At 33.4% G+C, this 63,111-nt stretch overlaps 1 protein-coding gene, 1 long non-coding RNA gene and 2 pseudogenes across 2 annotated transcripts; all 4 read left to right on the top strand.

Moving 5' to 3' along the window:
• Positions 1-6,600: 6,600 nt before the first annotated feature.
• Positions 6,601-7,079, top strand: LOC146905400 (uncharacterized). The gene is made up of 2 exons (XR_015019900.1): positions 6,601-6,723; positions 6,827-7,079. It is a non-coding gene; the product is annotated as an uncharacterized LOC146905400 (long non-coding RNA).
• A 30,884-nt stretch (positions 7,080-37,963) lies between these two features.
• Positions 37,964-44,891, top strand: LOC146905401 (uncharacterized). Its single transcript, XM_085728529.1, has 17 exons — positions 37,964-37,972; positions 38,070-38,210; positions 38,291-38,413; positions 38,538-38,615; positions 38,856-38,951; positions 39,024-39,146; positions 41,526-41,594; positions 41,834-41,932; positions 42,350-42,445; positions 42,538-42,613; positions 42,810-42,913; positions 42,993-43,252; positions 43,377-43,463; positions 43,547-43,777; positions 44,082-44,160; positions 44,289-44,352; positions 44,479-44,891. The coding sequence occupies exons 1-17, from the start codon at positions 37,964-37,966 to the stop codon at positions 44,634-44,636; spliced, it is 1,893 nt and encodes a 630-aa protein (XP_085584655.1). The 3' UTR covers positions 44,637-44,891.
• LOC146905402 (ubiquitin C-terminal hydrolase 12-like) lies at positions 40,188-40,887 on the top strand (annotated as a pseudogene).
• A 4,847-nt stretch (positions 44,892-49,738) lies between the features above and the next one.
• LOC146905403 (uncharacterized) lies at positions 49,739-50,563 on the top strand (annotated as a pseudogene).
• The last annotated feature ends 12,548 nt before the right edge of the window (positions 50,564-63,111 follow it).

Below are 63,111 nucleotides of genomic sequence, written 5' to 3' on the forward strand. Positions count from 1 at the left end.
AATATTTACCCCTTTAACTAAAGAATAGTGGGGGCACTAGTGGGGGGCTCTAATGGGAGCACGACATTAGTGGGGGCAAAATAAATTTCCCTTTAAAAATTAAGAACTAGTGGGGGCACTATATCTAATCACATTCATGTAATTAGAAATAGTTATGAAAACATCATACAAGATGTTATAGAACCTCAAGGAGGTAAGAAAGCTAAAATTGCTAAAGAGTATGAACTTGGTTTATACATTGGAAGAAGATTCATTAAGCCTTAAAGAAGTTATATCCTCATTGGATGCATAATCATGGCAAAAGCAATAAACGATGAAATGAATTTTCTAGAGTCTAACAAAACATGACACTTGGTTGACTTGTCTCATAGTTGCAAAACCAATCGGTTGTATTTGGATTTTGAAAAAAAAAAAAAGAACTAAAACCTGATGGTACGGTTGATGAATACAAGGCTTTCCTTGTAGTCAAAGGTTTTAAACAGAGAGAAAAATATAGACTTCTTCGACATTTATTCACCAGTCACGAAAATCATATCCATAAGAGTACTAGTCCCTTTAGCCGCCGTTTATAACTCGATAGTACTCCAAATGGATGTGAAAGTTGCCTTTTTATGGTGAACTAGAAGAACAAGTCTATATGAAACAACCTGAAAAATTTTGCAATTCATGGACAAGAAAACAAGGTCTGTAAGTTAGATAATTATTTGAATGGTCTAAAATAAACTCCTGAGGAATGGCATGAAAAATTTGACATTCTAATGTTATCGAATGAGTATAAAGTGAATGAAAGTGACAAATAATATTTGCACGATCATATGTCTCTATGAAGACGACTTGCTCATATTTGATTTAGAGATTCATGTTATGAATTATGTGAAATCATTGTTTATCAACAACATTGATAAGAAAGACCTAAACAAAAAAAAAATTGAAGTAATTCTTGGTTTCAAGATTACTAGATCAGAAAAGATAACTTTTTTGATAAATCTCACAAAGTTGAGAAGATCTTAAAGAAATGTAATTATTTCACCGTAAACTTGCAATCACATATTATGATCCAAGTGTAAGAACACTTGAGATGGAGCTAGAAAAAAGAATATACGAGCATCATTGGCAGCACTTAGCTATGCCACTGAATGTATTAGATCCGACATTGTCGATGTCGTGAAACTCTTGTGCAAGTTTACTAGTAGACGGATGGAAAGCATTGCCATGCTATAGAAAGAGTCATGAGAAGACTATGACTCTAAGATTACTTCACTGGGAGTAACATATTGTACTTAAATGGTACAAGATATAAATTGAACATCTTTCAGATGAATATTTAGCGACTAGTGTTTGCACATTGAGCATCACTAGAGGAGTTGTTTGTTAAAACAAATGATATTGACTCAGTCCACTATGGAATGAATCTGAGATGAGAACACTAGATAAAACTAGTGAAGAAGCAAGTTGGCTAAGATCCTTGCTAGTTGAGATCCCTCTATGGGAAAAACCGTTACCTGCTGTGTTAATTCATTGTGATAGTACCGCGGCTATTGCAAAGATTAAGAATCGTTATTACAATGGTAAGAGACGACAGATAAGGCGAAAACATAGCACGATTAGAGAGTGTATCTCTAAATGGAGCGGTTAGAGTTGATTTTGTACGTACGAATGAAAACTTAGCTGATCCTTTGACGAAAGGACTTAATAGAGAGAAAGTCCAAGAAACATCCAGTAGGATGGGACTAATGCCTATAGCCCACAAGTGATGGTAACCCGACCTAAATGACTGGAGATCCCAAGAAATAGGTTCAATGGGTAAAAACAAGTCATGAAGTGGTAGAACATGCTATGAGAGAAAGAATTTAGAAAGCATGATCCTGCAGCGAAAGAAGGATGAGGTAATAGTAACTCTTAATGAGATCTATACTCTATGTTGAGTGGGGTACACAGCTACAGGAGTACCCTTGATAGACTCACCTATACAAATGTGGAACTTAGGCCGGTCCTATGGAATTTCGAGGCAGAATTCCTAGAGCATTCGTTAAAACCAGGATACACGTGCAGAGCCTTAAAACGCACGGGCTTTTAGAATACACCTATGAAAAGGTTTGTGTGTGGATTCTATGTCTGAGATAGAGTTCAATGCTGTAAGCAACTCTTGTTAAATCAGAATATCTTCCACTATGTTAAGGTTCAAGTTGTTGGCGACACCTTTGTATATTAGCAAATCTTATGGAAACGTTTTACGTTATTTCTCGAAACCATTTTGAAGTCAAGTGGGGGATTGTTGGAACACTAGTTAATTCTAGTGAAGAAAATTGGAAAGAAAAACACTATGAAAAAACTAGTGTGTGGGTGTGACTTAAAAATGTCCCACATTGAAGGGTCACCCCAACTAGTAAGTGTTTATATATGGGAAAAGTGACCTCTAAGGGTGTGCCCTTGGGGTACCCAATTTTGTGAACGGGTGAACGCTTAAAAAAATTGATATATATTTTTTTGTCACTTTAAAATGTTAAATTAATTAATTAATTAATTAATTTTTCATTATGCGAAAGCGTTACGCGTAACAAATTGATGTGTTACATTCCGACCCGATCCAAACCCGTATCCTGAAGCTTCCGGATATTTCCAATTAAGAAAACACGTTTGCTTGAGGATTAAGCAAACTTAATCCCCAAGTCACGCGTAAAACGCGTTTGCTTAAGGATTAAGCAAACTTAATCCCCAAGTAACTCTGCCTATAAAAGGAGAGCTCGCCCCACTCATTCTTTACACCAAAATCTCACAGTTGATGCTTCCTGTGCGGTTTTCTCTCTTCTCCCTTTCGATTTTAACAAATCGTTCTTCTTCTTCTACTCCTTTCTGTCCCTTCGGTATTAAGAGTGTTCTTAAGACCATAGTCCCTTGGTCTTAGGTTCATATTCCCTTCGATAATATATGATTCTTCGGAATATAGAGTGCTATTAAGATCATATTAAAGAATGATCTTAACAGTATATATATTATTTTAATAATTTTAAGGAGAAATGGTGGTATCACCATATTTGAGTGGTCGTAGTGCCATATTCATGTTTTGGAGAAGTTATAATGGTGGTAACACCATATTTGAGTGGTCTCAGCACCATAATAGAATGGTAATAATACCATATTAATTTGAACGGTTTCGAATAGAGCGGTTACGTACCGTATCGAGTGGCTTCGATCAAACGATTGAGCCATATTTTGAGGGTGTAATTCTCGAACGATTTATCTATAGTGCAGTAGTTAATCGAACAGTTGTAGCTGGGCTTGTTTTATCCTGGAGGCGGCGTGGTTGATAGTCTACCTTGCACAACTTTGGGTAGTGCCACGAAACGTCTTAAAGAGAGCGACCTGGTCGTGACTCAACCTAGTAACAACTTCGGTAGATGATAGAATTTGGAAATTCAAATTTAACAGTTTGGAAATCCAAAAACAACACTTCAGATCTTCTACTATAGTCTTTGAGCTTCTCTTGTGCTTCTGATGTTCTTATACATGTTCAGACCTTGTTAAATTTTAATCAATGGTCTTGCACACTTGAACATATATTAGCATATCCAACTGTTCTTTAATACTTTGTTATCATCAAAACCTTAAAGGAATTGTACAAACCAATTTTAGTCCAACATTATTCTTTCTAGACTTCATGCTAGATTTTGCCAGATTTCCTATCACATTGTGTTTATCCAAATACTTTTTAGCATCTGGATGAATCTTCATAGTGTCCAACATCTTCTCATTGTCTTTGTCCTGCTCCATGGTGCTATCTATAGCAGGGTAATTATCAACTTCATCTCACCAAAATTTGCTTAAGATATGGACATTTTTCATTCTAGCATCATTAAAGTTCTTGGAGCTGTCAGATACTTGCACCTTGCCCTTATCTGGGCCTAAATCTTCATCTAAAGTGGTAAAATGAGTAGCCATTTTCATTGGAGAGAGCACCTTAGGATTATCAAGCTGCATAAAAACAAAAGGATCCAAAGCCTGACTAGTCGACGCAAAAGCAACACTGGGGAATGAAAGCCTCATAGTATTATTGCTTTGCAGAAGAGAGGATGAAGTCGGCATGAGGAATGACTACCTCCCATGCATAGACTCCAACAAGTGCTTGATTGAGACAAAAGGAACATCCGGAGATGACCTTTTTTCCACTTCAATAGGAACCTCAGAGCTATCATTTTGATCAAAGCAATCACTCTCCCTAGAAACTTACTCAACAAACTTAGTTATAACTTTATGTTTATCCACTGAGTTGATGATATGATCCCTATCAACTAGCAAAGCCTCCCCCGAAGGAAGTTCACACTTAACATTCAATAGCTCAAAAGAGTTGTGAAGAGTTAATGTTTTTTTTTTGAAGAAGCTAAATTAGCCCACCTAATTTGACACTAGTGAGAATCGAACCTGAGACCTCGAGGAGGAGCACACTCCCAGGTCCCAAGCCAATACCACTAGGCCAACCCAAGTGGGTTTGTGAAGAGTTAATGTTGAAGGAGGGTCACTCTCCTTCATGATCACTGGTTCAACAATCACATCACCATTAACTCCTTCCTTTTCCAAGTTCTTATTCATAGTTGAAGTTTCCACATTCTAAATAACTTGATATATTTCATGATTCTCAAATTTGTTAATTGTATCAACATTAGCTTCTTCAGAGTTGTTAATTATCATAGCATTAGTTCCATCATTGTGAGTTTCTATAAATATCTCAGGTTGCTTGTCTGATCACTTATGACTAACTTGGTTTTTGTCGTTTTACGTTGCCGTCAGGACCTTCTTAGATACTTTAGAGTAGTCTTCTTTCTTGTTGGTTGAACCTAATTTCATGCAATTCTGAATGCTATGACCCAACATTTTTCAATGAGCACAATTGGAGGGTTACCCTCTCTTTCAACTAACACTGATTCGAACAGCTTCTCAGATATATTCACATATACAAGAACTTTACCATATAGACCAAAACGCATATTCTGAGTGGCTTCATATATTGTTAATTGCGTGCATAAACCAGAAGTAATCTCATAGATAGTTTTCTTTCTCCCGTATTCTTGTGGCAAGTGTAGCAATCTAACCCAGATTTGGGCATGTATTTGCACTTGTGTTTATGGTGTGAAATCCATAGTCCAACAATAGAAACACAGAATACCATGTCTCATATTCACAACCCCCAAAACCCAAATCTTTCTCATTTCTTCCACTGTGTTTAAATTGAATTCAATTTTTCAGATTTGGCCACATACCACTGAGCTTCAATTTTAAACCTTGAGTTGTTAATGGAGGATCACCTTTATTCAAGGTTAATCTTCCATGAAGATTACGCCTACAATCAGTAACACCAGATTTGTATTCATCTTGAGAGATTTTAACACAAACAATGTCTCTCATCACCACCTTGTGAGATAATTAGCTAAGTTGAATGTCACAAGAAGCAGATAGAGCTTGAGCAAAGGTTTTCCCAAATTCTAGTGACGTCGCCGCCGTTATCTCCGTCGTATCCATGGATACCAAAAAAAAGGCCAAGGGCACACTATGATAGCAAGAGAAACACCAGAAGTAAAAGAACGGCGCAAATTCGTACCAAAAACTTTGTCGGAGAGAAACACAAATCTCAAAGAACCAAGACTATGAGGAAAACTTCAAAAAAATGTCCCGCAAAATAGAGGAAAGCACAGCAATCACTAAGAAACGGCAAAAAACGATGAAGAACAGTGTAGAAATCTCGCCGGTGCTGCACCGGGGCTTCATCAAAAGTTAGTTACGTTGCTAGAAAAGTACAGTTAAGGAGAGAGAAGAGAGAATTCCGGTGGATCAACTATGTTATAAAATATTGTAAAAGAAAAGTTTAAATTACACCATAAGTCCTTTTAAGTTATTTAACTGTAACAATTTGGTCCGTTATGTTTTTTTTTTCCGTACCACTTAGGTACTTTAAGTTAATTAATTGTAACAAGATGGTCTTTTAAGTTTTTTCCGTACTAATTAGGTCCTTTAAATTATTTAACCGTAACAACTTTGGAAATTTTAGATCTTAAAAATGTAAGTTATCCGGGGGTCAAAAGTTTCAATTAAATAACTTAAATGACCTAAGTGTAACGAAAAATACTTAAAGGACTAGCTTGTTACAATGAATTAACTTAAAGGACCTAATTAATATGAAAAAATTAAATGGGCAATTTGTTACAATTAAATAATTTAAAAGACCTCAGGTGTAATTTATCCAAAAAAATTCACATTATACTTTTAATTTACAAAATATGTATTGTTACATCTTTGATGTATTATTTATACATCTAATTTTTTTCATCATTCATTACTGTTGTTTTTCTTTTAGAATTTTCACCTATCTATTATGAAATGCTAAGATACAATAAAAAAAAAATACAAGGGAGTTTTTTTTAAAAAGAATAATAAAATATTATAATAATTAAGATTAATATTTTTAAATGAGATTTTTACTAGGGTTAAGTGATCAATTGAATGAGCTAAAGGGATACACGCCACATATTGGTTAGAGATAATAATTATAATTTTATAAACGACTTCTTGCAACTCCTAAGTGCTAAAAACTATTTAATTGATGTTAGCAAAGAATGACATTTTTACTTATAAAGAGACAAATAAATTATGTTTATCACATGGAAAAGAGCAAAAATATGGCTCAAATTCTCATGTTTTTTTATTCTTTGATTATCTTTATTTCTCTATTAAGTATGTAATTTTTCACACCAATTTATAGTTTTCTAATTTATATGACACAACATATATTATCACTTTTTAATAACACTTTTTTCCTTCTTACTTGATAATGCAGCTTCCCACCCCTGCATTTCTGATGATGACTGTCCAGAGGCGTTATCTCCTCAATTTCCGAAGTGCATTCATAAAGTTTGTGTGTACTTTGTGGAGGAGTAAGAATTAAGTTTAAAAATAGTAATGTTACCTCCATGTGTGTAATTTTATTTGTACTTCAAAATGTTTGTACTTGTATAATTTACTTTAACATTGGTTTATGTTTTTGTATCCATGTAATTTTTCTGACAATCTCAAAGGGTATTATTAAAATATGTAAGTATTCTTACCTTTGTTGTTCATTGAAGATATCACAAACATCAAAGTTAATGAACAATTATAATAAGTTACCTTAATTAATAAATGTAATATATGATTATGTAGATTGGTTATTTATTCTGCTTAGATGCTTACAATGTATTTGAAAAAATCATTGAAACGAGGTAAACTTGAACTTTCAATATACCATTCCAGTTATTCTCCCACACATCACCGCCAACCCTTTCACTTAGTCGGGCTTCCGTTCGACGGTAGTGCCCACGCCACTTTACCTTCTAATTTTTCCAATCACAACAATCTTAAGGGTATCCTCAATGACAAATCTCATTGTCCCAACAATTTTAGGAATGAATCCGGTCGTTTGAAAAGACAACGGAGGAAAATACACCAAATATCTAGTGGTATGGCCCCAACGCGCCAACATCTATTTGAAGATGTCTTCACATAGAATAAACACTTGACCCTCAACATCGGTGACATTGAATAATCGTGATTTAGATGAAACCTCGATAGTCATGTTTTTCCATCACGTTTATCATCCTTCCAAGGAAGATGAAGTACTGGGGCCACCCATCATTACCACCTCTCCACCAACGCAAAGCAAGGTAGCCTGTGCGAAGATCCGGTCTTGAGGAATGCTTTTAGAAACAAGGTTTACGAGTATCACATACCCCAATCTATCCAGAAGCCACTACCTTTTGAGGCCATGGATGTGATGTTTTCTTTAAAAAGGGCACAAGGGCCTGTGTAGAGCAAGCTATTTTGTGCTATTGTTACAAGCAGAAGCCAAGAACTAATTCAAGACTTTGCAGCCTCAATTGATCAATTCCTTGGCAAAGTTCCACATAAGCTTCACGACCCGCTTCACAAATCTCGAGGAGAAATCCACTCATATCAGAAGACATGAGACAAAGAGATAAGCCCTTAGTGTCTATGCTACCGTTTAAAACCTTCATGTAAAGAAGAATTATTTCAATTATTCTCTTCTTAGGGTTAGTAAGAAGCATCCACTACAAGATTGCATCAATGTGGAGTTCAAAGAATAAGGCATCAAACACTTGCAGAGGTTTCGAAGGAGAGAATTTTAAAACACAGACCAATTTTGCCACTTCCATCAAGGTCATGGCCACATGACTTAAGAATGCATCCATCTAAAAGATGAAATCAAAGACCATATGCAGAGAGAAAGATCGTAAAGGTACATACTTGGTGGGGACCAAAGAAGCCCATGAAAGACACCCCACGACTTCTCACCGTGAAAGGTTGATTCTCAACACGGTAGAAGTCTTGAGAAATCAGGTCCCCCACGAGCACCTCAAAAATTTGTGACTTGTAAGGGACAAAAGCATACCAGACTCAAGATACTCAAAGGACCCAATATCGTTAATGTAACCGAATGCAACAACCTTCTATGTAACATATCATTCCTTACGTAAAAATCAGGTCCCCCACGAGCACCTCAAACATTTGTGACTCATAAGGGAAAAAAGCATACCAGACTCAAGATACTCAAAGGACCCAATATCGTTAATGTAACCGACTGCAACAACCTTCTGTGTAACATATCATTCCTTATATAAAGCCAGTTTGGAGGGGGGTGAATAGATTCCCTCTCAAAAATTTATGGGAAACGTGTTTTGAAAAATATTTTTGTGAGTGCGAATTTGACTATTGGAAACTACACAATTGTTTCAATGTAACTAAGCAAGAAATGCCAATATTACAATTCAAACTTGAACAAGCAATTAACAAATGAATTGATATTAATCAATCAAACTTAATACATAAGCAAGTTACAAAACCAAGTACAATATCAAACCAAATTTAAACTTATGAAATAAAATCTATCACAAAAAGAAAACGATTTGATATATGGTGAATTGATTGAAAAGATACTATCAATAATGTGAAGTGATTGAAATATCAAATTAGGGTTTCAAAGTATTGCTCAATCACTTAGCATGTATTGACTAACCTAATCAAATAACATATATCAAATTATAAATTGCAAGAAAAAAGAGAAGGGAGAAGAAAACATTGGGAATATAGAGGTTCCCTCAATCGTCCTCACTATGGGGTACATCCTATCTTCATAGAGAAAATCTAAACGGTCTTCCCCTAGTTTGTTGAAATTTACAGAGTCAATTACAAAGATTCCTTGAATTTACAATTTCAATTGATCCTAAATCTTCTATGCTAAGTAATCACTTCAAAAATTCCAATCTTCAAGCTCTCTTGAAACTGGATAATCCCAAGGTCTTCGAATCTCAAGCTAGCAAGAAATCATTCGATCTTCTTGTCCAAGAAAACTTCTTAGCTATGATCCTAGCTTCAATGCCTTTGAACCTTGATCATTTGAGAAACAACCCTGACAATTACCTTTGGAGGTGAAAAACAACTACTTTTCTTTTAGATTCTTGATGCTCCACCAAGATCCTTTTATGGAACGAATTCCATAATTATCCTATAGTACCCTATCAAACTAGATCACCAATTGCTACAAGTGTTCTTAGAAAAACTTTTTAATCTAAAGAATTTGTAGAAGAGAGAGAGAGAGAGAGAGAGAGAGAGAGAGAGAGATATTGGAAATTGATTCAATGATCAATGATAAAGAATAAGTGTGAGAAACATGAACAAGTTTGGCTTAAAAATAAAACTAAAAAAAATACGTAAATGATTCAAATCACTTAAATAATGAATCAAATCATTAGTGTAAAAACTAAAATATGCGTTTCTATGAATATTGATTCTATACCCATGAACTATGATTCATATCATTGATTCTCAGATTAATATTGATTTGAATCATCATAAAAATGATTCGTATCACAATTCCAAAGAAAAAAAATGGGATCGAAATGGTTCGGATCGAAATGGTTCGGATCAATTGGTTCTTTATGATTAGTAAATCAAATCAAAATGAATCAATTCATTTGTCCCTGTTGGAACACTAGTTAAAGTCTAGTGAGAAAATTGGAAAGAAAGAAAACACTATGAGAAACTAGTGTGTGGGTATGTGACTTAAAAATGTCCCACATTGGAGAGTCACCCCAACTAGTAAGTGTTTATATAAGGGTGGGGTGACCTCCAAGGGTGTGCCCTTGGGGTACCCATTTTTGTGAACGGGTGAACGCTTACAAAAATCTATATATCACACGCGCGACGACGACGCCGCCGTCCGACCGGCCGGGTCGTGGGTTAGAAAAATTGATATATATTTTTTGTCACTTGAAAATGTTAAATTAATTAATTAATTTTTCATTATACGAAAGCGTTACGCATAACAAATTGATGTGTTACATTCCGACCCGATCCAAACCCGTATCCAGAAGCTTCCGGATATTTCCAATTAAGAAAACACGTTTGCTTGAGGATTAAGCAAACTTAATCCCCAAGTCACGCGTAAAACGCGTTTGCTTAAGGATTAAGCAAACTTAATCCCCAAGTAACTCTGCCTATAAAAGGAGAGCTCGCCCCACTCATTCTTCACACCAAAATCTCACAGTTGATGCTTCCTGTGCGGTTTTCTCTCTTCTCCCTTTCGATTTTAACAAATCGTTCTTCTTCTTCTACTCCTTTGTGTCCCTTCGGTATTAAGAGTGTTCTTAAGACCATAGTCCCTTGGTCTTAGGTTCATATTCCCTTCGATAATATATGATTCTTCGGAATATAGAGTGCTATTAAGATCATATTAAAGAATGATCTTAACATTATATATATTATTTTAATAATTTTAAGGAGAAATGGTGGTATCACCATATTTGAGTGGTCGTAGTGCCATATTCATGTTTTGGAGAAGTTAGAATGGTGGTAACACCATATTTGAGTGGTCTCAGCACCATAATAGAATGGTAATAATACCATATTAATTTGAACGGTTTCGAATAGAGCGGTTACGTACCGTATCGAGTGGCTTCGATCAAACGATTGAGCCATATTTTGAGGGTGTAATTCTCGAACGATTTATCTACAGTGCAGTAGTTAATCGAACAGTTGTAGCTGGGCTTGTTTTATCCTGGAGGCGGCGTGGTTGATAGTCTACCTTGCACAACTTTGGGTAGTGCCACGAAACCTCTTAAAGAGAGCGACCTGGTCGTGACTCAACCTAGTAACAACTTCGGTAGATGATAGAATTTGGAGATTCAAATTTAACAGTTTGGAAATCCAAAAACAACAGTCCCTTTGTAAGAATTGAATCGAATTAGTAAAACATAAACTTTCTGGATTGAAAATGATTCAATTCAAGTGATGCCTAGCAAAAATTAAATCGAGTCAAACATTTCGAAAATGAGATTTTGAATATAAATTTTCACCAGACTTGTTCCAAAAACCATATATTTTGAAAATCAAGATTTTATACTCTAAGGATGACACAAGTGATATTGAAGACCTAGATTTGAATGCAGTGCCTTACAATATAAACTAGGCTATAGCGAACAAAAAACATTATCTAATTAAATCATGAAGTAAAAATAATTGAAACTATAATTGAACCATAAAGCCAAACTATATTCTCCCCTTTTTAATGATGTCAACATATATTGTTTTTGTTTCCCTAAGTCAATCTTGATAAATTACCTTAACTTTCTCAGAATGTCTCTTAATAGGCGCGCACACACATACAGAGACAATCATAGTACCATCAACCCTTCCTATCATTATAGTACCAGTTATTCTTAGTTATTCTTACTGTCATTTAAGTAATGTATTTGAGCAACAACTCTTGCATCAAGTTCCCTCGCTTCATGAGTAACATAGAGCAAATGTGGGGAGAGTGGTAATACCTTAAACTTTCAACAATTTCTCAATCAAGTCCACCCACATCAATTACGAATCTTCATCATCAATCTTACCAAATTCTCGAGGCTTGCAAGAAAGAACCTTCATAATTACCCAATGAAGCATCCTAGTAAAACATTTTAATTGAGTAGCACTTGAGGATGATGTTTCCCAAGTATTCAAACACAATTTAGATATGCTTTTGACAAATTATACTTTGCCATACCCAAACCCAACCACAGTATCATTTGAATTCAAATTGGCTCACTCACACTCAAGTCCAACAAGCTTACTCCAATGAGCAGTAGTTAATGAGACAACCTTATTTCTAAAAGGGCAAATCAAAGTCATCTCATCCTCTTGCCTCTCAACATTGCAATAAAAGGCCATAATTTTGTTGTTCGTCAAAATTATCCTCAACGTTCTGAAAAGTACATAATTTTGAAAATCAAATAACGCATGATAACTAAACCTTATCTTAGCAACAATATCCAAATCATGAAATTGTTTTGAGAATCAATCTTCTTAGAGTAGAATTTTTGCATGTCAAAATCTTCATCATTGAGGAATCTTGAACATTTTCAATTGAGATGATGTAGCAATAGCCTTTTCTTTACCCTTTTTGTCAACAACTTTGATTCTCAATTTGGGAGCTATGATGTTACAAAAAATTTAGAAGAGGGAAGGTTGAAGATTTTTGTAGTTGAACGGGTTGTGAGAAAAAGGGTTAATCCGGAGAGGATGAAGATGAAGACACATAATAAAGTGATTTTGTGGAGGGTCATTAGGTTTTGGTAAGTCTTTGTGAATATGAGAGGTTTAGTGATAATAACGGGTTATGTTGTATGAGAGGAAGTAGGTTAGGAAAGAGGTGTTTCAGAAGAACATCCACAATGCAAATGATCTTTTTGAATTAGACATGTTTGATTCAAATAAAAATGTTTTCTTTTATTTTTGTTTCAAATCATATGCTTGATTCGAATCATTTTTATGTAAATTGAATTTTTTTTGAAATTTTGAGATATCTTTGAGAATCGAATCAATTTTTAATCTTAGAATAACGTGTTTGATTTAGCATTCATCTCGTTATATGCACAAACATGTATGGATGTCTATGACTAAATAAAAAAATTAACAAATACCAAACAAGAAGGTATGAACGAATCAAAACACAACACAAGTATACAATCACAATTGGATACAAGAAAGCATGCAAGATAAAGCACTTTGGTTATGAAAAAGAATGCGCTAAGACACAAATATACGATTGAACCTCATGCACAAAATCGTAATTAAGACATGAGAGTGTTCAAGTAAGACTCAAATGAGTAAAGATAAACAAGTTTGATAAGAACAAAACACATGTTAAAATTTTATGAATTAACAAATAGATAGTGAGCCAAAGCATGGATTGAGTTATTATGGAAATATATTACCTAATGAATCAAACTTACTCCTTTATTTTTTGTTATACTAGAATGATGTGTTAGAGTAAAGCCCTAATAATAATCTATATTGACTTTTGGCTTTGTATCATGATATATGATATATAATAATAAGACATTTCTTTATTGATTTTGTTTTGATTCAAAATAATAAAGTCCATAGAATAGTTAGTCCGATTATTGGAACATTAAGTATAACTTAATCGTGAGACCCCATGAAACATAAGGACATTAATCTTGAAGTATTCGTAGTCAAGCTTTATTGTGAAGTGAGCTAATATTAACATATAGAGACTATTATGTGGGTAGACTGACGATCACATCTCATTGATCATGGATAAAGAGTTATCAAGTATGCACACACACATATACATACATACATACATATATATTAGGAAAAATATTTAGATTGGATTGACCCGCCATGAGAATACTACATATAAAGATGTAAAAGTCATAAGTTACTCTCATAGTGATAAGTGGTGCATTCCACCCATCGAACTGAAACCACTATATACTCTAGATATAGGAGTCGAGTACTTTGTTGTCATACAAACGTTGTCCGTAATAGGATGACTATGAAGTGGGTTGATGGATGCTCCATGAATCATGCTAAAGGACATGAGTGCCTAGATGGAATTTACCCCTCCTACATAACATGAGAAATGTCTAAGAGGCCAATATTGAACTGGACAAGGGTGACATACCATGCCTTGTGTTCAATATAGACATGAGGGCAAAAGAGTATTTATACTCAAGATCGTTATCACAAAAAGGTTTCGTCAGATAAACTTGACATTCTTGTCACTTGGATAACAGTGATGTGGTGCTAGATACCACTCACTGTTTATAATATTAAATATAATATAATATAATATTTAATATTATTGCCAACGTGACAAGAACATATAGGGTCACACACAAAAAGAATGAGTGATATAAGTGAGACTTATAACTTTGGAGTGCAATTAGCATATGAAGCTAATCTGTTAGCAAAGTGCAGCAAATGAGTTATTGGGCTTATATAAGTTCAATTGTGACTACTTGACTTGCAGAGCACACAAACGGTTCTATAAATGGCTATTACTTTTCCCATCTTACCCATTTCTTGCGCGCCATATTTCTTTTATGAAAATGTCCATGCGATTTTTCTAAAATCCGAAATGAGTTTTCACTAGTTCAGATTCTATAATCCGAAATATGCTTATACATAAGAAGTAATCATCATCTTTCCTATTTCAATAGTTTTGAACTTTGTTTTTAAAAACAATAAAAAAAACAAAGGAAAAATATGTCAAATAATTTTTTTTTTAAGAATCATGTCAAATAAAATAAAAAACTTATAAAATACCACCAAAAAATTCTTAAAATCAAATAAAACTAATGCATTTTTTTTCTTCCGGATTTTTCTTAGAATATGAAAAACTAAAAAAAAAAAAATGAAATATGGGTCTAAAACGATAGAAGTCCCTTCTATGGGAGTCTTAATCTTTGATTTTTTTCCTGATTTTACGGCCAAGTTTCGAAACAATCCGATCAAATAGGCTGAATATCGTTTTTTCGACTGGGAACAACTAACAATGACCTAAAATAGAATGATGAGAGTTAGGAAGATTAATATGGTCCTTAAAATGACTATCTATGTTACAAACATGTTCATAATTTATGCTGATACAATTCAGATTATATAATCCGAACTGTTTTTCCCTTGAATAAAGGTGTTTAGGGGGTGTTCAGTTTCTGTAATCCGGAAAAAGTAAGGAACACACCCTATTTTTTTGGTTTTTCGGATTATAGAATATGAATTGTGCTTCAAGAGGTAAACACATGAACTCTTTGTTTGATTTGTGATTCTGATTTAATTAAGGTCCGTTCATCGAGATTTGTTCTGCTAAGAGGAATGAAATTTTAAAAAATCCCTCTTGAAATCCTAACAGTGGTTTCTGAGCGGTTCTAATTATATCATTGGTTCAAATTAGTTTGCCGTATTGATTTAAGAATTCTTGAATATGATTCAAACGTGTTATCCTTTTGCGTTCATGTCTTAAACTTGATTAAATAATCCAAGATTCAAAGACTCTGTTTGGCAAGACCAAAAAGTTAGCTTATAGTTTGGCAAGACCAAAAAGTTAGCTTATAGCTTATAGCGGATAACTTATAAGCTCGTCTGACAAAAAAATTCTGTTTGATAATAGTCTTTTTACAACGAGCTTATAGCTTATTTCAGGAGGTTATACCTTATTTTTCAGACGCTATTTCAAGTAGCGTTTGAACTTATAGCTTACAGTTTATCATCTTTTCTTTCATTTTTACCCTTATTATTTAATTTAAAATCCAATTTTACCCATTATAATTTATTACTACTCTTATAATTTAAAATAACACATTAGTAATAATAAATATGCCTCGTGACCTTAAAAAACAAATATGCTACATTAATACATTTTTTTTTGGGTTAAATATGTTTTTGGTCCCTATAAAATTGCGACCTTCTAAGTTTAGTCCTTACTTAATTTTAATAGATTTTTTAATCCCTACAAAAAAAATTTACTTATAATTTTAGTCCCTGCTAAAATAAATTTTGTTTAATTATCCTTAAACTCTTAAATTTTTTAACGATTCTTTTTATACAAGTTTAGAACACTATGAAAGGTTCATTTACTAAAATCTATAATTTTTTAACATGAAATAAATTAAATATGAATTTTTTAAAACGACAAAAGTTTAAGATATAAGTAACAAAAATATGGACGTAGAAATCAAATTTTTGAAATATTTTTTTCGGAGGACCTTTTAATAACGTTCTTAACACGCCTGTAAAAAATTGTTGAAAAACTTAAGAGTTTAAGCATAAATTAAACAAATTTGGATTGAGTAAGGACTGATATTGAGTGCAGAAATTTTTTGTAGGGATTAAAAATGCTATTAAAATTAAGTAAGGACTAAACTTACAAGGTCGCAATTTTGTAGGGACCAAAAACATAATTAACCCTTTTTTTTTTTTGAAATATGCCTCGTTAATTCACCTCGTCTGTTTTTATTTTGTTTTATACTAGTATGGACACCCGTGCCAAGCACGGGGAAATAAAAAACTTTTTTGATCAAATGTATAGATTTTATATTATGTTATTGTTTTTTTTTTGAGAGCGTTATCTTAAAGTTATAAGTGTGGTTATAATTTAAATTGATATGGAAAAAAATATCATCTTAATTTTTTTTAATTTTGTATATATTTTGAAATATCTAAACATTGCACAAAACTTTTAAAGTATTTGGATTTATACTTATACTAATTATTTGTAGTATAAGATGTACTCATTGTTTTTTTTTTTTGAACAATAACTCATTGTTAAACTTAGCATTGCAATATTTTTGCAAAAATACACCGACGTACTGTATATTATTATTTGTTGGCATAATGTATTTTATTAATCATAAAAACTAAAAAAATTGTATTTTTTTATATAATAGTCCGTGTCAGATGTATACACCTAGTCTGTGAATCCAAACGTTAAATTTTTTTACGGATGTGTATAAATATAGTTTGGGCTACAAAAAAGCCGATTGTTATTTGTTTTTATTTTTTAAAAAACCAATGGTCTAATGTAAATATTAGACATGGCAACGGGGCGGATTGAAGGCGGGTTTGAGTATCCCCGCCCACGCTTCCATGCACCTGCCCCCGCCCCGGCGGGGGTAAAAATTGAACACCCGCCCCCGCCCCCAATGGGGACGGGTCTCCCGGCCCCGCCCCCACCCCCACCCGCGAAAACTTTATTTTTTATAAAATATTTAAAAAATGCATATTTTTTCATTTTTTCATAGCAACAAAAACACAATAATTATATTAATAATTATCTATCTAATAAACTTATTTCAAAAAAGCAAAATAATTATTGTAAATATGTTTCTAAAGAGTAATAATATATTAAAATGGTTGGTGCTTATGGAAATAAGATTATAAAATTTAATAAACAAAATTTTAAAAAGCGGATGCGGAGCGGGGTTGGGTGCGGGGCGGGTGTAAGCATCCCCCGCACCCGGCCCCCGCCCCATACTAAAACTCCAAATTTCCCCCAGACCCGCACCCGGTTAAATCGACTTTTCCCCGTTAAATTCGGGACGGGGACGGCCGGGTCTGGCGGGGGCGGGGTTTGTTGCCATGTCTAGTAAATATCGTATTTTAGGGTAACAACGATGTAAAAAAAAAAGTTCTGCGTATTGTTATACCTGAAAAGTGCATCAATTAAAAGTCAATGGTAGGAGGATCTGTTTATATAGAAATTGCATGTCCTGTAATGACCAGTACGCCTTACAAAGAAATTAAAAAAAACGACTTCCAAACAATACGCAACTTTAGTTTTCTAAATTATAGCAACAACAATTCTAAAACATAACCAATGATCATACTTTTTGAAAAAACTTCACGATACACAACATTTGTGGTCTCCTTGCAAACATTATTATCTTCATCGAAGATGAGTAGCTTCAAACCTTTTCAAGAAGTAACTCGAGAGACAGCGACATAGAGTTGTCCATCCGTGAACACGGGTTTAGGAAGATCAACTCCCACTCGAGATAAAGATTGACCCTGACTTTTATTTATTGTCACTGCAAAACAAAGTGTCAATGGAAATTGTCTGCGCCTGAATTTGAAGGGTAGTCCTGGATCACTCGGAATAAGATTCATCCATTCCTGGGAATGAATACCCTGATACCTGCCCTTTTTCCTGTAATTACGGTAGCAGCTATCGTGCTCTTCCCTAGATGTGTAACTGTCAGCCTCGTACCATTACACAGTCCATTGGCCTGATCAATGTTTCTCAATGATAAGCTAGTGTGATACCCATGCTAAGCACGTGAAATTAACGTACTTATTTTTTTTACTCAAGGAAATAATGTATTTATTAATATTTTATAAAATACTATTTTAAATTGAAAACTAATTTACACAAAGTTAGCGAATATTTAAGTTATTTGATATATAAATCAGTATAAATTTAAAATAACTTTAATATAAATTATAAAGTTTTTTTTGACAAAAACTATAACTTGTAATATTAGTAGTTTTTGTAAAAAATATTATATAGTTGTATTAAGATATTTACTTTTACAAATATAAAGTATATATATGTAGTTTACAACTATATATATTTTTTAAATTAGTACTTTTATCCTAACTAATAAATTGTTTCAGGGGTTGAGTAGTTCAAATGATTTGAGTTAAGGAATAAGGAGTTGAAGGTACTGGGTCAAACTCAAACGAAAGAGTAAATATTAATCTAACAACTAATTACTAACATTTGTCATAAGAAAAAGGACAATTGTTTGAATCTCTCCAACATGATAATATTTGCCCCAAGAATATACTACATTGACATTTAAAAAAAAAAATTTACTATTGTCAAATTCACCTTTTGAAAATGGTTTTTCCTATAAGATCTATGGTAGCCCATGTTCCTATTATGATTGGCAAGTCTTTAAAGATATAGATACACACTTTGAACCCATACCGAATGTAGAAATATATTAATATGTAACATGCAAGTCTCTAAATATTATCCATACTTTTGAGATATTTTGTAACTTTTAGTCACTGTAATCATTAACCTAGTTTGAAATTCACTAATTACCTTACGAAGAGGTCAATTTGATATCAAATATGGTGTTGGGTGTTTTCCTACCTCAAATGGATTAGATTGATAAAAATTGATGGATATGAATTTCTGGCAGTAGGGGCGGGTTCAGGTTTGAAGATGAAATTTCTCCAAGACTTTACTTACCCTTCAATAGATATATTTTCAAGCTCAACTACCTTATTGTCTTATCTATTTCAACACTTCTTTTACCTCGTGTTCTTGAATCTGATGATAGTAGTTATAGTTTATATCCTCCTCTCCGATGTCTATCATGTTCGAGTATATATATATATATATATATCACAACCTTTATTAAATAAGTTTTGAAAATACTACTTCTATTTACCATTTATATCTCTTTCCTGAACAATAAATTTACCATCTTCCTTTTTAATACACTTCACTTGATCCATGTTTTCTTTCTTAGTTTTTTTTTTTTTGAAAAATGTAGATAGCAAAGTGCTAACTACCGAAAAATATATATATAAAACTTTTCTCTCGCATTGATGTGTAAGGTTTGGTATGACCCGTCAAAAGCTTGTGTTCTTACTGCGTTCAATGCCATCTTAGACCCTTTCTTAGCTCTCTTATAATTTTCCTAAATATTTGTACTTGGACACATATACCACACTTTAAAACATCCCCTTTTGATTCTCACTTTAATTTGAACATGTTAGTGCCACCAAGATTCTTTACTCCTATCTAGTTCCAAAACCTATTAATTCTCCTAGTGTTTTTTTTTTGCTACTTTTCTAATCTCATATGTCATCTTGTTCCACGTATCATTTTCGCTTCTATGTAGCTTGACGCAACCTTCCTTTAAAATCTTTTGTAGGAAAACACTTTGTGTTTTCATCCTTTAAGTGCCACCATTTGATCCTTGTATCCCAATTGTGGTATCTCCTCTTCTCTCTTCTCTTAACCCTTGCATCAATAACTAATACTATATGTTGGATAGTCAAACTCTCTGTAGGTAAAACTTTAAGTTCAAACAAATCATTCAGTCAGAATTACTATAAGAAATAAATCTATCTGAAAACATGACATCTCACTCTTGTATGTAATAAGACTCCTTTTTGTTTTCATAAAGTAAAATTAAAAGACAACAAAAAATATAGGATGGATTTACCCTATGCATTTATCTCCGCGAAGCTATACCCTCATTCACGTGTTCAAAACTTATCAAACACTCCTTACATGCCCATTTAGATCCCCTCCTAGAAAAATATTTTCTTCTTGTGGTATGTCTTGAATTAAGTCTTTCAAATCCTTCCAAAATTTTACATTAGGATATTCTTCCAACCCTACCTAAGGTTCATAAACACTAATAATAATAAAGTTGTCTTATATCCTTTCAAAAAATATTTAAAGATGTCTTATTCAACTACAAATTTGTGGGCTACAATCCAATCTCCTATCCTCTTTACATCTACAATATCCTTTTTCCATTATTTATCCACAATAATGCCTACACCATTTCTTGATCCAACTTTTCCAGTGTACCAATGCTTAAATCTTGAACTATCTAATTCTTTCACCTTTTCAGCCACCCCTTTAGTTTCTTGTTGGCACATAAAATTAATCTTCCTCTTAGTCACATCGTCAACTATTTTCATATATTTTCAAGTAAGGGGGCCTTTATTCCATGTTCTAAAACAGGTTCTGGTCTCATGAACTAACTTCTTTACTCACATTCGTTCACAAAGATGTATCCACCCTTGCTCATTTAACATTGTACTTGAGTTATACAACGCGTTTCTTCTATGAACTGACCTAGTGTTCACACTGTTAATACGTGGTCCATGTCATAGAGATTCAAAGTGTTTTTTTTTTGAAGAAGAGATTCAAAGTGTTTAGATTATATTCAAGTGTTCAAATTTTAAACATTAGAATCTAGTTCAAGTCTTGAAGTTTTTATAATATAGAATGTCATTTAATTATATATATTTTTAAGATTTTTTTTAAAAAGTTATGTGTAATTATTTATTGATCCAACCTAACGAAACTTCATTGCATCGGGTAATAGATTACAATGAAAACCGATCCATCATGTGAACACCTGTAGGCGTGGATGCAACAACATGTATAAAACACCAAGTATATATAATCACAAATGGTTTGACCAATTTTCTAAACTTGCAATTCTACAGTTATCTTGTAGATATCTTTCACATGTAAGTTTATTTTTAGGAAAAATTTGGTGTGATTATAGTCACACCAAACCATATGGTGCATCCGCCCATGGACACACACACACACACTCATAAGAATGATATAAAATATCATAATTTTTTTTTAAAATCAACAAATAATATATTAATGTAATACATTTGTAAATGTTTGGTCTGGTGGTAAAAAGATAGATCTTGGACATTAAAGAGAAATCAACAAATTATATCAACTTGTGATAAAATGAAATGGACTGGTTTTCCCTTTTTATTTTAATAATACTTAATATTTTAATCTATTAATGTATAATTATAGTTATAAAAAATTGAATTTTTTATTTATTATTATAATTATAATTATTAAAATTTGACAATAATGAGAATGTCCTCATTAAAATTAAATATTTTTTGTTATATATTATAATGAGATGACTTATTTGAAAAACTTCATTACTCGTTAAGGAAATTATTCATTAAAATTAATAGTTATTGAAAATATTACAATTTGATAATATCTTTTAAATTGCTTATGATTCTCTTAGATATTTGTCTTCCTTCATAGGTTTCGTTTAATATGAAAAAACATATTATATAACTATAATATTTAAAATCTTAACAAATTTACAAATAAATATCAAAATCATTTTAACCATGTACCTTAGATTAAAAATGATTTGAATTTTAGAAAAATCAAAGTATTTTTATTTATACTTGTTCAACAGATAAAATGGTAATTCCTATTGAATGGTGAATATTTCTTCATTAAAGGTCTTGGTCAATTGTAATGCCTATTAAATGGTGAATATTTTCTCATTAAATGTCCATTAAAACAATGGTTCCTTATAAATTTTGGTACTTGGTAAAAAAAATTAAACTAATAAAAAAAATATTAATGTAAAATATATACCTAGAATGGTACATATATCGTTTAATTTAAGATATATATTATAAAAAATACCTTGAAGGTGAATATTTTGAATCGTAGGATAATCCGTCTAGGATATAAAAGGATGAGGTTTATTTGGTTCTTATAACATACAACAAATGTCTATGTTTTTTTGTTGATAATAAATTTAATCTCGATTTTTCTTTAAAAAAAATATATCATCTTCTATTTTATTTATTAAAATTAAAATATTAACAGTGTCTGAAAATATATGTAACACTTCAACCGCGTTAAAAGTTTTGATCGATAAAAATGTCTTGCATAGTAAATATTTACTCATTAATCGTTTCCTTGGAAAAAATATTAGCTTTAAAAGTTGTGGTTAACAATAATGCAATAATTGTGCTTTAATTTTTTTAAAGGAATTATGCTCTAACTTTTTTTTTCGGAATTGTGATTTAACTTAAAATGCAAAGTTAGATGGGTATATTTTAATTGCTAAATGGATAGCACGGCCATGAGAAAAAATGGACATTTAACGTGTACCATATATCCTAATCGGATTATCAATATCATTATGAATAAAACAGTTCGACATAAATGGATAGTCCATTTTAAATCAACATAAAACTCATTTTGCTCTTGACTTATAAAAAAAAATCAACATAAAACGGTTCAATAACTTCTTTTCAATAACATTTTTTTGTTGAAGGATGGTATTTTATATTGTTTTATTTTAGTGATATTATTTTTTGAGTGTGGCGGCATAGGATGGAGGTGTCTCGGGGTGCCAACCTAGTTGGGATGTCGATGATACCGCTTGATGTTTGTCCACACTCCTTGCTTATAAAAAAAAATGATAATATTTTACTCATTTCTAGGAAGATTATTACCATCGGATGAAACAAAATGGTATGGAAAAAAAAAACCAATCTTGATAATTTTGATTATAGATGGAACAGTTTTCAATTTTAAAGTCAAATATTAGTAAAAAACTAAAATTAAAAATCATTAAAAAATCTAAAATTCAACAAAAACAATTGAACAAATCACCAATAATGCTACTAAAAAGTTCAAAATTTAAAAATCAAAACTTCAAGCCAATTTTATTGATTCATTAAAACAATTTCTAAAGATTTAGAAAGTTTGTCTCTATTCATGTCCCACACAAAGTCATAGGCGAAAGATTTGAACCATGATGTTCCATGTCACTTAAAAAGAAGATCTATAATTGTATTTTGGTGCTCATTAATTTCGTTGAATAACAAATTACAAAGAAACAAATAACAAATTTCTATAATATACAATAAGATCTTATGAATATTATAATATTAAGAAAAAAATTCATAATGAACATATGACAATTCTTACAACATTTTTTCGTAGATGCACATCAAAGTTGAAAGTACAACATAATCATTAATCTATAGAAAAACTACTATTTGGAATGTGAAATATCTATCATTTACAAAACAGATTATATCTCTAAAACTAATTAGATGAATAGTTATACAAAAGAATAATCATTGCTTAAAAAACTAATAAAATACATCCATTCTAATCAACATGTTTAATCCAATTTCTTCAAAGTTCACACCATCTGTTGATTCTTTCATCACATTCAACGTTTGAGATCCACTTCTGCAACAACTAAATAGAAAGTGAATAAAGATCAAGAATAATTGACAAAGAAAAACAGAAAGAAGTTTGTTTAATTGTTGTACCTAAGAAAAAATATTAGAAATTGATCCAGTCTTAAGAATTAGATCTAAGAAGGAAAAAAAATGAGAATAAGAAGTAAAAATGAATAAAATAAAAGAATGATCTCGAGAAAATTTTCAAAATTTTAGTATGAATCTCGAAATTGAGTGAGAATGTTGAAACCAAAAACCGCAATGTATAGTAGTGATATGAAAATTGAGTTGTAACTTAAAATTGTGTAAAAAGTGTGAGCTTCAAACACAATAGTTATAGCCAACATGTATGAAGCAATCATAAAAAAAATTCCATGGATGTAGTAATTGACAATTAAATGGTACATTAATTATCAACAATTTGTACGATTAAATTAGAAAGAAAAAAAAATACTCATGATTTTTTTAGGGGAAACAAATACTCCTGAGGTACATCTTTATTAAAAAAAATATTCATGATGTACATATCTATTTAATTTTTTTATTTAAATGTGTAAAAAATTGTAAATGTGTTCAAAAACCAAATGTATAATTTTTTTTCATGAATGTAGAAAATAATTTGACTAATATTAGTTAATTGTGAAAACGACATAGCTCATGTTGTCAAGTAAAATTTAACATTATTTCTTTAATATCATAAAAAAAATAAAACGAAAGGTGTACTGATCTTTTTGGTAGTGAAGGTGTACTGATTTTAATGTAGTAATAACAACGTCATTAATATGTCAAAACAAAATAAAAAATGTCATTAAAGCCTTTTATTTGTTTTATTCGGCGATAATAAATTACAAATATATTTTGTAGGCATCTGCTTAATGAAACGGTCTATATTACTCCATCCGTAAATATTTTTAAATATCTTTAATAATCTATTAGTAAATATCTTTAATAATCTATTAAAAAAATTATGAAAAATTGGTATTTTAAAAATATTAATCGAGACGAATCCAACATCTTATATACTATATTTTGTCTTTATATATTAGTACAAAAATATGATCAAATTATATTATGTAAACAATACATATTTTTAAATTATGTCATTTAAAATGGGACGGAGTACTTTTTTTTTTTGTTACCGGTTTATATTACTACTTAGTATTACTTATTTGCAGCCATCTCTCATTAATGCATTTAAATAATTGCACTATTTTACGGGATTATATCATATTTGATATTAGTACAGTCTATTTTTTTTTTGATTGCAGTCTATATAAAAAATATTTAAGGTACGAATAATAATATATAATAGGGCAATAGAACAATTATGATAAAAATGGAATTTGCTACAATTGAATTAATCTAAAATTACTAAATATAATAAATTTGTTCCCAATGTAAACATTACGTTAAGGTATAAATAATAAATCCAACAAATTTAAGCAAAAAAAAATTCTAAGAAAATCAACCATATGATTCGACCATTGATACTTCAAATTTCTTTATGTGAAAGACATATATCGGGAACGAATTCAATGAGCATCATACTCGATTGAATCAAAAAAATAATAAAACAAACAAAAAGATGAACAACGAATAAACAAAGGAAAAAACTAAACAAACAAAAAAAGAGGCAAGGTTGTGATTTGTGATGTGAAAATTGGTGAAACCATAGGTCTAATTTATAGTAATTTCCAGAGGGTAATTTGGTAAACTAAATGGATCTAATTTGGCATGAGAGTAATTACACGCGATCGTTTTTAATTTTCGGTTACATATATTCTCTAACATAAGTCTTACTATTTTTTTTCTGCCCTTTTTAATCAGTTTTATTTCATCGATTTGCTATTTTTTCGGTTGACTTCTATATGCATCTCTTACATATGGTCTTTCCCTTTTTTTTTGAGGGGAAGGTTTTTCCTTATTATTAAGGAAAATCAAATCATATTGTGTTTAATTGTTTTAATGCCACTTTGAATAAAATATCTTTGACATAATTACAACCAAATCAATTGTTTCACAATATGTGTAAAAAAAATAATTTGTCCAACATCATGATTATTATTATTATTACAAAAATAAAAATTAAGAAATGTATAACATTATTTTTGTTTTGTTTTGAATAAACACTATTATACGGTATTACTACTATACAATATACATTTGAAAATAGAAACAAAAGTATATTACCTTAAAAAAGAACATATTAATTCAAATTATATAAAAAATTAATGGTTATTACCAAATCTAATTAAAATCATTTTAAAAAGTTACACTCTTATCAAATCATATTTTTATTTTTTTTTTGAAGGAAAATCATATTTTTATTATTTGACATACATCAATTATTTATTCTCTTTAACATTTAAATAATTATTCCATTACTTGTTTTATTTTAATCTCTGCATTCAAATATTTTAATTTAAATTATTTGTTTATTAAAAACATTAAATTATTTGATTAAAATTTGTATTTTTTGAATTCGAAATGATTGATTTCTAAAATTTAATCTCAAATTTAGAAATTGATATTGTAAAACTTCCTTTTATATATGAACATTAAATACAAATATGTGAGGATGATTGTGGTGAGAGCATTTTGTGAGGATCAATATGGTGAGAGCATTTGTAAGAAAGAAATGGACACGTGGCAACACCAAAACAAAAGTAATTCATTTCCATAAAGGGCTATGGAATAGGCCGTAAATTTATATAATATAGATAAGGAAAAGGAATTTCACTTAGTTGCTGTTACTTGCCTTCCACTTCATTTTTTTTTTCTTCATATATAAATATATATATATAGAATAGAATATAAGTTTAATATTTGTTTTGTTAATTAATGAAAATATACCTTTTGGTTTTGAACTAAATATACCTATAATTTTTTGGCTAAACTGCAGTTTTGACCCCCTAACTTTGACAATGTTGCGATTTTGGCCCCCTATTAAAAAAAATTAAAAATTAAACCCCAATGTTTTAGCCCCTTTGCAAATCAGACCTTTTGGTCAATTTTGACCGGGTCAACGCCTAAGTGGCATGCCACGTGTATAATTACTGTATTTAAAAAAATAAAAAATTCCAGATAATCATTTTCTAAATTAAATAAATTAAAAAAGAAATTGAAAATTAAAAAAAATAGAAAAGGAACCAAAAAAAAAAGATTATCTGGAATTTTTTAATTTTCAATTTCTTTTTTAATTTATTTAATTTAGAAAATGATTATCTGGAATTTTTTATTTTTTTAAATATAGTAATTATACACGTGGCATGCCACTTAGGCGTTGACCCGGTCAAAATTGACCAAAAGGTCTGATTTGCAAAGGGGATAAAACATAGGGGTTTAATTTTTAATTTTTTTTAATAGGGGGCCAAAATCGCAACATTGTCAAAGTTAGGGGGTCAAAACTGCAGTTTAGCCTAATTTTTTTTACGTCTATTTAGGTTTTTTTTTTAATAAAAGACTGAAATTTATTAATTGGAAATATCCCTTAAATACACCTCATTGGCCTCAACTGGCACCTCCTCAATCCACACTTTGTTTGGATGGGAGTGAGCAATCTGAGCTATTTGAATCCTGCTCTTTACCCAAACAGTATTGCTCAGTCCCAAAGTAAATTACATATATGACCCTACACATCTTAACATGCGCAAGTACAAAACGAACGTAACTTAAGTCGCGTAGCGTGACTTAAGTTACGCTAGTACAAAGTTTCACGTGAGTTTAAGTTACGCTACGTGACTTTAGTCACGCTAGTGCAATCCTATGGTTCAGAGCAAGCCCATGCCTTGGATATGTTACGTGACTTAACTCACACTGCTGCTGGTGTACTGCAAATCACGCAACTCAACTGACGCAAGCCCATGCCTAGTCACGCAACTTAACTCACGCTAGTACTAAAACTAGCGTGACTTAACTTGCGCTGCTGCTGGTGCACTGCTCGCAGCAGAACAGACTGGCAGTGGCACCAGAACAGCAATGGCAGTGGCACTAGCTACTGTTTTGTTCCTTCATTCCCTGTTTACAGTACATGTATTCATTGATTCAACCAAAACTCTTAATTTAGAGAACATGCATTCATTCAACAATAATTTAGAAATGCAATTTTAACGATAATTAACGCAAATGTCATAAAGAGGCGCAACCGCGCAAATGTAAATATCATACAACCAGCTGCTAGACCTAAATGTAAAAACCAAAAAGTCGAGAAAATAGTACAAATATATGAAGAAAAAAAAAGTCATAAAATGTAGTCCTAACACTACTGGTCATCCTGTGGACTCCTAGACCTCCTCCTCGGAACCGCCTGCTGCTCAAACACACTATAGTCGGTACGGAGGCCCTCCAAAATGCCAAAGAAGAGTGGATTAGAAACCACCTCTGGAATCCCCATCGCATGCTCCACTCTCTCTCTCTCATGATGCCGATGACCTGCAATGGATCGGGAGGATGTCTGGCCCACTCCTGGTCAACAAGAATATCCTGGTATACAAGTCTCGGCATGACAATGTCAGGCTCTGGAGCAGGGTTGACGATGAGAGGATGGGACACACGGTAGAACCACCTCACGTACCTCTCTGTATGCTTCCAAGGCTCGTCGTCTGGGACCTGGCGACCCCTCCGCTGGTGGGGAACGACATGAAGAGCAAACTCTAAGAAGGCAGTAGCCACATCTGCTGCGGCAAGAGGCATAACATCAGTAGGAGGTCGGGGAACCCTCTGAACATGTCCGTACTGCCTCAGCACCCGCTCCGGCAAGTGACGCACCATCCTCTGACTGCCTGCCATGATCCATCCAGAGTACCAGCACACGTCATGAAAAGGCGTCACGTCTCGTCGGTGCTCGTACGGCCTGCAGGTGACATGACAATGCTCCATCGAGTCCAACAAGCCTCTGAAGTGGTCAGCATGAGCAAACCCCCTTTGAGGTTTCCATCTACCCACATACGGGTCCTCCCGGTCGTAATCTAAATATTTGGACCTCGGAACCACATGTCTGAAGTGAGCTATAACCCATCCCTGCAAACACAAACAGTCAAAATATATACATGTCATACAAGCACCTATACATTTATGTTTAACTTAAAAAAAGAGGAAAAAATATATTACCACAAACAAGCTCATGTAACCACCAACTGAGCCAACATTTGCGTCTGAGGTAAGATTCAGCTGCTCATACAAGAAAGCAAGTCCCATCGCGCCCCATGACCACGTGCCTATGTTAGCCAAATCCCGAATGGCAAGCATCCACAGCAGACTAATGGTTTTGCTGTTCTTGCCGGCAAAAAGGGTGTAGCCAAGTAAGAGCAACAAAAACGCCTTCACACAGGCGGGCCTAGTACGACTCAGCTCCTGCTCCTCCTCCTCTGATAAATCCTCCCCCAGCAACTGGTTGCACCTATTCAACAGGTAGTCATACTGGTCTTTCAGGGCCGTGTAAGAGACAGCAGCACCAAAATCAGTCACATACCCAACCGCAGCCTCCACTGGAAACAACAGGTGGGTCACCAGCATATCCATAGCTGTGTCATGATCTAAATCCTCCTCATGAATGAGCCGTCCAGCTACGGGGATGCCTAGGAGACAAACGACATCATCCAGTGTGATGGTCATCTCCCCAACAGGCAGATGGAAGCTGCTGGTCTCCTGATGCCATCTCTCAGCCATGGCACGCACTAAACCATGGGAGATGTTGTCGTACCCAGTCAGAAGGAGGGGCCTTAGACCCGATCTATCAACCGGTTCCCAGAACCAAGGGTTAGCATCTGCCGGCATTGGAAGGGACAGGGAAGAAAGCTTCAGTTTCCTTCCGTGAGATATGCCTTTCATCTTACGATCCGCTTGCAACTGAAATACAACAAAAAACTTCATAAATATTATAAATATGATACGTAAAATAAACATGAAATAATAAACTATATATATTATACGTAGAATATCATTAAACATGAAATAAACTTCATAAATAAAAATACGTAGAATATATTATACGTAGAATATTATATGTAGAATCAACTATATATATTATATATAAAAGAAACATGAAATAATAAACTAAAAATATTCTACATTATACGTAAAATAAACTTCACATAATAGTAAAATATCATTAAATTAAATAAAGCAAATTATACTTACTCTTTTATCGTTCCAAAGCTTGCATGCCACGTGTCTACCGAAGTCCGGTAAAAGTGACAACTCGTAAGGCCCCCCTGGAAAGCCCCCTTCCTCCTCCTCCACAACTGGCTCCGCGTGCTGCTGCTCAGGATCCTGCTCAGGATGATGCTGCTGAGGAGGTTGCTCAGGATGTTGCTGCTGAGGAGGGTCGACAAACTGATGCTCAGGCTGATACCCCTCCTGAAACTGATGCTGATACTCATACCTCTCCTGATACTGATAACCTGGCTGAAATCCAGCCTGCTCCTGATAATGCTGATCCTGATAAGCCAACTCCTCAAACTGATGCTGATACTGTGGGGGGTCCATAATCTGGGATGCACCCGTCTGTGACGTCGATCCCCCCGCAGCATCAACAGTAGCAAGACTCGTGGGCCCCACTCTCCCTCTACCTCTACCTCGACCCTCTAGAGGATGTAGTGCTTGCTTCTCCCTACGTGCACTACTAGTAGGGGCCATCCTCCCTAACCTAAGCCTATCAGGCCTCTCCTGCTCAGACATATCTGCAAAAAAATCAAAAAATATTTAACACATTTTCACATAATTTCGACAGCAACACACATGTAATCTTTAGCAATACAACAACAACACTATAATGTCCACAGTGTCATTTGAATCTATAAACTACCACATTGCAGTCAAATTAACTATACTCAACATTAACAAACATAACTCTAACTAATTACATCATTAACAATCCAATAAAACCAAAAAAATTATCATTGAGACATTTCACCGAACACGTAGTGTGCATTCTTCAAACAACTATGTAATCTAGCATTTTCAAAACCCTAAACTACCACATTGTACCCTAAACAACATCTAAACAACAATTCCTAAGTTAAATCATCACTAACAACCATAATCTTTAACATGCAAGACAATTTTTTAAAAATCTAAAAATGTTAATTTTATACTAAAATTCGAAAATTTCTACCAAAATAATGCAAAGAAGTAGTTTAATAATCACTTACTTGATATTGTGGAAGAAATTCGGTTTGAATGGCGCAAGAATGGTGAAATTTGGATTTGGGGGTGAAATTTTCGTTTTTTGAAAAGTTGAAAATGGAGGTTCTGTGTTGCTGTGTTGGTGAAAACCAACTTAAGTAACGCTGCGCAACTTAAGTTACGCTGCGCAACTTAAGTTGCGTTACCGTTATAACTAACGCATGTTAACATGTGTGGCGTGCCTTAAAATGCGTAGGGTCATAAAGGTAATTTACTTTGGGACTGACCAATACTGTTTGGGTAAAGAGCAGGTTCCGAGCCATTTTATGGGCCAGCCCATTACTAGTCCTATCTATATGCTTAGAATTCTGCTCTTCCCCCAGCACAAACCACTCGCACCCAACATGATTTCCAAATATACCCCTGCGTGAGTTAAGTCACGCTGCATGACTTAACTCACGCACCTTATAAGCTCTGCGTGACTTAAGTCACGCACCACTGACATGTGCGCGAGTTAACTCACGCACGATGGCCGATGGTCAGAGCTGAAGAACAAACGTTTTTTGGTCTTTGGTCAGTTTTTCAACATTCAATCGACACGTTTTTTTACCCATTATAGACGTTTTTATTACCACATTAATGGTATTTACAACCTATACTACCATTACCACCTATAAATACCCCTCCATACTTCCCTATTTCCTCACACCATATCACTTCCCTCTCTCCTCACTCTCTCCCTCTATTTCTCTTCTTCTTTTTTTTCTTCAATAGTCTCTTTGGGGGCAAAAGTGATCAAACTTTTTCGAGGTAAAATAGTGAGTAGCCAACTTGGGGAAGTGATCGACCCTTGGGATAAGTTTAAATATGCTTTTTTTAACCCCAGAAACTTTTCACCGTGGGTAAAAAGAATTTTTTGGGGTAAAAAAAAAACCAGATTTAAATTTAGCCCAAGGGTTGATGATGTATTTTCCCCAAGAAGGTTGCTCACTATTTTACCCCAAGAAAGTTGGTCACTTTTTACCCCAAGAGGGGGAAAATAAGTAGATTTAGTGAATTCGAATAAATTATTGTATCAATTATTGTATTATATGAATTCTATTAATAAAATAAGATGTTGTTATATGCCTCAATTTTGTTCATTTCTTTTTATTTTATTTTATATTTGCTTTTATTTTCTAATTTTGTATTTAATGAAGGGTTAATTATGTTTTTGGTCCCTACAAAATTGCAACCTTGTAAGTTTAGTCCTTACTTAATTTTAATAGCATTTTTAATCCCTACAAAAAATTTCTGCACTCAATATTAGTCCTTACTCAATCCAAATTTGTTTAATTTATGCTTAAACTCTTAAGTTTTTCAACAATTTTTTACAGGCGTGTTAAGAACGTTATTAAAAGGTCCTCCGAAAAAAATATCGCAAAAATTTGATTTCTACGTCCATATTTTTGTTACTTATGTCTTAAACTTTTGTCGTTTTAAAAAATTCATAATTAATTTATTTCATGTTAAAAAATTATAAATTTTAGTAAATGAACCTTTCATAGTGTTCTAAACTTGTATAAAAAGAATCGTTAAAAAATTTAAGAGTTTAAGGATAATTAAACAAAATTTATTTTAGCAGGGACTAAAATTATAAGTAAATTTTTTTTGTAGGGATTAAAAATGCTATTAAAATTAAGTAAGGACTAAACTTACAAGATCGCAATTTTGTAGGGACCAAAAACATAACTAACCCTTTAATGAATAAATATTAATTCTGTTCATTTCCTTTTATTTATATTTGTATTTATTTTAAGTGTATAACTAAATTAGAATATAGCAAATAAATAAATAATTTAGAATAAAGTGAACAAATAATTTAGAAAATAAATAATTTAGAATAAAGTAAATAACGTAATTTAAAAATAGTAAATAAATTAAAAAAAATAGCCACCTTGCGCCACGTAACTTAAATTGCGTATTAGTTTACACTTGCGCTAGTTAACTAGCGCATGGACATTTTGGGCATGGCTGCAGGGTGCGAGTGTTTTGTGCTGGGGGAAGAGCAGAATTCATATATGCTTAAGAGACGGCATAAGTTATGGTGCATAAGTCATTTCCTTATGCACCATGCATAAGAACTTCATAACCATTAGATTTGTTTAATGGATCATGATTTGCTAATGTATCTTAAAAAGGAAGAGAGGAGCACACATGATTAAAACGTTAACTTATGCCCATCCTTTTTAAGTTTCTCTTTCTTTAGAGAACTCTCTTCTCCCTTTCCATTTCATTTCTTCACTAAACAATATTCTCTTCTCTCACTAAACAATATTCATCTTCTTCACTTCAATGTTCATACGTTTCCAGATTCCGGCGCGGTGGCCGGTGGTGGTGCCTCCGCGCCGGAATTTCAAAACTCTCCCAAACTTGAAAACAAACACATATTCAGATATCCTTTTTTATCCTTGTTACAAATCCAGACTTAGATTTTGAAAATAATGAACACAGAAGCCTAGATCTACAACTCAAGAACACGAAAAATCCTTTTTCATACGTTTCCAGATTGGCATTCATATGCAGTTTAGAAGAACAAGACAACAACAACAAGGAATCAAGATCACACCTTTAGTTACTTCCATATTGGAATAATAACGACAAGAAAGCACAAAATCTTACACCACTCCTTTCTAGAGTCTAGTCTTGCCCCGTCTTTAAGATACTTTTTCTTATTTTCACTACTGTCCTTGAAATTGATAGAGAAAAAAGGGAAATGAAGGCAATAGTCAATTGCTAAGGGCCTAGCTAGAGTTCTATTAAGAGATGAATGGTTAATAACATAAACCTTGTTGAGTGTGTACAAGTTTGCATATAAGTAATACAGGTAATAAGAGTATGCTGGATTGAATTCATTTGTCCACTGAGACCTTATATTGAGAAATGATTTGGATCAATTTTGTAAGGCATTTGACGTGACTATTTTTGTATTGTAAAATTGTTAATTGCATATCTAAGGGCATTAAACACTTATCAAAACCATCAAGTACATTTAATGGTTTTGGAGTACAACTCACAGAAACCATTTCCATAATAAAATGGTTTTGGCATAGATTGAGATTTGATTCGTAACATTAAACCATATCAAAACCATACTTATGGTTTCAGTAATAATTTCAGTGTATAACATCTTAATCATTATTAAAATCATGTACCAATAATAATTTAATTAAAAACCATTACACAATTATTTTGTTTTCACATACAAGACTATCAAAACCATTAAACCATACTTATGGTTTCAATAATCCATACCCTGAAGTTAGTGAATAATGGATTAAATGTTTATTACATTTGGTCTTTTGTTTTATTACAAAACCATTAGACAATTATTTTGGTTTCACATAGAAGACTATCAAAGTCATTAAACCATAATTATGGTTTCGGTAATAATTAGAGAGAAAATAGAATATGCGTGGCTTCTAAGATAAGTAATAAATTATAACATTTGGTACAAATTAAAAATAAATTCACATCACAAAGACTGCAATACGCATTGCAACAGCTGCAATGTCTGCAATCACAGTGACTAATATCATAGAGATAGTAACATAATTATGGTACTTGTAACAAGATGTAACATAATTTCCTTTATAGAGATAGTACAAACTATAATGCTTCATAGCAGGATTCATATAGCCATTTTTGATTAAAAAAAACATAGGATAGACCTGATATATATTTGGTAGCACAATGCTCTCAAAGAGGCCATATTGCCTTTCCAATTCTAGTGGTGAGTACTTAACATTTTCCCCCCTTCATAGTTACAAAATTCACCAATTACATTTTGCATGCCTTCACTAAATTCATATATATCTCTATAAGGTCTTTACTTTGGAGAACATGGAGCAAAAAAATAAACACACAAATTAAAATAATCAAGGAGAATATTCAAACAAAGAAAATAACAATAATAAAAAAACAATAAAAGATTAAAGTGATTTTAAGAAGAAAAATAGAAAAAAAATTAAGGGAAAGGGGGTGCAGTGTGTGAACAGTGAGGGTGTAAAAAACAAGTAAAGCAAACAGGCCTAGAGAGGAGAGGTATTGAGCTTGCAGTTGATTAATGGGCTGTGATTTATGTATGGTGCATAAGGATTTCCTTATGCACCATAACCACTCCCTTAAGAGACCACGCGTCAAACTTTGTTTGGAGAGACCGGATTTCGCATACAAGCTTTCCTAGATAAGATCTATATTCACTTTTATCATAATGCATTTAATCGTTTTATAAAGTAAAAACACTTGAATAAAAATAATTGTAAAATTTAATTTATAATATAAAAGGTATATTAGATTAATAAATTTAAATAACTTAATAAAAAGTAAGTTAAATTACAAAATTCTAAATACTTCAATATAAATTGATATAAATTTTATTATGAATACCTTTTTATGTCATTTTAAATTTATCAGCTAGTTGAACAACTAATTTTATCAAGCACTTCAACTAGCTTACCAACTATCAGTTATCAACCATCATGTATCAACTATCAGTCATAAGCTATCAGCCATCAACTATCGACTAGCTTATAAACTATCTGCTATTTTTACTAAACAGAACCAAAGTAACGTGATTGTGGTTTATTCTTGGAACAATTTTTTTTGACAAAAACAAACGATATTCATTCATTCAAATTGGTTGAGTACATCGATAAAATACAAATCCAAATTCGCTAAAAACAAAAAGGATGAATATGTGAACAAACTCGCAGCATCCATGTTAATAGCAAAAAACGGCAGAGTACCTATGCCTACAAACATGACTAATACGACTATATTCAAGTCTCCGAAATACTCATGTTTCCGGATCTGCAACGTTGACGGTGCCAAAGTCATTGTCATTGATCGGATTTGCACTTGCTCAGAGCTAATCTTTCAACCTGAATCAAATAAACACCGCACTAAGACGGGAAATCAAAAACACACCGCACAAAGACGTGAAATTAAAACAAACAGAGTCACGACGAAATCACAAAACAAACGAAAGAAAACATAAAATATGTGAAATCACTTATTCAATTAGGATAGAAAGAAAAACAACTCGAGGGTGATTTTTGGGTCAAAATTGACCCTAAATCACCCGTTAACAAGAAGAAGAAGAAGAAGAAAGGGGTGACGGTTAGGGTTTGAGAAACAGAGAAGAGATAGAAAGTTTTAAGAAGATATTTGGAACAGAATTTATTAGCTATTGATAATTTTCATGATATTAAACTACCAAAAATAATTATTGGGCCGAATAGGGTTAGTCTATATTAAATTAGGGTTTTGGTGCATTTTTGTTGTAGTAGGAGAGGCAGCAGAGTTACACTTGGACAAAACAATCTAAACTTTCGCATAGGAGGAAGACCTACATGCAAAGTTATAAAACCAAAACCCTACATTCACATTTCTTCTCAAAACCCTAATTCTTCCGTTGCCGCCAAAGTGAACGTGATCGATTTCACGTTCGTATCATTGCAGAATGGGAATGAGTGGGACGCGAGTGCAAGTGAATAAACCTCACAAGTCTCATTTCTCTTCTAAATCTTCTCTCAAAGGTTTGTCACGTCATGATTTTGATCATCACGTATAATCTTCATGTATTGCTTCAATTAACGGTTTGTTTGCTTTTTTTATTGTGTTGTTTAGATAGAATAATTCCAATTGTGAAAACAGAACGCAACATTGGTAAAGGAGCACGCGCTGCTCGATTACAGAGAAATAAAATGGTACCTATTATATGTTCTTGTTTGTGTTTACTCTATACTTACTTGGAGCATTGACACTTCTGATCAAAGGTGTTTGGTGTCCGACACAGACACATATAATTACATTCAATTATTCAAAATAGTACCGGTGTCGAAATGCAGTGTTGGGCTGCTTTATAGGTGCTTTATCGTTGTATTTAGAAAGAAAGGAAAAAAGAAAAAAAAAACACAATTTAGTACCAGTATATGAAAACCATCAAAAATTTTGTCGAGCCTTGCGGCAAAACTCACATGCAAAGTGTTTAAGTGGAAAATTGTGGGCTCGAATCTGCGCCCAACTTTTCAAATGTCCCTGCAGTATTCTGAGTAGGATACTGAAAATCGTCAATTTAGTCCTTGTAGTTATGAAAATTTGTAATGTCAGTCCCTAACATCTAAATGACAGAGAAAAAATTGATGATTTTTATAACTTTAGGAACTAATTATTATATTTGTATACTTCAGAGACTAAATTAGATAGAGAGTGATACATCAGAGATTAAATTGATGGTTTATTCTTGTAGTTACTATTTCCAGAGTTGTCTCTGATTGATCTGTGAATTTACAATACAGATACGTGAGCAGAAAAGGGCTGCAGTATTGAAACAGAAAAGAGAACTCAGTGGCTCAACAACTCCTCCTCGTGTAATTGTGAGTAAATATTAATTCGGGCTGTCTTTTGTTAAATTGAATTTCACACTTATTTTCAGTATGATACCGTGTGTCACACATGTCACACTGTGCAGCATAGGTATTAAATATTCACAAGTACTTCAATTCTTTTTACATAATTGTCTATTTTCAAACATGGTTAAATCTTATTTGTGTCAAATAAATGAATATCCTTTCCAATATACATTCAAATGAAAGTATTTCCTGCAAAATTAGAGGTCAAGTTATTAAGTACAAAAGTCGACATTGTTGACATTTTAATGTGCCCTCACAGGTTCTCTTTGCTCTATGTGCTTCTGTGGATTTAGAATCACTTGCAAATGACCTCTCATCATTATTATCTAAAGATTCTTCTACAGTACTCCCAGGATTTGGAATACCAACAGTTGCTTCTTCCGAATATATGATTAGAATATCGGTACATTCATCTGATTGATTGCTGCCTTATTATTATCTGATAATTAGAAAATTTATTGTACATGAATTGAGTTGTTGATAGCTAAAATAGACTTTCGAATTTAATATTTAATGATATGGAGTCATGAATTTAATAATTTATTATTCAATCTCATATATATATATATCAGAATATTGACCTGCATTTGGGAAACTAGGACAACAATTGTAATTTAAACATGTTTTCGAATATATAATGATCCTTTTCCAAAGTATGTTGTGATGGATGGGATTTGACATGAACTTTGTATGCTACACGGCTACAGGTTCTAAAAGCACCTCATGGTGATCTACTCTCATGCATGGAAATGGTCAAGGTATCAATTTTTACATTTGCGTTGCCTCCATGACTTCTGTTTATGGCGGTGGAATGGGTTTTGATTACTGCTGTGTTGGACACTGTTCATGTTGTAGGTTGCTGATCTACTGCTTTTTGTGGCCTCGGCAAAGTCTTCATGTGAAGAAACTGCTTCTCAGTACATTGATTCGTTTGGAAATCAATGCCTTTCTGTATTTAGGTCTCTTGGTTTACCAAGCACTGTTCTCTTCGTTCGTGTAAGTTAGGATGAATCATATTTTTGGAAGCTATGAATTGAGTTACACGGACATATAGTCATTTCATTTTATGCTTTTAGGATCTTCCCACTGAGCTAAAACAAAGAAATGAACTAAAGAAGTCGTGCTCATCAAGTCTTGCCTCAGAATTTCCTGAGGATTGTAAATGTTATCCAGCTGATACAAAGGATGATCTGCACAAGGTAATTATTTCAACACTTGTTGGCTGAAAAATTTATTTGTAACCGTTAAGCTTATCATCTATTGTATATCCAGTTTGATAGTTTAACGTTAAGCCTTTCACTCCTTCCGTCTTCATAATTGCAGTTCTTGTGGCTCTTTAAAGAGCAATGGCTTAAAGTTCCTCATTGGAGAACTCAACGATCTTACCTCATGGCTCATAAGGTTTGGATTCAACAGCCTAGTCATATTGGTTTCAATCATGTTTTCTAAGATAATTTATTAGTATATGTAGTTTTGTAGCACTAAACAATCCACAATATCATAACTTTTTTAACATGGGTGAATAAATGATTTCTGACCATATTATATTCACCTTTTCTGTAAAGCCCTTATGCAATTTGATGAAGATGTTGATTGATGCTATTGCATTGAGCTTATCATGTTTTCAACCGTAAATTTCAGGTCGATATTGATGATCGTACTGATGGTAATTCTGACAAATGCACCCTTCTTCTCACTGGTTATCTTTGTGCTCACAGCCTCTCTGTGAATCAAATGGTAATGAGCAAGATCATATAATAGGTTACAGTTTCATTAAATTGTTGGTAGTCTCACATTTTGTTTGTTCAGGTTCATGTATCAGGTGCTGGAGATTTCCGACTCTGTAAAGTTGAAGTTCTCGAAGATCCCCTTCTTTTGAACTCAAGTAAAAATCAAGACCTAATGGGTTCAGATGAGATGCACGATGCGAAGGTATAGAGTTTTACAGAATTTTTTTAGCCATTAAGGGTTTCTACATATATTATTTAATTATATGACAGTAAGGTTAAAACATATAATATGCATATTTATAGGGTCGGCTATGAGCCTGTGCAAAGAGGCTTGTAGCACGCAACCTCGAAGTTGTGAGGACCCCAAATTCTCAAAAAATCATGAGTTTAAACGACCTTGCAACGAAGCTGTGTTTTCTATCAGTTTTGAGGGGCCCAAATTCATAACTGTATTGGGAAATGTTCAATGCTTATAAGAAGGTTTTTAATTCTGTCAACTTATTCATAGACATCTTCCCTGTCTTTTGCTTGCCAAACTATCTGACGTGGGACTTACATCTTTGTTTAGTATGATGTTCAATGCAAACTTGTGTAGCAACTGGTGAACAAGATTCCCCATTTGTGCCTTGAACTTCTAGAGTTGGCCTTGGGACTTTCACTTTCATATTCCGAGTTTGATGACCAACTACTAGGGGAACAGTTACGTTAGCTGCCTGATTCATTTGATTCTCTAGTGTTGACTTACAAACAAAATCCTCCACACCAACAACACAAGAATCCTTCATAAGAAAACCCACTTGAGGATCTTGAAGCTTGGATAACTTCATGAAAGATCCAGAACCAAAGGCCATTGAACTTGCATTGAACTCATGATTTAAGTTCTTTTGTAATTGTCATGTTGGTATTGAGTTGATTGAATAAAAGCAACATAAGTTCCACATCCCTTTGACAAATTAGCAGTTTTCATAGCCTCCAAATAAATTGATAAGAAGTTGTCTCCTTTGTGCCCTGTTGATACAGAAGAAAACTCCATGCACAGCCGCCAACGACTAAAGACTCAGAGTAAATCTTCTCAACATTCAACCGAGAGAAATTCTCAATCTTCCATGTGAATTTCTCAAAAATCTCAACACTTGTTTATTGATGCTCTACTTCTACAAACTCAATAAGATTGACGTAGCCAGCTCCTAAGAACGGCCAGACTTTGAAAGAGAAAGAAGTCACACTTACTGAGTTTGTAGAAATGGAACATCAAGAAACAATTGTTGAAATAGTTGAGAAATTCACATGGAAGATTGAAAACTTCTCTCGCTTGAATGTTGAGAAGATTTACTCTGAGCCTTTCGTTGTTGGTGGCTATCCATGGAACTTCTGTATCCACACAGGGCACAAAGGAGACACCATCTTATCAATTTATTTGGTGACTATGTGAACTGCCAATATGTCAAAGGGATGAAGTAGAGATGTGAAACTAAGTTTTTTTTATTCAATCAATTCAATACCAACATTACAATTTCGAAAGAACTTAACCATGATTTCAATGCACGTTCGATAGCTCAGGGCTTCAGGGCTCCAGATCTTTCATGAAGTTATCTAAGCTTCAAGATCCGCAAATGTGTTTTCTTGCGAAAGATGCTTGTATTGTTGGTACGGAGAATTTTCATTTTAAGTCAACACTTGAGAATCAAGTGGATCAAACAACTAACGTAACTGTTTCCCTATGAGGTGGAAGTCAAACTGGGCATATGAAAGTAGAAAGTCCAATGCCAAATCCAGAAGTTCAAGGCCAAAATGTGGAAACTCATTCACCAATTTCTACACAAGTTTGTAACTCCGTCATCAGACAGTTTGGCAATAAGTTGTGTAGAATGGACTTCAGAGTGTGCAAACAGAGATTAATGCACTTACAGTCCCAGTATTCAGAACCTTGTTATAAGTGTTGAACACTTCACAATACAGTTATTAATTTTTTTGTTTTTATAATAGTTTCTATCTCTGATTTGTGTTTTGAATTAGAAAATCTGATGTAAAACCTCATTTAAACTCGTCACTTTTTTAGAATTTTGGGCCCTCAAAATTTTGAGGCCCTGTGATATGGGTCTGTTTGTACAAGCACATAGCCGCCACCTGCCTAATACTATCAAGGACCGAAATTCATCTGCTGTAGAACACAATATCTCAGGAGTGTTAGGTGGGTTATTCCATAGCCTTTAAGAAAAAAGTAACACAAGTAGGAGACTCTTTTTATATACGTAAGGCCGTCTTTAACATTTTGGAGGTCCTGCTGCTCTAATCTAAAAGACGGCCTTGCATATTTAAGCATGTAAATAAAATCATGGAATCTGAATATTGATATAACACTTTTAATTGGTGAGGTCATTTTTTAGTCTATTAGAAAACACTGTCACCCTTCCCCCTTTTAAGTTTGATATAATGAAATTTTAAGTCTACTGTGCATGCAACATTTGGACATTGTGAACTTGCAAAATTTTTACCTTTTTAATCTCATACGTTCTTTAACTATTTGTCTATATCTACACTTTAATTTTTCCCTCTACTTTCCTGCTTTATAATGTTTTAGGTCATTCATTCTCTGGTTCCAGATCGTCAAAATCTGGAAGATATAGTTGTCAAGAATGCTGGAGAGCAGGTAGATAAGGAGATCCTATTTCTAATTCTGCCATTACTATTTGTTAATCGTAAGATTTGATTTTTGAGATTTTCTACTACTAATTTCTGAATTGACATCTTTTAATTGAATACAAGAGTACTCCTTAATTTTACTTTTTGCACTACGACAAAATGATAGGATGAGCCGTTACTGCCTATCAAATTAGTTGCAAGATTTTTTTCCTTAGCATTTTGAGTGATATCATTCCCTATTACCAGACACGCCCAAATGAGGCTGATGGAACAAAGGCTGATGAAGATCATGAGCAAAAGAAAACAAGAAAGAGAAAGCTTCCTCCGGGAACATCAGAATATCAGGTTTGAGCTTGTTTTCATGATACAGTTATTTCTGAAAGATTTTTGTTACCCTTATTATTTTGATTATTTTTCCTGATGTTTTCTGTCATATTTATGCTTACCAAGTAGGTATTACCTACGTCTCATATTATATGTCTTTTTAAGATAATGCACATGTCCTAAGAAAATGATTAGTTATTTTGAATTCAATAGTAAAATAGTGTGTATAGTGTATATAGTCTAAACTACACATATTAGTTAGAGGTTGAAAGTAGCAGTAGTAGTTGTAGTGGTGAAATAGTTCGGTGGACTATTTAATTAAATGACAAATAACATGATACAAAAATGTTTCAAATGAAACATTTATAATGAGACATAGCCACGGAGGTAGTATCTAATATGGAAAAATAAATTTTTGGCCTTTATTTTGATTTTTAGGCTGCATGGGATGAATTCGATGAAGAGGAGTCAGATTATGGCATTGAAGATGATGATGGAGATTCTGAGGAAGAAAGTGACAAAGTTTCAATGATGGTGAGTTTGTAAAAACTTAATACTGAAGTGTTTTGGCATCATTGGATAGTCTCCGGTCATTAATGCATGATTACTTTTTTGTTGGATTTCAGGAAGTAGATGACATGACTGAAGAGAAGATACAAGATGAACTTAAGGCAATTAAAGAAGCTCATGCTGCAGATGAGGGTAATTTTTATTATTTTATGTTCTTATGTTTGTCTGTGTCACATTTGCTTTTTATTAGAAAAAACCATAAAGTTGAAGAGTTTTGCGTAGGTGACATGGAATGTACCTGTCTGTGGATGATTTGCAATTGTATCGCATTGATGATATAATGATTTTAAATAATGATTTGTTGCTTGATATATGTTTTTTGTTGTAGAGTTTCCCGATGAAGTGGATACGCCATTGGATGTCCCAGCTAGGACGCGGTTTGCAAAATATAAGGGACTCAAGTCTATTCGGAATTCTATATGGGATCCTATGGTATTTTATCACTTCGTTATTCTTTAATTAGTCGTTTCTATTAACAGCAAAAAATTCTGACATTTCTAATTTTTATCAGGAATCTCTACCTCAAGATTATCCCAAAAATTACAATTATCATAGTTTCAAAAGAACACAAAAACAGGTTCTTGCTAAAGCTTTAGAAATGGAACGAGAAAACCGAGAAGACTGTGTTCCAGTTGGCTCATACATTAGGCTGCATATCATGGACGTACCCTGCGGTGTTGCTTCAAAGTTATGTATACTTGCAAAGACACTACCGGTTACAGCATGTGGTCTGCTGGAACACGAAAACGAAGAATCTGTCCTTCATTTCAGGTATAGTTATGCTTTATCATTTTACTATTTCATTTTTAGTGCTTTTCATACTGTACTAATTAAAAAGTGATCCTCTGAATATTCAAAAGACGTGTCATGAAATAAAGTCGCTCATGTTTTGTAGTGTGAAGAAGCACGAAACGTATCACGCGCCCATCAAATCCAAGGAAGAGTTAATATTTCATGTTGGGTTTCGGCAATTTGTTTGCAGGTATGGTATTCAATTTAAACAACCATGACATAATAAAACTCGTTAGGAAAAAAAAGTATAAGAAATGGTGACAAATTTTGCAGGCCGATTTTCTCATGCGAATTCAAAAACGCAGACAAGAACAAGATGGAGAGGTTTCTCCATGCTGGACGCTTTTCAGTAGCTTCAGTTTATGCACCTATTTCATTTTCTCCCTTTCCTACAATAATCCTCAAGAGAGATGGAGAGGATGCTGCACCAGAAGTAGCTGCTTTGGGCTCACTGAAAACTGTTGATCGAGATAGGATAATCCTGAAGCGCGTTATTCTGACGGGGTATGTTTGTTGATGTTTGCCATAACCTATCAATTAAAAGCTGTTAGATATGAAAATATCTCATCATATATCAAAATTGTTTTATAATGTCTTAGGTTATCTATTTGCATTAGTTTCTATATTTCAATATTTCTACATTGTTATCGCCTATTACTTCAACAAAAATCCTTGCATGTTATTTTTTTGTCGACTCCTTTTCAATACTGATTCCGGCAACTTTGTAGTTATTGTCATTTAAGAGTTGGGACAATCCCCAATAAATTTGTTTTACTAATTAGAAGCTTTTAAACATTTTGTGGTGCAGTTACGCCCAACGAGTGTCGAAACGTAAAGCTTCTGTGAAACACATGTTTTATAATCCAGAGGATGTTAAATTCTTTAAGGTAAGAAAAAATGGTACCCAGTTTCTGAAATCATTACTTTCTTTCCATGATGAATTGGATAGAATTGACATTAATTTGTTCTCAGTTTTCACACTAACGAGATTTCTTAATGTGGGTGGTAATTGCAGCCTGTAGAGATTTATACCAAACGCAGTATTCGTGGCCGAATTAAAGAACCGGTTGGTACACACGGTATGTTATGTTAGAAATCTTTACCTTGTATCTTTCAAGGTGTCATTTATTTATATTTCAGATTATATAGCATTCATATAAATCTATTATATCCTGATGGTATTATTCTGTTTATTGTTTGTTCAGGAGCAATGAAGTGCCTTCTCAACGGAGTTCTTGAACAGAGTGATACTGTCTGCATGAATTTATACAAACGAGCATTCCCCAAGAGGCCAAACCATCTTTTTCCTTTAAGCTCTGCTTCAGATTCACTTCCATGTATGGAGGATCAAAATGCAGTTTAGGTCTAGTTTTTGGGTAGTTGCATAGAAAAATGCTGAGGTGTGGTTATATTTTAGTGATTATGAGCTTTTTTGTTGGATCTCTTCTTTCAGTAAAATGGGGATCATGAGTTCTTGGAATGTTTTTGACAGGACTCAAGCACTACTATAAAAACAAAAAAAAATCGCTAGGAACAAAAATACTTTTACTTGAAAGGTTTTGAAATTTAGAGAATCTAAATCTACAATTATAAGTTAAGGATGATACATGGAGTTCTCAACTATTAGTGTTTTTCAGCATCTTTGATTTCTTAATGGTGTGAAAGTTATAGTTCCAGATATCTATCATGGTGATTTCGCTGTTCATCAATTGTTGATGGATTGCTTGATAACAGAACAGTCTGAGTCAAATATACGGAATGGGAGGGGTATATTGATTTTTCTGTTGGGAACAAATTTGTAAGGTTAGATGGATATAGTACTATAGTGTTTCGTGGATCGGAGTAACTGTAGTTGAATTTGTATATGTTAGTATACATTATGGAAGTGTTTGAATCTTTGGTACTGGAATAAATGTTTGTTGTTGGGAATAGGATTTAGATCCTCTTGAAGTTTTGATAGCATGTTTGAATATGCAGCGAGTGAGAGTGATATTAAGATTACCATCAGTATGTAGTTAATGTCACTAAATTCACTTATGAAGTTCCTATACTAACGGAAAACATATTTAGGAAACAAATTATGTCAGTGAAAGACACATTCAAGGACCAATGGGGGTCAGGAGGGGGTTCTCAGAAATACTTGAGCTTTGACAAAATTCAAGCACTTTGAAGCATTGAGATGAGATCATACATAACACTGACATGTAGACACCGGTAATCATTTGAGAAAATAGAAATGTCCTATGTAACCACACACATGTTAGCGTCCTCTTGATGTCGAACACTTAGACATGAAGTGTCAGTGCTACCACATAACTCAAGCAATGGGGCTAATTGGATCTAGTTATATTTCTTCTTTCAAATTCCTCTCTTTCAAATTCCTCTTCTGAACATATAGAATTGACTGAAAGCAAGCCTGGGATAATTAAGCAACATCATTGCTTGCAGAAAACATGTATCCAAGTCTGAGAATTATGTGAGTGCTTAAATACTTCACCATATCATGCCAATTATCACTAAGCTAAGCAATAACACTAGAAAGCAGAAGAAACTAGCATAACCAATTACCTAGTTTTGGATTCAACTGAGTTTAGACCACTCAGAATAATAAGAATACCATAACACCTCCACCTCACACAAGGGTATTTTTCACTATGCTAATGTTTGGTTTGATGATAGGTATTAGATAAATGAACTCTACTATTGTAACGTAATCACACTATAACAGAAAGACTTTTACTTGAGAGATTTTGGAACAAATGTATATGGTTAGGGATTTGTATATTTTTCTTTTTCTCGTGGATTGCAATAACTGTAACTGAATTTGTATATATGGTATAGTATGCTTGAAATTTTTCTGATACTACTCAAAGCACTATGAAATACCAATATGATGAACACGGCACTAACATGTAAACGTTAATAAAACCCTGCCACCACAAAAAAAAAACGACATAATTTGTCCAAAAATGTATTTTTAGGCGACAAAATGTCCAAAAATGTATTTTTAGGCGACAAAAAAATTGTATTTTTTAGATGTATATTTTGGGTGGGAAAAATTCCTCCTTTAATGTAATCACTATCACTATAATAAAAATTCTTTTAGTAACTTTTGAAATTTAGAGAATACAAATCCATCTTAATAGGTTAAGGGTGACGATAGGTAAGTATATTGAAGGACTAATATGACAATATTAACAAAGTACTTTAATGTTAGAGATTATTTTGACTAACGAAATATACAATCAGCGACAATTTGAAATTTTTATACATTGAGAGGCTATTTTAACCTCACATATATCAAATGTCTAGATCCACACCTCTAATGATGATATCTAGAGTTCTTAAGAAGTCCAATGGCCTATCATGATTTTTATCATTTTAGTTCAGTAAAGGAAAATTATCTGACCTAGAGTAGCTAATATAAAGTCCAGCTAGATTATTTAAAGGACCAGCTAATTATGAGCCGAAATTAGACTTGAAGAATAGAACTATCATAATCATTAATGATTAGAAGCAAACAATAATATATAAAAATATATGAAGCAAGTTGTTAAATGTCTAATTTGTGTTAGACACTATCCATTCTATTCAAATGTAAAGTAATCCCAAGCATGTGAGATGCACCAATCACCATTATGTAACGTGTAACCCAAATTGAACACACTTGAACAACTAAGACAAGCTGTACATAATGTCTCACCATTTGATGCTTCTATATATTCTTGATTCTGCTACACAGCACTACATTCTCTGCTAATAGGGACAGAATATGGAGATTTTTGGAGACAAAAGATGTTTAAAAAGTTGGTTCAATGACACAGTGGCTTATGAGGTGGCAAAATGAATGTTAATGAACTATAGGATATCATAGTTGATATATTGAAAAAATTTAAATTTATGGCTGAAAGAACTTGAAATGGATTGGAAGTTACAAACATACAGTTTATTCTTTTTTTTGTGTCTAACTCTTGCTACTTCAAAAACTAAAGTGTCTAACCCTTATAACTTCAATAATAAAATTGTCTATCATTTATTTATATATTAAGAGACCACAATCAAATGAATAAAACTATAAGTGATTAAAGTGTATAACATTTGTGACTTGAAAAACTAAAATAATTTGACAAAAAAAACGAAAATGAAACTTAAAATAAAGGATGATAGAGTATATCATTTAGTATTGCTAAAAATATTAAGGACGGATCTCCGAACAAACTCACGACATCCAAGTTAATAACAAACAACGGCAAAAAATCTATAAATAATATGATAAGATTAAAGTGACCGGAATAACATGACTTTGGATTTGCAACGTTGATGCTCAAATCATTGATTGAATACCTAATCTTTCAATAAAAACCAAATGAACGTCACATCAAGATGGAATATCAAATAACATCGCACAAGATAACTCTAAGAAATCGTGGTTGGGTCTTACCCGATCCCACAAAACGTCGTGGTTGGGTCTTACACAACCCCACAAAATCGGCTTGTAAGATGAGGATTGTCCTTACTTATAAACACATTGTCGGACCATCTCTTATCCGATTTGAAACTATTTAACACACCTCTGATCACACCCAGTTTTGGACATCTGAAACATGGATATAAATGATGGATGCTCCAATGAATTTGAAGGAGACTATGATACTATCTTTGAAATCGTGGTTGTGTCTTACACAACCCCACAAAACATTGTGGTTGAGTCTTACGCAACCCCACAAAACCGTCTTGTGTGGTGAAGATTGTCCTCACTTACAAACACATTTTCAGACCATCTCTTATTTGATTTGGAACTATTTAACACACCCCTCACACCCAATTTTGGACAACTAAAGCGTGGATATAAATGGTTGATGGTCCAATAAAATAAGAAGGCTATGAGACCATATTTGAAATCATGGTTGGGTCTTACACAACTTAACAAAACCGATTTGTGAGGTAAAGATTGTCCTCGCTTAATGTGCGACTATTTAACAATGACAAACAATACAATGTTGCACTCACATGACGAAATCACAAAGAAAAAACCAAGATTTATGTAAAAATAACTTATTTAGATTGAAATTGATAAGGAAAAAAAATGGTGATTTTGAGTCAAAAATTGACCCAATATCATCCCTCAACAAAAAAAATGAAAGAGAAAACTTAAGGGTAGAAAACTAAACTCAACTTATTGTAGTTCTAGGCTATAATCTACCATTCCTACTAATTTTCCATCAATTGACCATGTTCTGTATATCTCTATTTTTCAAAAAGTAAATTTATCCATATTTTTGACTAGATCAACTTTCAAGCCGTCGTCATTAATTTTAACTTCTTCATTTTCTCTCTCCAAAATTGTATTGTAACTGTTTTTCAAATATTTAGAAAGTGGTTACGTGACATTTTTATTTGGTCAACTTGCAACCTCTTAAGCTTTTATTCAACATTACCTCAAGCTCATTAAGATTCAATAACTACATCTAAACAAATATAAACTTGATAGTGATGTTCAACAACTGCATGGCATCGAACTGATTATGATTCACCTGATATATGAAGTACTTTTACTTTTATCGATTGACAAATACATGATCCGACCAATTTTAAGATTAAAATTATAAAAAGAGACGTACTTGAACATAAATTAAAGTAGAAACTAACCTTAAGTAGAGGATCCATAAGAGGGAAATGAAACCTCTACCTTTAAGGTATTATATTAAATTATCAATTTCAATATATTTCATGAGAGAAAAGTTGCAGAGAGATGAGAGATAAGATAAGAGATAGATATATAAAGGAGATAAAAAGAAACTGCGGGTTTAATTTTGTTCTAAAGGTAGATAAATTGTCTAGTGGTGGAGACATCACCCGACGATCCCGGACACTCGCTCGAGCTCAATCGATATTTTCTTTATATTAGGCCCAACTCAATAGCTCATTAACCAACTTAAAAAAAAGTGTAAACTCTAATATTTGTCTATTACGCGCGCACAACACAATAAAAGCCATAAACACCTCTTTAGCTCTACCTCTCGTTTTTCAGCTCTCTCTCTTTTCTTCTTCAATCTCGTTATTTGGTTGCTAATCTCTCAGTTCTACTCACTCTAAAGGTAAGCCAATTGATTCACTAGTTTCTCTTTCATTCCTTCCTTGTTTTAGGGTTTTAGAATTGAGAATTGTGTTAATTGAAAAATTGGATGTGTAAATTGGATATTTGTTTCTAGTATGAGGTGTGTATTGGAATTTGGGTACAAATTTATAATCATCACTGTATGTTTACTGGATTAATGTAGTCAACTCAGTATAAATTTATAATCATCACCGTATGTTCCATCCATCATCAAGGATGCAACTTATTGTTTCTATTACTTTCTCTTTAAGCAACCTGGAAGGGCCGATCACTTTAGTTTTGAAGTCTTCACCAAAGACGAATTTAAAGATTGAAAGCATGCATCTCAAGGCTTGAAAGATCATATTAGTAGTCATGATAGTATGCACAACTTATGTATCAAGCACTATGATGATTATAATAATCAAAGACAACGTGTGACAAGTAAGTTTGCTAGAGCAACCAGGGAATCAGAAGAATTGTATAAAATCCGTTTGACTTGTTCTCTAGATTGTACTAGATATCTCAAAGCACAAGACATTGCTTTCCGTGGCCATGATGAAACCTCTAATTCTCTAAACAAGGGCAATTTTAGATAGATGGTAAATTGGGTAGAATCTAATAATGAACTAGTGAGAGATGCTTTTGACCGTGGTGGAAAAAATTGCAAAATGACTTTCGGTAACATTCAAAAGGACCTTGCAATGTGTTGTGCACATGAAGTTACCAAGGTGATTAAGGAAGAGCCTGGTGATAGACAATTCTCTGTGCTTATTGATGAGTCATGTGATATATCCGTCAAAGAGAAAATGGTGGCGATGTTGAGGTTAGTAGTTGTATTTTTGAAATTCTATTACCTATTGTTCTCCATGCCTCCATATAACCATGTTGAATTTGTTTTCTAGGTTCTTGAACGACAAAGGAAAAGTTGTGGAACAATTTCTTGCTCTACATCATGTCAAAGATACTACTTCCGGGCACTACAGAATGCTCTTTATGGTATTCTTGATCTTTAAAAGTTATCTATTTCAAGGATACGAGGGCAAGGATATGATGGGGCTTCAAATATGATAGATGAATTTAATGGTTTGCAAAGAAAGATTCTACATGAGAACCCTTACGCTTTCTATGTCCATTGTTATGCTCACCGCTTGCAATTGACGATTGTGTCGGAAAGACCATTTACCTCTTAATTTTATTTAGCACACTATCGACATGTTATATTTCATCTCTCTTATTTCAAATTGTACTTTTGTTGACAAAATGACGAACCTATTTTATTTCGATTTATGACTATATATATATATATATATATATATATATATATATATATATATATATAATGTCACATGTGAATTTGCAATAAATTTTTTGCCCAGACTCTATAAATTTTTTGGCTCCGCCACTGATTGTGTCCATTTACGACAATCATTAATAAAAGATGTATTATCTAAGACATATATAAAATATTATTGGGAGCTTGTACGATGTCTCCAAAAGATAAATTTAAATCAGTCGATTCTAAGAAAATTATTTTACAAAAAAAAAATTATTAATTTTTGAAAGTAAACTAAGAATGAACTAGAATAACATCAATTATCTTTCTTTAATATGAAAATCACTTTTAACTATTATTTTAATCGGAGGAAAGGATAGCTCAATTGGTTGAATTAAATGACTAAAAAATTAAGGAGTTAAATGTCAATGATAAGCTTTGATCGGAGACATGCTTAGAAATGTAGAGATATGAGAAAATATCACAAGAAAATAAAGGTTTGTGAGTTTTGATTTTGAAAGAAACAAATTTATTTACATAATATTAACTACAAAAAGTGTTGGTGCATAAAACACCATATAAAAAAGGAATAAGATTATTGATATTTTAGAACATTGGATGACGATCAACATTATTTCTACATAAAATGTAAACCATATATTTATATAAGAGTAAGTGAAATATTGACCACAAAAAATATGTCGGTGCAATATGGATCGTAAGAAAAGTGTATATGAACCGCTAAACTACAATGTAATCGGTTCAAAAGATGAAATATATATTCTTTGACGTCAATTGAGTGTATAAATCCTTTAGCAAACATTTAATGATGATTTGAGATACATTTTTTCCCAACAAAAAAAAAAGGAACTTTGTTGGAGGATGAAATGGGAAGGTAGAAATGTAGGGGAAAGTTGTGCACTAGAGGTTTAATTATATAAGTAAATGCAATTCGGGACATTTTTGAGTGGAAATGACAACCCAATACAATCTATATTATATAAATTTGTGACCTTCCTCAAGTCTATATATGGAAGTGTTTTTCTCATCATATTCTCATGACATGTGACACTCTCAATAAACAAATTTTCTTATCATATTCTTATGACACGTGGCACTCTGAACAAACAAATCATCCTTATGTATTTGGCTTTTATTTTTTTTTGGTTACATATGCATTTGGCTTTCAATACTCTTCCATATTAATATTTGTAACCATATATATCATTTTTTTTAAAACATATATATCATTTATATATTTTTTTGGCCAATTCATGATTCTTTTTAGCCAATTCACTTTTTTTTGAATTTATGAATTAATGAAATGAACTAACTTTTATTTTTATTTTCATGATGATAATATAATAATAATAATAATAATAATAATAATAATAATAATAATAATAATAATAATAATAATAATAATATTGTGAGACAATTTTATTATAATATATTTTATAATTGATATTAAAGAATGAAATTTTAAAGAGATTGTTTTATATAATATCATATTTCAATTGCATGTGTATTTGAATATGCAAAAAAAAATGCATATATTCTTTAACCTATTAAAAAGATTATCAAATTTATAATTTATCAAAAAGTATAAAATCTAAAAAACTAATAGTAATAAAACAAATATTATTTCATTAGTCCTCGTGAGCTTAGCTCAGCTGGGTGGGACAATGCATAAAATATGCAAGGTCTGTGGTTCAAACCCCTCTGTGGTTCAAATTTTTTTTTTTGGTAGTAGCCGGGGTTCATTAAACTGCTTATTTTTTTTACGAAATATTATTAAGTTGTTCACCCTTCAAAAAAAAATCATTAAGCTGTTCAATTTTTATTTTAGGACAGAAAAAAAAACGGAATTGAAGCTGATTGTATTAGTCAGAGAAAATCATAAACATATCGAAACCATTATTTCAATTGATTTGTATTTAACAAACTTTTTTTTTTGACAGAAAAAAAAAAAAAGAATTTTGGTCATAAACATATCAAAACCATTATTTCAATTGATTTTTTTAACAAACAATTTTAAGGTGCATTTAATGTTCTTTTTAATTACATAACATAATGTAATGAATTTTGGTAACCGAAATTTTGGCAACAGAAAGGTAAACGTGATTGAAACTAGAATTTTGGTAACCAAAAGGTAATGAACCGTGTCATATTTTTTTTTTAATAAATATTGTGTCCTTATTTTTTTTTGACAAAAAATATTGTGTCCTAATTGTTACTAAGCAAATAAAAATTTTAGTAACCGAAAATCAATTTTTAGAATTATTTTTTTGTTATTGAAAATTTTTAGTATTTTCAAAATTGTTGTTTCGTTGTTGAAAAATTTTAGTAATCGAAAATTAAATTTTTAAATTAATTTATGGGCTTATGTAATTAACCATGATTATGTAATTAATATGATTATGCAAGTTGACTAAAGGGTTTATAATGACAAAAGAATAAACGAAATAATTTATTCAAATTGTTTTTGCTATTTAATGTCATACTAATTTCATTACTAAATTAAGGGGATAATTGATGCAGTTTACTTGCTTCTTTTTTCCTATAAATATTGTTTGAGTCTCAGCATTTTCATCAGAATTCAGTTTTGAAATTCTTCTCAAAATCTCTCTTCTATTTTATTGAAATACTTTTCTTCGTAACATATTTTTTCCATCACTCTAATTTCAAAAATTTATTCTGTTGATGATATTAATCCACTAGATGTTGTATAAATCCATGTATTTTGGGCAAATACACAGATTCACCCTATGATACTTTCAAGTTCTAACGGCTTGTGGCATGGATACCATAGATCTACCCATGAAGCTTTTGGAATGTTTATGTTCCAAGAAAAAAAATTAGATAATGTAAATATTTTTCATTTTATGGAGAATGTCCATTTGTTGGGTTTTTTTTTCATGTATAATATATGTTATGTCCGGTTCCATATTCTATTAAAATTCTGCCTTTAGATCGTTGGTGACTCAAGTATAATCTATTGTTTATTTTATTCGTATTTTGATGTGTATGTACTTTACAATCATTTTATATATAATCAATTGATTTCTTAAACATATAATTCATAGGTACATAAATTAGAGTGATTTTATTTGCTAATATACGGCGAGTGTGACTCGGTGAATTCTATCAAGATGATATTGATCTGGTCTAAAATATAATCGTAATTTATTTCTCATAAAAACATTTATTTATTTTACATTTTTATCATTTAATTGAGAATAATTATTCTAAAAATATTTAAACATAAATTACGACGAATCAAAAAAATAAAAGCTGTTTTTTTTGTCAAAAATTTTTTTGTAATTGAAAATTATTTTTTTTGGGGATAATTGAAAATTAAATTGTTAGTACCAAAAATTACTTTTATAACCGATATTTTGTGTTGAACTTTTTTTTATTGCCGTGTCGAACTTACTTTATGGCTAAAGAAAATTCCTTCCAAACTAATAATGTAAACGGTAAATATAAATGGTATAAAAAAAATTGTAACCGACATTTGGCATTAAAGTTGCTTTATTGCATTAAAAAAAAACTTTAAACTTTAATGTTAAAAATTTAAAATTAATGTCAAAGATTGTTCACGTTAGTGTCAAACATTTTGAAAAATTATACATACAAGATGTATACAATACTATAGAGCATAATTTATGTGATTCAAAACAAAATATAATGTGGCTGTAATTAGGATTTTATACCAAATTACCCTTTGAAATATGTCTATAAATTATTCATATGGGTTAGCATAATTTTCTGTCACAACTTCAATCACCCTTCTTTCTATTTTGTTTAATATTTTTAATATTTGTTCTTCGCAGTTCTTTACAACCACATGACACCCAATTACGAATTGTTCACATGTGGTTTGTGAAAGTTATAAACAAAACAATCTTCCTTATTGTGAGAGATACATTTTTCAACTTATTTTGTTAATTATTAATGCAATTATATACATTTTGTTTTGAAGGAACATTATTTTGTTTATTTGCATTACCATATATTTTATCTATGATTATAGATTCAACGACGGTTGATTGCGAATTTCTCTGCTAGGGTTCTGCCCAATTCTTCCGGCCAAGGACTTCCGGTAACGGTACAGACCTCTGAAATTCATTGAATTCTCTTCCTTTTGCGAACGCGCAGCCGTGATGATGCCCTAGGGTGTTGCAAAGGTTGGTTCACGTGTTTCCCAATACTAGAGAAATCATTGAGTTATCATCGGTATCGTTTCCAATTCATTCTTGCTGGAACCCCATCTGTTTTGCTTCGTTTCTTTTGCTGTCACCGGTTTCAGTTTGCAATCGCTTGCTGGAATACTCCCAAGAGCACTGCCCGACCTGTGTTGTTCTTTTTTTGGTTTTCCGGAGCTTGATTTTTCCAATTGTGGTCGCGCAACCGTGTTAATGTACTTGTGCATTACAAAGGTTGAATCACGTGTGCTGCAATACTAAAATCGCTTTGGTAATGTCCACTGACAACAGATGGCATACATGTGCCAATGGCCGTGTGTGTCTGATTTTGCCCTTTCACGATCTGCCATTGTGCAAGCTGCACCACCGGTGCATACTACTTCAGCAGCGCCCATTTCATTTGCAGCAGCTCTCACGGGACCCTCAGTTGTTGATGACAGTCCTTACCCCTCCCCGTGCATAAAAGGCGATACTTTAAGCATAAAGATAAGTCAGGAGGAGTACAGTAAGGGAGTTGAAGATTGCAAGCATGCGTTAAGGGCTCGTCTAACCCTTAACAAAGGAGACAAGCCGTATTCAGCACGTGATCTTAGCTCTAAACTTGCCAATTTATGGAAGACAACGGCTGGATGGAAAATGGTACCTCTCGGTAAGGGGTATTACAATTTTCTTTTTGATTCGGTGGATGATTTTAGGAAGATATGGGCTGTAGGTACGGTTAATCTCAAGCCGGGTCTGCTTCGATTCTCACAGTGGACAAAAGATTTCAAGTATCAAACGCAAAAGCAGACACATGTCACGATTTGGATACGCTTGATGGAGTTACCGCAAGAGTATTGGAGGGAGAGAACTTTGAAAGAAATTGCGTGTGCGGTTGGGACTCCAATTGATATCGACGGACCAACTAGAAACCGTACTTTTGGACATTATGCTAGAATTCTTGTCGACATTGACCTCTCTAAGCGAATTTATGAAGAAATCCTTGTTGAAAGAGAGGGTTTTGCTTTCAAGGTGGAGGTGCAATATGAGTGGCTTCCTTTATTTTGCCATCACTGTCATTCCATTGGACACAGTGTCTCATTGTGTCGTTGGATTCATCCGCAACCTCCGAAGGACAAGAATGATCGTGGGAAACAAATTATGGTTGCCGGGGCTGCCCCTAAGCCTCCTCCTCGGCAAAAGAATACTACTAAAGAAGTGGGTGCTTCCACATCGGCCAATGGCACTAGTTGGGTTCCTATCCCGGTTGTGTCGACTGTTACTACCACTCAGAGAGTTCCAGATTCTTCTACAGTTACACCCACTTCATCGGTCTCAATGGCATTGGCGTTACCGGTTTCGCTTCCTACTCCTTCTTTGGCTATCATCACTTCACAGTCGGAGCCGGTTGTTTCATCTTCTGTAGCTACTTCTCAATTGGATCGATCAAATACATTCAGCATTCCATTACACAATGTGTTTGATTTGATTACTCCTGAGGAGTTGCCTCGCAGTATGCCAGTGCTTGAGTTTGTTTCCCCTGATGCGCACGTTGACGTGCAACCCGTAGAAGTAGCGAAGTTGACTCAGAAGCCGAGGGAGGTGTTGGAGAACCCCTTGGTAACTGTGGATACAGAGTTGCTTCTGGAGGGTGTGGAACACAATCATATGAGTCCGCGGGAGCTGGGGAAGAGTCCCACGGAGTCTAATATGCGTGGACCACACTCATCCCCTCTTGGGCGTGAGGACGTACGACCTAACGGGGTGGAGCAGACAACACAGACGTCGTTGGTGACCCCAGCGGCAGACGAGTTATCTGAACCACTTCAGGATGGCGTGGAGCAAAATCATGTGAGCCCACGGGAGCTGGAGGAGAGTCCCAAGGGTGCTCGTGAGATTGTTCCAAGGCCATTCAATGTTGAGCATGATGATATGCATGAGTTGTTGGATATTTTGCCAGAGCACCAAGATAATCCTATCTCAGATCCCCCAACAGGTGCTGACGGGTCTGTTCATGACATTGAGGATGTTGGGGCTGTTTCGCAAGCATTGAGAAAAGGTGTGGATATCGAGGAAGCTAGTCTCATTGATGGAGGCATGGCAATGGATATGGATCAGAATGAGATTGTCCCTCAGAGGCAGGAGATACATCCTAGTAAAAATATCCAACTTGGTGTCGAATTGTGGGAGAGGGTTCGAGAGTATGATGCACGGTCTGCTGCAGAAGCCGCTGCTGGTTCCTTACCTGTCCTTACTCGCAATCAGAAGCAACATCTTAAGGTGAAAAAGGTGATAGCAGCGCAGCCTCCCAAACCTCGTGCAAGGGGTGCCTCCCATTCGTCTGCTAAATGAATATTCTTTATTGGAATATCAGAGGTATAGGTAATTCTGAGTCTCGGACTGCTCTGAAAAAAATTTATTTGACTCACCGACCTATGCTTATTTTTATTGCGGAGCCAAAGATTGATTTTGTAAATTTTCCTAATTGGTATTGGCCGACAATTGGTGTTACTAAATATTGCATTAATAATAGAGGTTCTCTCTTGCCTAACCTATGGGCTCTTTGGGGGAATGATGTCAGTGCTACAGTAATTTTCGTATCTGATCAATGTATAGCTTTGGAAATCTCTTGTTATCAGTCCACTGTTTACATAGCCGCTGTTTATGCTAGCACTTACTACATTGCTCGACGACAACTTTGGGCTGATCTTACTAATCTTCAAGGTTGTTTTCAAGGGCCGTGGATTTTTATTGGTGACTTTAATGCCGTCTTGGGCGCACATGAAAAGAGGGGCAGGCTGCCTCCTCCATCTTTGTCGTGTGAGGATTTTTTGCATTGGACTAATGCTAATATTTTGAACCACTTGCCCACTTTGGGATCATTTTTTACCTGGACTAATGGTAGATTTGGTAATCAAAATGTCGCTCTTCGTCTTGATAGGGCAGTTTGCAATGAAGATTGGATTAATTTTTGGAGAGGTATTTCTTGTTCAGCCTTGGTGCGCCATCAATCTGATCATAATCCCCTTTTGGTTTCGGTTGTATTTTCCTCGGTGAAGCATGCTACTCCTTTCAAATTTTTTAAGGTTTGGACTTCTCATAGTGGTTGTCGTGACTTAGTTTTGGAAACCTGGAATCAAGGTGTTCGTGGCCAAGGTATGCTTCGGTTTCAATCTAAATTACGAAAGTTAAAAAATGTCTTTAAGATTTGGAACAGAACGGTGTTTGGGGATGTTGACAGACAAGTTGAGCTTGCTATGGATGAAGTTAATAGAATTCAGCAGTTAATTGATTCGGATGGTTTCTCTGACCAGCTATACATGCAAGACCTTGAGGCACAACTCATGTTAACAAAAGCTTTGAATTTTCAGGAAGAAGTTTGGAGAGAAAAAGCTAGGGATCAGCGATTTGTTAGTGGAGACCGCAACACTGCATATTTTCATAGGATTTCTAAAATCCGGGAAGCAACAAAAACTATTTCTTTTTTGCAGGATGGTGATAATATTATTACTGATCCCACAGCTATAGAAATGCATATTTTATCTTATTTTCAGGCTATATTCAGCATGGAGAACAATTGTGCACAAAATACAATGGTTGATGATACAATTCCTTCAATTCTGACGGATGTCGACAACCAAATGCTTTTGCGGTTTCCATCTAGTATTGATATCAAAGATGCGGTGTTTGCCCTTAATGGTGATTCAGCCCCGGGTCCGGATGGGTTTGGTGGACACTTTTATCAAACTTATTGGGACATAATTGGCTCTGATGTGGTACATTCTGTTCAAGAATTCTTTCATGGTGGCGTGTTGCCACAAAATATTAATTCAAATATGATTGTGTTAATTCCGAAGGTTCCGGGGGCCAGCTCTATGGGAGATTATCGCCCTATTGCGCTTGCAAATTTTCACTTTAAAATTATTACTAAGATAGTGGCGGATAGACTTGCTAGTATTACCACTCGTATTATTTCTGTGGAGCAAAGGGGTTTTGTCAGGGATCGTAATATTTCTGATTGTGTTATTATAGCCTCCGAGGCGATTAACTCTCTTGATAAATCTCAGTATGGTGGGAACATTGCTCTCAAGGTCGACATATCCAAGGCATTTGATACTTTGGATTGGAATTTTTTGATGATGGTACTCAGCAATTTCGGTTTCTCCTCAACCTTCATCAATTGGATTCTAACTATTCTTAATTCAGCTCGTTTGTCTATTTTGGTTAATGGTAAGGCGGCTGGTTTTTTCTCGTGTGCTCGTGGAGTTAGACAAGGATATCCTCTTTCTCCTTTATTATTTTGTTTGGCCGAAGAGGTTCTTAGTAGGGCTATTTCCAAGTCTGTTGCTAGGGACCGCCTCATTCCCATGACTTATTGTCGGGGTATTGCCTTTCCCACTCATGTGTTGTACGCGGATGATATCATGATATTTTGTACCGGTTTGAAAAGCAACATACGAGAGCTTCTTAGTATTTTTAACAATTACTCTGCGGTCTCCGGACAGATTGTGAATAAAACTAAAAGTCGTTTCTTCACAGGTTCAATGTCTGTGTCCCGGACCAATATGATTGCAAATATGTTGGGGTTCAGTGTTGGATCAGTTCCCTTCATGTATCTTGGATGTCCTATTTTTCAAGGGAAACCAAAAGTAACTCATTTCAGAATGATTACGGACAAGATTCGTAATAAACTAGCAACTTGGAAGGGTTCAATTCTTTCAATAATGGGCCGTGTGCAGCTGGTCAAGTCTATCATTCATGGGATGCTGGTATACTCATTTCATATTTACCTTTGGCCTAGACGGCTGCTGAAGTTACTGGATACTTGGCTGGAAAATTTTATATGGAGCGGTGATGTTCAAACTAGGAAGGTTTGCACGGTTTCTTGGAAGGTAATGTGCCGCACTTGGTCCGAAGGGGGGCTGGATCTAAAACATTCCCGTTTGATAAATGAGGCTTTAATTCTGAAGTTGGCTTGGAACCTAATGTCAAAAGAGTCGCAATGGTCATCTCTCTTTAAGAAGCGTTACTTCAAGAACGGTAAACCGATCACTCATTATTTCAAATCTTCGGTTTGGTCGGGTATCAAAGACAAGATTGGCGTTGTAATGGATCACTCTTTGTGGATTGTTGGCAATGGTGAGAAAATTAATTTTTGGACGGACAATTGGCTAGGGGAAACTTTGGTCGATTTACTTCACTTAGACCCCGTTTATCATGCTCGTCTTCAAGGAAAGGTTTCGGAGGTTATCGTTAATGGGGGCTGGTTGTTGCCTACGGCCTTAAGGGACTTTGGGGACATCCAAACACGTTTGAATTCTCTTCATCTTCCTACTGGCCAGCTCCCGGATGTGTTGGTGTGGCCTCACGCTTCTGATGGTTTGCTAACGTCGAAGATGGCTTTATCATTTCTTCGTCCTACGTCCAATGTGCTGCCATGGGCCGATCGCATTTGGTGCTCAGCTGTCCCTCCTTCTCATTCTTTTATTTTTTGGAGGTTACATAATGGGAAGATGCCCACTGATGAGAATCTTCGTACCCGTGGCTGCATTGTGGTTTCGATTTGTAGCTTATGTTTGTCTGCGGATGAATCGTCGGATCATCTTTTTCTTCGGTGTCCGTTTGCAATGAATCTTTGGAATTGGATAGGTGGTAAGTTGCATTGTTCTATTGATTGCACCTCCGTTGACACTCTCATTTATACTAGGCCAGTCCGGTGCTCTTCGCAAGTTTCCGATATTTTTTTGGCGGCAATATTACACACGCTTCATACTATTTGGTGGGCTAGGAACTCCATACGGTTCACAAATGTTAATCCGACTTTGCATTCAGCCAAAGTCCGTATTCACTCTAATATTGCAATGTCTGGGAACCTTTCGACAGGTAAGTGTTTGCACTCTGACTTCTCTTTCCTTGATTCTTTTGCTGTCTCTCCGCATTGTCGTAAAGTCAAGGAAATTGTTACGGTTTTGTGGAAGGCACCGACACCTCCGTGGATGAAGGTAAATACTGATGGTTCGGTGATAGGTGGGAATGCCACTTGCGGGGGGCTGTTCCGTGATAATTTAGGGACTTTCCGAGGTGCTTTTTATAGTAATGTTGGTGCACATTCTGTTTTCTATGCGGAAGTTATGGGTATCATTTTGGCTCTTGAATTTGCGGCTAGATTTGGTTGGGGAAACTTGTGGCTGGAGAGTGATTCCACCAGTGCACTTCAGATTTTCTCCAATCCTTTTTTGGTTCCGATCATGTTGCGTAACAGATGGCATAATGCCCGTAATCTAGGTGTTCAGGTTATATCCTCCCATATCTTCCGAGAAGGTAACTGTTGTGCGGATAGGTTAGCTGCTTTGGGGCATTCCATTGTTGGTGAAATTTGGCTGGACATTCTTCCGGATGAGATAAAGATTGATTTTTTTAGGGACAGATGTGAGTTGCCTAATTATAGGTTCCCTTAACCTTTTTTGGGCAGTTTGTGTTCTTTCTGTTTTTTTCTTTCTGTTTTTGTTTCTGTTTCTCTGGTGGGTTTTGGCCTAGTCCCCCCACCTTTTGTAATTATTTTTCTCTTTTTTTAATAAAATTTTGTTGAGATGGGCGGTATGGGATGGAGGTCTCTCGGGGTGCCAACCTAGTTGGGATGTCGATGATGCCTCCTGATGCTCGCCTCATCTCCTTGCTTATCAAAAAAAAAAAATTGCTTATTTTTATTGATTTGAGGCTTATTATTGGTGGTATGTTTTCTTTCTATTTCCCTCTTTTTTTAGACTCTCTTTGCCTCTCTTTTATTACGTTTTTTCTTCTTCTTTAGCAACAAGTGATACATGTGAGTTATTCTTCGACCAACTATTCTTCGATTTTGACTAAATTTATTGATTTGTTATATTTTTTGAGTTACGTAGATTGATTCAAAGATCGAAACTCGAGACTACAAGAATTGAAGTTGAATACAAAAAAGATTTGTAGAGTTCCTCTAAAAACAAAATTATACGATTGTATATATTACAAAAATAATTAAAGTTGTATTTTTTTTTACGCAAAGTTGTATATTTTAATGAAGAATTACATTTGCGGAGTTGTATATGTATTAATGTACGAGATGTGTATTAATTCAAATATTTATCCTTTTATGTAGTCAATCACCCTTAAATCGGCATAAAAAAATCTTATTTTCTTTTTTAAAAAATAAAACACATACGTTAATTGCTTTAAAGGTAAACGAATTGTATAAATCATTTAAGAATAAAACACATATGTTAATCAAGGCCAGCTTAAAAAATAAACTCAAGGTAGGCTTTAAATCATTTAAGAATATATAGCAAGTTTTTTGATTTCTATAGTCAATCATATTTGAATAACCTTTAAACCATCATAAAAAAAATCCTTTATTTTTCAAAAATGAAATCCATGAATTAATTGCATTAAAGGTAAATAAATTGTATAAAGTTTGAAATGCTTCAATCAAGGCAATCACAAAAATCAAATTTATGGAATATTTTAAATCGCTCAAGAATGTATAGTTATGTTTCTCTTATTTGTTGTTTATGATTGAAGGAAAAACAATGATTTGTGTTTAGTTAGGTCACATCATTTGCCGCATTGTTTCATGTTTCTTCAATGACTTGCTACATATGTTCATCTCATTCTTTAATTCACTTTTCTACTATTCTTAGTAAACAATATATCATCAAACTATCCTTCAAAAAGAAACATCAAACCAAACAAGTTTTTAGTAATCAAGAGAATCAATCAAAGTATGGACTTCAAAATAAAAAATTTGGGACAAATAACTTATTTGATATTATGTATTTAAAATTCAACGAAAAAAATTATGGTCAACCTCAAATTTTAAATAGAAGTTAAAGATAAGCTAATTAATTAGTTGTAACTTTTTTAGTTATACATATAAATGATTCTTTTTTTATTGACAGGAATTTCCATTTTTAGTGTTTTTATTATGGATTTTTTTTTTATTAAGGAAATCATTAAAAAAATTAATTGATTTCTATAATCATCATGTGCATTAAATCCAAATTAAAAAAAAAAATATTTTATCAAAATAAAAAAGTAATGACAGTTGGATATTTGAATATTTGAATTTTAATAAGCAAAATGGTACATAGTAAGAGAGTACGACGAGTACTCTAACCCGGCTTTCTTTTAAAAGAAAAAACCTATTTTCTCAATAAAAGTTGGAGCTGTCATTGTTTTTAATGAACTGGAGAGAGTTTTATTGATGAGGGGAATAAGATCAATCAACAATAATTGACAACTAACATAT

The sequence above is a fragment of the Medicago sativa genome, chromosome 7, assembly GCF_051527215.1.
Source record: "Medicago sativa cultivar Bolivia chromosome 7, Bolivia_mono, whole genome shotgun sequence".
Lineage (NCBI taxonomy): Eukaryota > Viridiplantae > Streptophyta > Magnoliopsida > Fabales > Fabaceae > Medicago > Medicago sativa.

What these genes read in the sequence shown, in the direction of transcription:
- LOC146905401 (XM_085728529.1), top strand. An exon ending in GCCTCTCTGTGAATCAAATG is followed by an intron (nt 38,952 to 39,023) that starts GTAATGAGCAAG and finishes TTGTTTGTTCAG; the next exon opens with GTTCATGTATCAGGTGCTGG. An exon ending in AAGCGCGTTATTCTGACGGG is followed by an intron (nt 43,778 to 44,081) that starts GTATGTTTGTTG and finishes TTTGTGGTGCAG; the next exon opens with TTACGCCCAACGAGTGTCGA.